The 50605-nt window shown below is 39.6% G+C and overlaps 7 protein-coding genes across 7 annotated transcripts in view; 3 read left to right on the top strand and 4 right to left on the bottom strand.

Annotated features, from left to right (window-relative positions):
- Positions 1–8492: 8492 nt before the first annotated feature.
- LOC102706064 lies at positions 8493–9119 on the bottom strand. The gene has a single exon (XM_006646023.2). It carries the CDS (start codon positions 9117–9119, stop codon positions 8529–8531), a length of 591 nt encoding a protein of 196 aa, XP_006646086.2. The 3' UTR covers positions 8493–8528.
- A 1732-nt stretch (positions 9120–10851) lies between these two features.
- LOC102706329 (V-type proton ATPase subunit c''2-like) lies at positions 10852–14179 on the top strand. Its single transcript, XM_006644292.3, has 4 exons — positions 10852–11085; positions 11160–11237; positions 13469–13639; positions 13721–14179. The coding sequence occupies exons 1-4, from the start codon at positions 10970–10972 to the stop codon at positions 13887–13889; spliced, it is 534 nt and encodes a 177-aa protein (XP_006644355.2). The 5' UTR covers positions 10852–10969; the 3' UTR covers positions 13890–14179.
- Positions 14180–16340: 2161 nt separating this feature from the next.
- Positions 16341–23893, top strand: LOC102706605 (protein ANTI-SILENCING 1-like). Its single transcript, XM_006644293.2, has 11 exons — positions 16341–16455; positions 18298–18674; positions 19492–19660; positions 19759–20225; positions 20946–20969; positions 21087–21179; positions 22131–22209; positions 22305–22389; positions 22996–23107; positions 23187–23303; positions 23405–23893. Exons 2-11 carry the CDS (start codon positions 18342–18344, stop codon positions 23450–23452), a joined length of 1527 nt encoding a protein of 508 aa, XP_006644356.1. The 5' UTR covers positions 16341–16455; positions 18298–18341; the 3' UTR covers positions 23453–23893.
- A 2295-nt stretch (positions 23894–26188) lies between these two features.
- LOC102706887 (N-alpha-acetyltransferase 50) lies at positions 26189–29464 on the top strand. Its single transcript, XM_006644294.3, has 3 exons — positions 26189–26670; positions 27088–27210; positions 28734–29464. Exons 1-3 carry the CDS (start codon positions 26478–26480, stop codon positions 28949–28951), a joined length of 534 nt encoding a protein of 177 aa, XP_006644357.1. The 5' UTR covers positions 26189–26477; the 3' UTR covers positions 28952–29464.
- Positions 29465–32756: 3292 nt separating this feature from the next.
- Positions 32757–35749, bottom strand: LOC102707162 (protein YIPF1 homolog). The gene is made up of 5 exons (XM_006644295.3): positions 35601–35749; positions 35367–35487; positions 35072–35279; positions 33695–33962; positions 32757–33258 (listed from the first exon to the last, which is right to left on the bottom strand). Exons 1-5 carry the CDS (start codon positions 35658–35660, stop codon positions 33052–33054), a joined length of 864 nt encoding a protein of 287 aa, XP_006644358.1. The 5' UTR covers positions 35661–35749; the 3' UTR covers positions 32757–33051.
- Positions 35750–39325: 3576 nt separating this feature from the next.
- Positions 39326–46488, bottom strand: LOC102706346 (carbon catabolite repressor protein 4 homolog 6). The gene is made up of 15 exons (XM_040528246.1): positions 46353–46488; positions 45750–46260; positions 44658–44821; positions 44243–44308; positions 43794–43846; positions 43542–43623; positions 43424–43458; positions 43056–43146; positions 42492–42584; positions 42330–42362; positions 42176–42264; positions 40814–42047; positions 40144–40229; positions 39961–40045; positions 39326–39843 (listed from the first exon to the last, which is right to left on the bottom strand). Exons 1-15 carry the CDS (start codon positions 46410–46412, stop codon positions 39790–39792), a joined length of 2736 nt encoding a protein of 911 aa, XP_040384180.1. The 5' UTR covers positions 46413–46488; the 3' UTR covers positions 39326–39789.
- Positions 46489–49829: 3341 nt separating this feature from the next.
- The window catches only part of LOC102707440 (A disintegrin and metalloproteinase with thrombospondin motifs 7-like), a 5532-nt gene continuing 4756 nt past the window's right edge, over positions 49830–50605 (bottom strand). The window contains 1 exon segment of the mRNA XM_040527057.1: positions 49830–50285. Within this exon segment, the coding sequence (XP_040382991.1) occupies positions 50231–50285 (55 nt within the window). The 3' untranslated portion in view covers positions 49830–50230.

Below are 50605 nucleotides of genomic sequence, written 5' to 3' on the forward strand. Positions count from 1 at the left end.
TTACACTTGACATTTGATGATTGGTATTGTCAAAAAAAAAATAGTGCAAGTATTACACACATATATGTAGTGATTAAAGTACTTTTAGGAAAAAAAAATCATAACAAAATAAATAATTTTTTTAATAAGACGAATGGTTAAACTTGATGTTAAATTTAAAGGCCACAATTTTAATACTTGACTTTCTTAAAAAGCATACACGTGGTGTCATTTTCCCGGAAACTGGAGATGAAATTAAACTACTCCGAACTAACCATGCTATGCATTGCATCTGGTAGCTACTTGTTGCAATTAGAAAGACGAAACGGTTTTAAAATGTCCATTTGTAAATAATGTCAAATGTTCGATGTTCCCGGCTGACAGTATGACTTTGAAAGTGCTTAAATACTTTCTGAGGTTCTTCCCCTAATCGCATTTCTGAATTAGATTGATTCAATTCAGTTAGTTTATTGACTCGGTTAGTTATTTTGGTTTTATGCACTCATGTTCGACTCCGATTTTAAAACATAGGTGGTGCATGTACTCCCTGTACAGGAGCTCACTATGACCTGGTATTAAACTTTTGAATATTCTGAAACATTAGACAGAGACACATGAGGATCTTCTGTCTAGCTCCACGAGATAATGGACTAGCCAGTCTGAATTCCAAGCCTTACTTCTATCTATTTAATTAATATTAAGTTCTTTTCTAATATTCAAGTTTTCGAAACATTAGATAAAAAATCGGCGTGAATTGACACTAGATAGCACAAACTTTATAGCCTCACGATACCCTAGGAAGTTACAAAAGTACATCTTGATCTACATAGGCTATACGAGGATACTTTAGTAATATATGTAGTATCTTGAGATCGTATAATTGTTAGCAGTACTTAAGTGTTGGTCCCTAGTTATCTTGGAGAGGATATTCGGTAGAAACATCACCGGCAAGCCTTGTATTACCTATTATTGAATTCTTGTTTTTGAGTGCCTAATCTCTGCAGCACATTCGCTTAACATGCTTCGACATTTCACCTGTGAGAACACTTAGACAATCTAGCTAGATACCTTAGGCATATACAAGTGTCGAGTATTTTAAGCATGTAAGAAGATCAAGTACTCCAATCTTAATTAGCGAGGTTGACCACTCCAATACACTTAGGGATGTTGAATACTCCAATATGCTTCCTGCACTTTGGGCAGATAGGAGTGAGGTGACCCTGTACCAACAGTTCCTTTATACGCATTATATAAACTTTTTTAAATATTGCAAATATAACATGCATGCTAATATACAATATGTACAATTATAATAAATTGATCAAAAGTGTATCATGTTGTATTAGGAAAGTAATCGCTCTGGTTTTTTTATTTGATATCGTTAAATTTTATATTAACGTTTGATTATTTATCTTATTCAAACGTTTCTGTGCAAATATGCAAAATTATAAGTGATGCTTAAAACATCTCTAGTAATAAATCAATTCACAACAAAAATATTAATTATATATTTTTTAATAAGACGTGGTCAAATATAGACTTAGAAGTCAATGATATCAAATAAAAGAGGTGATGGCGTAACTTTTTAGTCTTTATATATGTGAGCCTTACACTAGAATTACTTCATGACCACCCTCTAAATGTTTCTACTAATCTATTTGTAACCAGCAGTAGTTAGCTAGTTTCTATTAGCCTCGTATGGTAGTCACAGTGTTCTTCGTGCAAGGCAACTACTGATCCCTAAGTAGTGCTTCTAGTGTGTACAACTACTTTTAATGCTAGCTGGTGTATAATTGCATTATAATTTTTTTCTACCCCCTCCTTTTTTTTAAGAACTGAGAGCAGGTATAATAGCAAGTTATAAGCCAGCTATAAGCATATTTTAAAGAGATGAAAGGGGAGAGAGAAGATATGTGGTAGCCAGCTGCGCATGAACTCCGAAACAGAGTGGGTGTATGACATGTGGAACCATGTACTAATGTTTTGTAGATAACTATTGTATGAATTGTCTATTAGATTGACTATAGATGAATTGGAGCTAGTAATTGGCTATACTGTTGAACTTACTCTGATATTTCGGGCCGCGTTCTTTAGGGGCAGTTTTTTCTTAGATTTTTTCTTGACTTTTGTGCGCACGTTTCCTGAACTGTTAAATGGTACATTTTTTCGAAAAGTTTCTGCAGAGAAGTTTATCATCTCATATTTCTAAAAGAAAAAAGTACTAATTACCCCATGAACTATCGCGGTCGGCCGAATTACCCCCTAAACCCGAAAACCAGACATTCTTCACCCTAAACTTTCAATACTGGGCAAATTACCCCCCTCGACCCAATCAAGGCGGTTTTGTCCTACGTGGCGTACACGTGGCAGCCCAGTCAACATTTTCTTTTTTTTATAACCGTGGGGCCCACATGTCATAACCCTCCCTCTCCCTCTCCCTCTCCCTCTCCCTCTCCTTCTCCCTCTCCCTCTCTCTCTCTGGCAAACAACATGGCGACGGCGGCGGGCGCTCGGTGCCGCGCGGGGATGGCCAGATGGCGGGCAAGCGCGGGCGTGCGAGCAACGGGAGGACGGCCGCGCCGCGACAATGAGGTGGAGCAGCAGGATGGTGGCGGCGGTGAAGCGGAGGAAAGCAGGCGAGCGGCAGGCAGTTGGCGTCGCTCGGGGGCAACGGGTCGGCTCCGGTGTCAGCGGGGTCGTCGTCCTCTCTCCCGTGCGCCGCCATCCGCTGTCCTCGCCCCCGCCCTCGCCCTCATCCCCACAGGCCGAGATCGATGGCGCCGCCCGCCGCTGCCATCCTCCGCCGCAGCCGGCGATGAGTCCTCCGCTTCGTCACCGCTGACATCCTCTGCTCGTCGTCCGCTCGCTCGCGCCCTCCCGCCGTCCGGCCATCCCTACCTGCCGTGGCCGCCTTCCTCCTCCCCATTTTGCTACTCGTCGCGGCGCGGGTGTCCACCCGCCGTCCTGTCGTCCCCACGCAGCGCAGGCATCCGCCCGTCGTCCGGCCGTTCCCACGCGGCGCTGAGCGCCCGCCCGCCGTCCGGCTGTCCCCGTGCGCCCGCCGCCGTCGCCCAGTTCGCCAGAGAGAGGGGGAGAAGGAGAGGGAGAGGGAGAGAGAGGGTTATGACATGTGGGCCCCACGGTTATAAAAAAGAAGAAAATGCTGACTGGGCTGCCACGTGTACGTCACGTAGGACAAAACCGCCTTGGATTGGGTCAAGGGGGTAATTTGCCCAGTATTGAAAGTTTAGGATGAAGAATGTCTGGTTTTCGGGTTTAGGGGGTAATTCGGCCGACCACGGTAGTTCAAGGGGGTAATTCATACATTTTCCTTTCTAAAATAGATTTTTGACTTTGTAGTTAATTTTGTCTTTTATCATCAGATAACTATCACAAATTAGATACTCTTGTATCTTTGGTCAATAATCTTCAAAGGAGCACAGCCTTATCTTTAGTTAGTCGCAATCTCATCTGCGTGATGCAGTAAGGGAAAGTCAGCGGCTAGATAAGATGGAACGACAACAGGGAGAGGAAAAACAGTGACTAAAACTGGGAGAGCAGACAATCCATAGAACTTGTCCGGTTTCTTCTTTTCTTTTCCTTTTTTTTCTTTTTGGAAAATGGAAATTTACAAAACATAGAAGCTGATCAAGACTAAACTAACCTTAAACTCGAAATCGCGAGCATTAATTAATTGATGTTTAGGGGGGAAATGGCCACACGTGTCGTTTTCAGAACAAGATGACGACCTGGAATTAGCTTCTTCCAGTGGCCACAGCCTTTGGACAGCAATTTAGTTTCTACCACGACAAAAAGACCATCAATTTGGACAGATATATAGATAAGCATATATCGGTGTTTCGACTGAGACCGGAATTGCAGTACCCTTGACGAATAAACTGGACAATTATCAGTGTGCTATTGCAAGCTAGTGTGTACGTGCTACCTATATTCTTAAATATTTGACTTAGTTGATTTTTCTTATAAATGTTTGATTATTCGTCTTATTAAAAAAATTATCAAATATGTAAAGCTATATATATGCATAAAAGTATACTTAACAATAAATGAAATGATATAAAAATAATTAATAATTATGTAAAATTTTTGAATAAGACGAATAGTCGAACGTGTATAAAAAAGTTAACATTGTCTAACATTTAGAGAAGAAAGGGTATTTTCCAACGCAGTGACGGATCAAGTTGAATGACAAGAGAGAATAAGAGGCGAATGAAAATGCACGGAACCATACATACATCACACAACCGATCGTCGTTTTCATATTAATTAGATTGATTTTCTTAAAGAATCTGTGTGGAAGAAAACAATAGGTGTACATAAGTGTAGATAAGGAAAAAAAACACACAGACAAAGAATTGAAACAGGTAGCACAGGTTGGTTTGTTTTTTCAGGGAAGACAAATTAAAGAGTACTTCCTCTATTGTACAATATAAATATTTCTATATTATTTAAATTGGTATTGAGGTTAGGATAAACGAGAGATATAAAGATAGATGAAACAGCATGGGTTAAAATTTAAACGCGAAGTGATTATTAGGATATATAAATGTACGAAGAGTGGTCTCGGTGGGCCTGCACCACCCAAAAAATTCCCATCCATATAAAAAGAAAAAACTTAAAATTAAGAGGGGAAAATGATCCCTTATTAATATGTTATAATACACTTTTAATCAATTCTACCCTTTTATATACATATTGCTTATATACGTGTTACATTTACGGTATTTAAAAGTATTTAACTCAAAAGATGGGACGGATGGAACTGATGGAGTAATTTAAACGTCTTCTTTTTTTTTTCTTGGGTATATACGACATTGTTATAGAAGCAATAAACGTCAATGCCAGAACCAGAAGGGCGCAAAGCCACGCACGTAAGATGCGTAGAAAATCCGAGAACCAAAAAAATGTGTATGAAGGTGCCGTACGCATGCAGGAATCGCGCCAAAATTCTTCTGTGATCACGTACGTACTTAACTGATGTGTAATCGCGTCATATCTATCGCTATTTGATAATGTTCTAAAATAAGTTTATTTTTAGTAGTTTTAGTTGATCATATAAGCTAATTTTTTAGTAATCATTTCATCAAAGTTTGTAAAAGTAAGAAATACATGTATTGGAAATAGATAAGGTAATGGATGATTGTATTATGATTTGATAAATCAAAAGATAATTTAGTCTTACTTTTATACTGATAGTTATGTGATAAGTAAATAATAGAATTATTTAGAGAGAGAGTGTACTCCGTAGTATGGTTTTATTAACGTGAGTGTACAGTACGCATACTTCTTAACAGAACTGGTCCTGAGTGCCCAAAAGTTCAATATTCTTGCTCCTGAAATTAGATCGTTTCACTTCTACTTGCTTATATAAGTCACAATTTAAATTTCTAACCTTAAATTCTAACCTTAAAGTTAGTAGATTTTGACGTTTTTATCATACTTTAATATTTAATTTTGACTTTAGATCGATATATATAATATTATTTATTTGTAAATATATAGTTTGATTTTTTCTAGGTAAGCCACACAGTCACCACCAAAGCACGTACCAAAGAGGGTCAAGGATACCGTTGACCTGGTTAATTAAGGAGCCATGCAAATGGCGTGCTCCATGGTCAACCAGCTGTCAAGTTCTGATCTGCGCCGTCAAGTTCTGGTCCGACGGCCATCTATCCGTGCCAGCGCCACCAGCTGCAACTGCAACTGCTGAGTAGAATATCTTAACCTGAGTTCATAAAAAAAAAAGAATATATTGACCATTGCCAGGATCTGGTCAAGATTTCTTGGGTTTCACACGAGGAGGTTGGGTGAGCAGGTAGCTCGTGACATGGTCAACGCAAGCGGCAAAGTTCCCTTGACCAAAACGGAACTAGCTCTATATCTCTGCTACTCCATAAAGGACTTCTGGTTTCCTAGTGGGCGTTTGACCATCCGTATTATTTAAAAATTTAATTAAAAATTTAAAAAAATAGTCATACATAAAGTATCATTCATATTTTATCATGTAATAACAATAAAAATATTAATCATAAAAATTCAAATACGAAGAGTTAAAAATACTTAAAATTTTATTTATTTTGGGACTGATGACATATCTCATAAAGTTGGTAATCTCATGTGGGCGATGCCATCCACGCAGCCTATGCAGTAGGTAAAGACTACCGGGGTATTGCAGGTCTGGACACCGTGAATAACTGAATGTACGATGTATCATGAATTCATGATCTACCTTTTGAGCAAAATTTCAACGCAGAAACTGTCAACAAAAAAGTGTCACGACGGTTGTCTGGATTTGGGAAGTTAAAATACGGTATTCTCTTGTTTTACATTATAAAACTCTCTGACATTACCTTGATTCATATGTGTGCTAAATGAATCTAGACACATATACATTAATATATGAATAAATCTATTTAAATTCAAAAAGTTTTATAATATGGAGTGAAGGGGTATTATCTAATTTTATTATAGCTATTTAAGTATATGAACAGCTAATTAACTGTTGTGAAGTTAGAAATTTTGCTTCATAGAGGTTAAATTGGAATCTTTTATATGGGTTTTTTTTACTCAGAGCATATCATTTAACATCTCAAATAATTCATAATCGATGGATGAGAAAATAACAAGGCCAAAAGCACATAAAGTCGATCGGGAGTGACTTGGCGAGTAACCATATGAACATATAAAGGCCTTGGTCTGTTTGTAATTTTTTTTTTTGAAAAATCATATCGGATATACGGACACACTTGAACTATTAGACATAGTCTAATTATAAAATAAATTACAGATTCTGCTAACAAACTACGAGACGAATCTTTTGAGTCTAATTAATTCATTATTAGCACATATAAGTTACTGTAGCACTTATGACTAATCACAAACTAATTAGGCATAAAAGATTTGTCTCATGATTTCTTCTATAACTATGTAATTAATTTTAATATTCATGTATATCTAATGCTCTATTTAAATATCCAAAAATTTGATGTGATGTTTTTGAGAAAAAAATTTGAAAACTAAATGGGGCCAAAACCTTCGTGAACACCTCATATTCTCTCCGCAACAGTTGATTTGGACGTTAATATTAATTTTTGTCCGACTATACAGTAGTTGTAGTAGATTTGAATATGTGTATACAGGTGTGGCTAATTTGGTCAAAATCTTCTGTTGTCCAGCCGACATGAATCGATCAACGGTCGTGGCTGCAGAGCCCCTCGAGTGTTGACTTGACCAAATTGGCAGAGGTCAGGCGAGGCCGGTAGGTAGAAGAAGAAGAGCACGAGCAGATGAGAGAAGCTAGAGCTAATGTTTGGTCAGATCGAACAGTTAACAAAGTTTGCTAATTGCTCCCGCCATTCTTTCTTTCGAACAAATGGACAATTGACGCACGTTCTCATTATGGATTCTGTTATTTCAACGAGACTACTATCCGGATCACCTAACGGATTAATTAAAGCTATGAGACTCGGAATTCTCATGGTTTTGACCAGAATTCAGACTGGCAAAAAATGGAGTCATGGAGAGATGATCGATACGAGCACAGGGAAGCGTGGCAGAAGATGTGTACATACAAACAGTCAGGTGTACCGTACATACTGTATTTCCAAGTTTTGTTGTAGATCAATTGATGTATTTTATTAGCAAGTAGATCAACTATCTTTCTATGCTCAAGAATTGAAGGTTTGGACTCTCTCTTTCTCTCTCAGTTATATATCAGGTCCAAAAGCATACATATACGGCCATGGAAACACTTGAATTCAGGTTTGCTATTCGTCAATCTCTTAAAAAAATTAATCTATCAATCAATTTTTATCGATTAGATTTGTTTCAAGATTTATGCTGGTTTGTATGCTAATTTGTTTGATTTTCTTATTGATGGATTTAGTTTTTCAAGCGATCGTATTCCCGTAAGAATTAAGAAAACATCGTAAAGCTGTACTTTATTAAGGAAGAACTAATGTGCAAAAGACAAACAACTACTACATGCATAATCTCCTCTAATGTTACCCTGCAGTTTGCAGCCATGGCGCCACGTTAATTAAGTATATATACCAGATTGGTTAGCGTCTCAGCGATCCACGATTTTTTTATTTTTAAAATATTTTTAATAAATAATTTTATTACTAAAACTTGAGAAAAAATATTATCACCGTATCAATTTTTTTGGTCACGCCATCAACATTAGCATACATTAGCGTGACAAGATAAGATTGTCACGCAAAATATTTGGCATCGCAGCTTTATCTTACCACGTCGATAGTGGCATGCACTGCCACGCCAACCAACTTGCGTGGCAACATTGTTTTGCCATGTCATCAACGCTGGCTTCGTCGTTCACTTGGTCAAAAGGTTTATACGGCGAAAATATTTTCTCTCGAGTTTTAGTAATAAAATTATTTATTAAAAATGTTTAAAAAATAAAAAAGTTTGGGATCCATCTAGGTTAATCAGTTAATCAGGCTAGGCAATTAGCATTAGCTTCCCGCGCGTGCAATGCAGTGCAGTGCAGGCCGCGGCGACCGGCGAGCTCAGAAAATCTCTGGGTTGCCGGGGCCGGGGGGCATGCCGCCGCCGCCGCGGTGCAGGTCGGCCAGCCTGAGGTGTAAGGACAGCGCGTAGTTGGTCGCCTCCAGCTGCCTCACCTTCTCCCTGTAGCCGTCGACCTCCAGCCGGAGCTTCGTCTTCTCCGCCTCCTGCGCCACGCGCAGCCGGTGGTGGAACAGCACCGCCTTCCTGAGGAGCGCGATCTGCGCCGACGCGGCGGCCCCGGCGCGGGAGGAATCTTCGACGACGGCGCTCCCGTACGCGTCGAGCACCCTGAGGCAGCGCTCCCTGGCGTCGTCCATGGAGGTGGCGCTCAGCATCTCGCTCACCATGGCCTGGACCCAGCAGGCGCGGTCCTCTGCGCCCGCGCCGCCGGCGGCGGCGAGCTGCTGATTCTGGTGGATGCTGCCGTCCATGTCGGCGGCGGCGGTGGCGTCTCCGACGTCGTCGTCTCCACTGTCAACGAGGTTGAGGTTGAGCATGCTCTGGACCACCGCGTCGAGCTCCCGCTCGCATTGCTCCAGCGCCAGAGCCCTCGCCTCGTAGTCGGCGCTGGGACAGGGAGGGGAAGCCATGGACAAGTGTCGCCGATGGGTGGCACGAGTAGTGTCGCCGATTCGCAGGCAGAGAGAGACACGTGAGACGCTGAAACGCGAGACGATGGCGCCGCCCGCTTTGCAATATGAAAGAAGGGTTCCCGGATCCGACTCGATCGTACTCCCTTTCGGCCTTTCCGTTTCCGATCCGATCAAGAACCGATGGAAGCTCGACGACAGACAGTAGGATGGACATTCAACGTCATGTCACGGCAACCAATTGCAAGAACGAAGAATATCATGAACGCGGCCATCTTCTCAGCATCGGCGTTTTAATATGTCACGTACAACAATCCACGAAGAAGCTGGCAAAATGAGGAATAGGGGGGCTTTGTGCTGGATCTGATGGGGCCACCCGACGCCCACTTCGGTTTGGAGAAATTTTATAAGAATTTTGAAGGAATTGAACCGTTTCCTCTGAAGTTACTGTAAAATTCATGTGATCTAAAGAAATCCTTAGCTTAGTCCATAGATTTATATCAGAAAACTACAGAGAGAATTTAAGTTTGTAACATGCTAGACAATCTCAGGATGATAAGTTAATCGAGCTACTTTGAAATAACCAATCATTTAGTACCTTTGACACGTTTGAGTCAAGCTACTGATAAATGAATAACAAAGTAATAATAATCCATTTTGTAGCAACAACATAAATAAATGAACATAAAATTCTACCATTTGACATGTGTTTTTACTATTTTATTAGACCTCAACAGTTATGGAATACTCTCTTCATATTTTAATAGATAATATTGTTGATTTTTGACACACACTCTAACATATGTGAAAAAGTCAACAGTGTCATATATTAAAATATGTATATGTATAATTTATACTATTAATATCATAGTAACATTTATGTTTGCATCTCTTTTTTTACAACAATTTTATCTTGACCTATAATAAAATATAAGACAGGCTCTGTTACTTTGTTACTTTTTGTAAAGTTAGATTCTCTCGTTTTATGTGTGCACGCATTACCCGTTTTCAGACAATTTTACCTGTTTCCATTTCCGTTTTCATGAATTTCCGTTACTGGCTAAATGGTCGAAAGAAATCGGAAATGGGAACGGGTACAGTTGGATTTTCTGTACCATTTTCAACCCTGATGACAGTCGGTGTCACGGTATAAGCAGAGCTCGTCGTAGAAGTGGCTGACGGGTTGGACAAATACCAGCGACCTGAGCTTCTCCTAGCAACACAACAACTCCTCAACATCCATAAAATTCACGTCCAATTTAGATTTCGGTCCCAACCCGATATTGTTGTCAGAATACCATTCATGTTATTTAAATTGTTTATAATGTTGAGTGCAACTTACTATATTATATAATAAATATTTTAATACAACATAAGTTTCCCAAATCAATCCTATATTGACCACACTTACTATTCTCGACCCAACGCACAATTTTTTTCAAAACTTATTTTCAAATTTTATTTTAATTTACACAAATAAAATTAACTTGACCGCATACAATACACGGACATTTTTTTTGTCCATTAATAAACTTAGAACTCTCTTTCAAAACTACTACTACCAGTACAAACGTATAAATACTGTAAAAACTTGATTGTGATATCTCTAGGGACTGCGGTTTTGTGAAACCTGTTGTCCCGGTCCATACGAACCGTCCATCTATCGATCGGACGGACCAGCCCTCGTTCCCCGATCCCCCACCACGCCTGGTCCCGTGCAAACCACGACGAACACCTCTCTCTCGTTCTCTCTCTCTCTCTTCCCCGCACCGCAAAGTCGCAAACCCACACAACCCGAGACCGAGAGGGGATCGCCGATTTTCGATTCGCCGACGAGGCCCGCGGGGAGGATGTCATCGTCGGACTCGTCGTCGTGGGCGCGCGCGCTCGTGCAGATCTCGCCCTACACCTTCTCCGCCATCGGCATCGCCGTCTCCATCGGCGTCTCCGTCCTCGGCGCCGCCTGGTGAGTGCTCTTCGCCCCCCCACCTCCGCGCGTCACTAGATCTGGCGCGTCTGATTGTCAGCTCCTGCCTGCAGGGGGATCTTCATCACGGGGAGCAGCCTCATCGGGGCCGCCATCAAGGCGCCCAGGATCACCTCCAAGAACCTCATCAGGTGCGAATCCCGGATTCTCTACGCTGCTGATTTCGCACGTGACGCCTCGTTTCGGTGTTGTTTGGTGCGCTGTGGGCTCTTGATTTGGGCCTGCTGGCTTAACTTAGGAATTGGTTGAATAATTTTCTTGTTTGCGTGCTGCGATTCTGTTAGTGCTGATAGGGTATGTGTCGACATGAAGTATCTCGGCGATGCCGATCTTGCTCGACTTGTTTCAAGAATTAGCCTAGCATGCGTACTTTTTGCCGTGGATTACTCGAGATTTACTGGTTAATGACATGAATTGACGTAGATTATCAAATAGTTTTCTTGCTAGAACGAATTGGATGCCATCTTGTAAGTTTTTCATTGATTTGACAGTAATGAGATATGTAAATTTGCTAACATCATGCCATAACTAGTGGGACAACTAAAATTTCATTCATGCCTGTTGGACCTAGGGCAATTACCACGATATTCTCTAGGCAATTGGCTTAGGTGAGTGCTCTTTCATGGCTTTCAAGTTTCAGCTATTATGCCTTTTTTTGTCATGGTAAAACATGGCTTTGTTTAACTGTGAACACTATCCAATTGTTAGCATTAACCATCTCCTTCTCTTCGCCTAACTGGGGGTGCTTGTTGGCTGTGCTGTTCCACATTTTCTCTGGTTGGGGTAGTGAAGTTCTTCTACTGGTCTTGTGGGTTCAGTCCCGCTCCTTAGCTGTCTTGTGGGTATATTCACTCAACAATAGCAGTCAGTCATAGTAGTGTAACTAGGGTCTAGAACGCGGTCTGCTTTACTGGTGATAATGCTGTTATATGTTCATAAGGTATTGTAGCACTCTAGGACAATTGTGTCATGCAATGTAACATATGCAGTGGAACGTTGGGTTCTGCATCTAATAGTATCATGTAGGACAGCTACTATGCACATACATATATGATATATACGGCGACTCCAGTGTATTGTGCAATTGGGAACTGAACTGTCTGTCTAGACTCTAGAGAATGGTTGATTCACAACTGAGCTAACATTGCCTGGTCACTATAACTGACTTGCAAAATATTGGAGATATTCTCTCTCTTTTGACAATATGACCCTGCAGTTTCTCCACTTTATTTGGTCCACCATATTTCACATCTTGTAAACCAGCAGCAAGATAGCAATAATACAAAGCAAAATCCTATGATGTTCCCAACAGATTATTGCTGATAGCAATGGCCCTGAGAACTATGTATGGTTTTCAATTACAACCATTTGACTTGTTTCAAGCCAGGAGGATGAAACCTGAATGGCAACACTTCATGAATTAAGGGGCTTGATGTTTGGTTGCTCGAAGCAATTCATCCTTGGGTGGATTTTCATGGTGCATTGTATTGTGAATAAATAGATCCACTTGAACTTTTTAGGCTGCCAAAATTCATGAGTGACCACCTGGATTTTAAGTATGTTCTTACAGTTATGTTAGCTGCATTAAGTTCAATTTTTTGTCAGATGTACAACTAAGTTACATGTATGGCTGGTAGACTTGCATCTGCATATCCTTTATTTCCACCATTGTTTGCTACAGATGTAAATTTTGTTAATTTGCTATGGGCTCGTTTGGTAGGGCTCTGAACTCTAGCTCTTAACTCCAAATGCCCACTCCAGTGGGAGCTAGCTCCTGTAGGAGCTAGAGAGATTGTTTGGCTAGCTTAGACTGCTCCAGAACTCCTGAAACAGAGGTTAGGGAGTAAGTTGACAATAATGCCCTTATGACTTCTGCTGTATTCATGATGGAAGCCATGAATTGGTTATTTTCTTTTGGATGTAATTTAATACCGATTATTTTTCTTTAGAATTAGAACAACATAATTGTATGGTTGTTCTGTTAGTTGTAGAGGAAGGGTCGTATAGAGAGAGAGAGGAAGAGAATAGATTAGGGGTAGATGGATGGCAATTTTGTGTAAATACATCTAAAAACTTGTGGGTAATGGGTCTTTTGACGTGGAGTAGAACTGTGGAGCAGCAAAAGCTCCACCCCTGTAGTTTATTTCGTAGGAGCAGCTCCACTAACTCCGCTCCAAAATATTTAGAATCTAAACCGTTTGACACAATACCGTTCTAGATAAGTTGGAATTGGGAGCTAGAGCTGTGCCAAACATGGCCTAAGTTCATATTCTAGAACATGTATTGAAAGACCTGTTGAATCACTTTGTTTACCTTTCTAACTTGTAATACTGACACCAATGCATCTGACTGTGTTTTACAGTGTCATCTTCTGTGAAGCTGTTGCGATTTATGGTGTAATCGTGGCAATCATCCTCCAAACAAAGCTTGAAAGTGTACCATCAGCTCAAATACATGATCCAGAGTCTCTCCGCGCTGGCTATGCAATCTTTGCGTCTGGTCTTATTGTTGGCTTTGCTAATCTTGTTTGCGGGTGAGCACCAATCCTTGTGCCGGCTTTGTTTCCTGTGTACTATGTTTTACGGTTTCATATGGTTAAATTTCTGTTCGGCAGGGTATGTGTGGGAATAATTGGAAGCAGCTGTGCACTGTCTGATGCTCAGAATTCATCACTATTTGTAAAGATCTTGGTGATTGAGATCTTCGGCAGTGCTCTGGGGCTGTTTGGGGTGATTGTTGGCATAATCATGTCATCTCAAGCAACATGGCCAGCGAAAGCTTAGCTCTATCCATACGGGAATCTGTAAATTATTTCGGGGATACCTGTCGGAAAAAAAACATCTGGTCGAGTTGTTTTTATTTCTTTTTTGTTTGTGCATTTTTGGCAAATCACGTATATTGATGCTTGATGCATCTGATGGTAGAGATACTCTTCCTACTGTAAAGACTACATGCTGGGTATCTTGTAGGCGCTATTGCTTTTGCAGATTGTGGTCTGCGTATTGAATAAAAACATCATCGAACCCAATAATAAATTAGTCATGTTTTGCCCAATGCCAAGGGCCGTTGCAAATTGCGATATTGACATGAGAAAGACCAAACAGGTTAGGCATTAGATTCGGTATTCACCTAGTCGCTAGTCGGACAGCTATCCACTGACTAGAAAATAGGTGGTTTATGCAACAATTAGGTGGTCAAGGAGGGTTTTAAACTTTTTTATACAGAGTTGTACTATATTTTCATAGAACTACCAGTAGATAACTTGTTTTTGCACATATGGACCAACAAATGTGAGATTTAAGTCATGCCTTATGAAGCACATGTGGAGCATAGATAAAAGGTTTTCCTTAAGAAATAGAGTAGATGAAAGGTTTTCCTTAAGAAATAGAGTAGACTAGGAGCAAAACAATTATGTATTCCTAGCGAGCAAGAATAGAGTAGGCTATGACATAGTTCGATAAGGTAGGGTCCCACTGAGCAAGGATGACAAATACGTATATGAACGAAGTGGACGAAACATCGACATTGGTAGTACCCTCAACTCCATCTCCAGGGAGCGCCATGAGTAAGATAGGAGATGAGTGGTATCGTCTAGGGAGCACGGGGAGGCAACGGGTAGAGATGACAGTGACAAACAACATGATGAATGAGCGTTGCAGCGACACTATCTTCTCAAGAATGATCAAGATCTAGCAGCGGTGTCTGGATTGGGTAACACTAAATTCCCTTCCTTATTCCTGTAGATGGACCTAAGCACCTAAGTCAATTTGATCTCGTGTGAGTACTTCCAAAGTTGGACGTCGATGCTTCACCAATTTGCATCATAGTCACCGCTGTCATCATCTAGATGTGTATAGCTACCGTCCTTACTTGGTCGCCTTAACTGACTTGGAATGAATTGGATGGTCTAGGCATCAAATCTACCTAGCCAACTGAATAAGCCCTAAATAGAATATTTTGGCACTGACTAAATAACATGCGTCGTATGGATGACCTAGATAATAAACACCGGTTAAGATGGTGGTTCATGGGAACACTAATTTTTTTGTTAGATGATCTTTGTAATTAATATGGTTTTTTATGTGGGGAATGAGAGCACCATGGTTAGGAACATGAGGATGTCTTCGCTTTTTACAACATAGAGATTCATACACAAAATCGTAGCGTCCGTCTATCGAGGTCTCTGTTATTGTTTGTTAAATGTAAGTCCTAACTCCTGGTTATACGAAAACCCTGAGAAATTGAACAAATTTACCAAAAAAATTAAATTTCTATTTACTTGTTAATTCTGTAAGTTCTGTAAGGTTATCACTTTATAGCATTAATGCTACCATAATTCGGCAATAAGTGACCATGACTGCCATAAATATGGTGAAAAACTATACATTCTATTTTTTATTATAATATTTTTTTAAGTGTGTTAAGGTGTCGAGTAAAAAAATAAATCCAGTGATGTGCGTCACATCCTTAGGCTGTGTTTGGTAAGAACCTTTCGTAACTCCTACCCTTCAAAAGTTTTTCTATTGAAGAGTTATTTTTAAAAATATATTAATTCATTTTAAAGTGTTTTTAGCTAATATTTAATTAATCATATGGGACTAAATTGTTTAGTTTTACATGCCAGTGAGATTTTTTTCTCAACACCTCGGTACTCTCTCCTCTCACTGGTAGTATATGCGACCAAATTCTACTTTCTCTGTCCTATATTTATCGTATTAGGATGAATATTTTTTGTTTTATTTTTATGAGATGGAAGGAACTCCTCTTATATTTTTTTTAACGCCGTTGACTTTTTAATCTACGTTTGACTCTTTGTCATATTCAAAAATTTTGTTCAAATATATAAAATTATAATCATCCTTAAAGTTACTTTAGTAATAAATCAAATCATAATAAAATAGTTAATAATTATATAAATAAGATAAATAGTCAAACGTAGATAAAAAGTCAAGGCGTCAAACAATGAAAATCGGAGGGAGTATTTGGTTTTTATATGACAGAGTAAACTCAGGTGTTCCCAAATATTACATTCGTTTTATATTGTAAGACTTTCTATCGTTGTCTAAATTTATCAATTTATATATATATATACACGCGCGTATAGATTCACTAGCAGACATAACTTTCGAAGGTATATGATCTCGGTTCTTAGTCCGCTGCCTCCCGAAATACGCACGACTGTGTATAGGTGAACGGGAAAACCCCTTCTCTCCCTTTTCTCGCCTTCTGGCTTCTCCCCACGAAATCTCTCCTCCCTCCTCCGTCGTGTCGTCTCCTCTCCTCTCCTCTCACACCGCGGCCTCCTGCTACCTGGGAGCCACGCCGCCCTCCTCGCCGGCGGCCGCACACGTGAGTCCCCCTCTCCCCTCTTCACCCCCCTCCCCTTCCCTCGTCACTGCTCCCCGCACTAGGTTTCGCTGGCGCCCACACGCGCGGCGTGGTTCCTCGCCGCGTGTCCCCATGGCCGCGGAGCAACCCTGCTCTCTGGAGCCCTCCGCCTCGCCTCGCCCCGCCGTCGGGCCCTGGGGCCGCCCTGGCCGTGCCCCCTGGCGCTCGCGGCCTCCGGTTGGGAGGTGTGGGCGAGGAATGCGGGCGGTTTGGGCGACGTGCGTGCGGGCGGGCCGACCGAACGAACCGGCTGGGCGCTGAATTATGGTGCTCGAGTGGTCGAATGGAGGTGCCCTTCACTTTGGGGCTCTATAAGGTTTGGGGAACTTCGCGGGGGGCGACGCACATTCTGTTGCGTTTCCCCGTCTAGGGTTTGGTGGCTTCGGTTGTCGCATTTAGTAGCTCTCAACTGTTGATGATGGTAATTTTAGTCCCCAACTCCCCATACGGCTTAGCTGTGTCAAACCCTAGATGGGTTCCCTGGAACCTGTTACCTCATGGGTTTGTTCTTTCGCGTGCTGGACACCCCCTTGATCTTATTATAGTAAAGTTAGACATGCACGATGATCCTAGTTGTGGAGTTACTGTTCTATATGTGCTAGTCTATTAGTAACACGAAACATCGGACAAGAATATATCAATTTAAAATACATTCATGTTTTTTATTTCATACCCAATCTAAGAACATGCTCTTGATCAAAGGCACAAGCACAAACTGTAACTGTTGCCTTTTAGGTTGAAAACAGGGGACAAGTTTTATGCATGTACAATTGTAGTTACTCCTCAATTGGTTGTATCATTAATATATCAGCATTCATGAAACCTGTTACGTTTTGTGTTGTCCTGTTGGTGCGCATGTAGAATTCATGCCAACTGAAAATCATAATAGATTAATTTTTCCAAAAGACAATCGAACAACTACTAATGGGATATCTTTCCAGCATGATCCAAAATATAACCAACCAATGTGACATATTTATTTATCAAGCGGATGGGTCTGTGTTTTCATTTTTTTGATTATTTTCCACATATTTTGGAACTTGATTTAGAATAACCACAACATATCCTGAAAAAAATTTAAATAGATTGGTTTAAAATACATCAGCATGCAGCAATCAGTCACAATTTAGTATCTTTGTAATTTTTTATGCATTATCTTTTCATTATGTAATTTAGTCTGTGTTTTTATTATGTTTGCTTATTTTCCACATACTTTGGAACTTGATTTAGAATAACCACAACATATCCTGAAAAAAAATTAAATAGGTTGGTTTAAAATACATCAGCATGCAGCAATCAATCACAATTTAGTATCTTTGTATTTTTTTATGCATTATCTTTTACATTCCACATGCATTCAAGTGTAGATAAAACAATGTTGTGTTCAGCTACAAAAGAGGGGTTTTCAAAAAGTCAGAGAGTTCCTTTCTTTGTTGAGAAAATTACATCTTCTGAAGTTAATATTTCTCAGCTCAGTAAACCTCTAATGTTCATGCATTGTATTATCTGGGTTAACTATTCTTGAAAACGACATAGATTTGCTAGGTTAACTAAAATGGCAACAACTCAAATTCAACAGGTTTGAAGAAACTAGATTAACGATTTTCATTTTGAAGCGAATGTATATAGTAGTTTGTAAACATGGATCAAATATTTGTTAACCACCTCACATAAACAGCCCAGTTACCAGAAACCACCGTTACAAGCTTCAGATACTACTCGTGTTCTGTGCTAGCATTATCGATAGTCAAGCCTGATGTGATCTTATTGCCTAATTTGACCTGCTGGTTTTATCACCCTTAGGCCTATGGTGAGTGGATAGTGAGCTGCAAGTTACCATTATCAGAATGGATGGTAGTAATGAGAATATTCAGTTCTCATGGGGAAAGAAGAGAGCAAAAGGTGGTGCTAAGATGGATACACAGTTTTATGACTCCTTCACATTTGACAATGTGAAATACTCATTGTATGACAATGTGTATCTTTTTAAGAGCGGTGAATCGGAACCTTACATTGGAAAGATAATAAAGATATGGCAGCAAAATCAAGTGAAGAAAGTAAAGATTCTTTGGTTTTTTCTCCCGGATGAGATTAAAAAACATTTAAGTGGCCCTGTGATGGAAAGGGAGATTTTTCTTGCTTCTGGTGAAGGCACTGGCCTTGCAGATATCAACCCGCTGGTATGTTCATATATTTTCGCCTTAATTTGTGCAATGGGTTTTCCGGATCTCATTTTACCTTATGCTTTCTTGCAATATGTTTATACATTTGCATCTTGATCTCTCAATGGACAGGCAATCACTATTATGTGAATATTATATTGAATTTGTTTCTAATTGTGTAAAGTTAGTTGATGGACAACGTCGGCCAATACATTTATACATTGGTAGCTAGATTCCTAGAGCTACATAACTTACCTTATCAAGTTCTAGCTACTAACTACTAATTAGTTGATGTGAGGGTAGACCATTTCCCACTTCTTTTGTAGGGAAACTGTCCACCCTGGTTTGATCCAGCATGTAATCTTGTATTTGTGGTATATTCAGTCATTCACACATGGCATAAGTAATTTGAAGTTAAGATTTCTAATTCTTATGTATTAAAAGTGCATCACAATGTGCAAAGATCAATAGTTAAATTACACATTTTTGGAGTATATAATTTTGTAGAAGAAAATGCAGTCCAACTGAGATAGGCAGAGTAGGCATTAGCATATTACCCATTTGCATGACCTCTGCAGAGTGGGCTTGGTCGGGAACAATCAACTTGAGATCATTTCGAGCTGGTGTCAGCAGTTAAACATCCTTTTTATTAAGTTGCGCATACCATTTCAGTAGAGCATGGTTAGGTATTAACATTAAAGATAAAAGATTGACACTCTCCTGCTAGGCTGCTATTGTGTATCGCCTGCAAATGTTAAGTCGCTTGCCTTTTCCAACCTTTTACTTCTTCTTGGAATTAAAATATTATTATATCCTTTTGTTATTGGTCAATCAGGAAGCTATTGCTGGGAAATGCACTGTTGTTTGCATTTCAAAGGATGAGAGGAATCGCCAACCTTCCCATAGGGAACAAGCAATGGCCGATTATATCTTCTACAGGTTCTTTGATGTTAAAGAGTGCAAACTCTCGGAACAACTACCTGAGAAAATTGCAGGGCTAGAAGGTCAGCAATATATCAGATTTCATCGGCGCATTAAATTGCATTTTAATATGGTAATCTGCTATCCAAATTAGTATTTAACTACTGTTCTTCTGGCACAGGGCAACTTTTGCTTAATCCAAAAGTTGAGCAAGTGACATCCTGTTCAGATCAGGAAGTGCATGGTGTCGATCAGAAGGTGCTTCATGTCCCAGTTCCCCTTCCCCAGTCAACGGTTATGGAGGATGAAAGTCCAGTTGCTGCAGTTTCCCAACCTCAGTCAGTGGCCAAGGAGGAAATTGTGGCTTCAGCCATTCCCTTTACCCAATCAGTGGCCATGGAGGAAAGTGTGGCTGCTGCCATTCCCCCGCCCCAGGTAGCAGCTAAGGAGGAGAATGTTACCAAACCTACAGAGAATGTTCCCAAATCGACAGTTAACATTCCCAAATCGGCACAGAAAGTTCTCTCTGGTGAGAGACCCCCAAAGAGGGTGAAATTTTCTGAAAATGTTACAGTGAAAAATGTGGCATCAGATGTTTCCGAAAGAACAAATCGCACTGGACCTTTGGAACTAGCAGCAAGACAGGCTGTAAGTTTCTCAACTAACACTGGGTGTACACTTTAAACCTATCAATGAATAGCTTCATTGATGCTATGGTGTCATGTTAACTTTTGTAACATTTTTTTCGCTCGTAACTCGGTTAATATTATGTTCACATCTCCTGCGAATATATTCTGTCATTTGTACACAAGTAAAAGCATAGTTATAAGGCCTGAACTGCCCATGTGATCTTACCGGAAAAAGATCAAGACCCAACACACGGGCTGGACCTGTCCAGCACAAGGGACCATTTGACTGCTGATTTTTTTTTCCACCCGGCAAGTTATTTTGTCTACTCGCCAACAGTGTCTGCATGTGGCATTTGGAATTACCAAAACTTACATGCAAGGCTGGCCTGGGAAACCCAAGAGGCCAACTAGCCCAGCGAGACTTGCTTGCTTTTTTGGCTTTGTGCCTTGGATGCATTCTTTAAATAAGGTTTAATATACTACTATATGCGCCTCATGCTATCCGATTATCAACCCAGCAATTAAGATGGCTAGCCCAGTTATCCAAGGCATTGAGTAAAAGGCCAAGTGTTTCTTCAATTATTCTGTCAAAGGAGTTTATTCAGCTGAACATTAATTGCCTTTAATGTTAAGGTTGCTAGAAAAATAAGCCATAAGCAAAATGCTCTTATTCTACAATTTTCCTACTGATAGTCATATTTGCTTGTGTGCGCTTACGCCCTTTTCTGCTATTTAACAGGACAGAAGCAAATGGTTCAAGATTGTGAGTAACCATTTTATCTATGCTTCATTAGTCAATGCTTCAAAATTATAAGAAAAACAAGAAAATATTTCTATTAACCTTATTTATATGTGATTACCTTTTAAATTAAAATTTCAGCCATGGCATACCAGACTACAAAATGCTGATGAGCAAGGAACACTTGTGTACATTCAGAATCTCGACATACAGTTTGCTGCTGCTGACATAGAGGTATTGCATTGTCCATCTGTTTCTCATAAAGCACAAACTGCTTCTCTATTATATTCTCAGCCAATCATTTATTGACTTCTTTACTAGCTTCGCTGTCTTCTCTGTGTACTTTGCGATTTGCTTTTGACGTAAGCTCTTAATTTTACAAAGTTTTGTATGAGAACTTGTATATAGAAGGATTTCCCACAGCACGGAAAGAACTTTCATCCGAGTCTCCTCTGCGCTGTAAATTCTTCTCAACTTAACAAACATGCCACTAACTGATAGTACAAGACTATTACTAACTAATACTATTATACTTCCTCCATTCTGAAATAAATTCATCTAAGATGTGGTTACTTTGGGACGGTAGAAGTATATAAATTGGGGTGTTGCAGTTGGGTGGGCAGGCTGAATGGATGAGTAAAAGATGAAATGAAGTGGAGGAATATCCTGAGTCTAAAGCATCATTTTTATGTACTTCTTTTGTTTTCTCTGCTCTATAAAGTAAAAAAAAATATATGCTTGTACTATTTTTCTCTCAATGCCATAATGGTACATGCATCTGTATTGTATGCGCTTTACATACACATTTCTGCTACCCACTATTTTTAAAAGAAGTATAGACAATTGAGAAGAATGTAGGGAGAGGGAAAACATATAAATATTTACAGCAAGATATTTTATTTAAGAATCTATGTTGCCTAATTTTTGCCCATTTTCTTTGGCCGGTATAGTTGACACTTATGCCTTAAAGAGATGAAAAACGAAAAACGTATGTTGTATAGCATCACTTTCTACCCCCAATTTTAGTACCTAGGAGAGGTTATATCATTTGATGCTTATTCTGCCATGCTTGGACAATATCTTCTGAAATGGATGTGTATGTTCCACTCTCTGGTGTCGATGTTTGTCTGCTTCCTGTGTCCTGCCATCATTCTTAATGAATTCTCGTGATAATCATTTTTGCAGGAACTTATACGTGATGCATTACAACTAACTTGTATTGCTAAGCCTATTAACCACCCAACTTATGATGATCCAAACAATGGTGAGTGAGTTCTGTTTGTAATACTTGCAAGTTTGCCACATTTGAGGCAATTTGTCTTGAATGTGAGTTAAAACAATCTGCTTCCTTGTTTGTAGGAAAAGCATATGCTATATTCAAAACTAAAAGTGCCGCGGATTCTGCTATTTCAAAAATTAATTCAGGCTTGGTGGTTGGTGGAAGGTATCCCACTCTGTTGTTTGCATACTTATTGGAGAAATCTACTATATATATGTTCATGTTGCATTTAATGTACCACCTCCTTCCATAATAAGGTCATGTTTATCCATCCTAGTTTGTCCCAAAATAAGGTCATTGTTAGAGAAATCATTGCATTGGAGTTTATGAAAGCAAGGAATAAATGCATTGAAATAGATAATGTAGGGGGTAGTTGTAATGGGATTTGATAGTGGAGGGTATTTTAGTCTTTTAGCTTTTGTACTGGTAGGTGTAATGAGTGAAGAATGAAGTTATTTTTGGATGGAGGAAGTATTCTATTTTAAGTAGATCACTGTTTATTATGCTTCACATGATGGCATATTGTTATCTCATAACAAACACTGCAGAATTATGAGTTTAGAGAAACTTTCATTAACAATTGGTTGGTTCTATCTTGATACCACCTCAGGGAGTTTACATGTGGACATTACCACTCTGCAATTGCATGTGATGCCATTTTGCACTCCTTACTGTTGTTATTTCTAAATTTCTACTATTGATTAAATTACATTGTGTTGTTTGATGTTTTTGGTTTGACCCTTCATGATTCTCTCAATATATCATGTGCAGACCCCTTTATTGCAGCAAAGGTTTGCTTAAGGTTCCAAAACCTTCAGAAACTCTCACCGGTCACTTAACCATCAGCAATCTTAAAATGGGTCAAAGACAACGGGAAGAGCAGGTGCTGATGGTGTTCTAAGATTAAGTTTGCTCTAGTTCCTTTTGTGTCTAAATATTTTACACAACTAGTCTTTCTGCAGAAGAAGGCAGTGTCAACCTCGCATTGTTCTCAGCCTAATACGATGGAGTATGATTTGGCCTTGGATTGGATGCTTATCCGCGAAAAGCAAGACATGAAATTTAGGTTACTTCAGAAGGTAATCACTTCCACAGGAGATCTTTATGCATCTACCAGTTTTCAGTTTTATAATTATAATAATTCAGGCATTAATTTCTGCATGCTCAATTTTCTCTGTAGAAACATAACGATGAGAGAAAAACCTTTGCGAGTAAGATTGGAAAATAACTAGCTTCCATGGATTTGGTTAAGCGATGGGAACTGTCCCTGTTGTGCTTATCTTGGAGTTCTCTACTGAGTACTGACTATTATCCCTCAGAGCTTTGTGCACTTTTTGCCTGAAGCAACACTTATCTGAAATTCTTTCTGGTGCTCAAGAGCGATATGCCGACCATTTGTGTTTGGCTTGCACTTACTGAATTTTGAGGGGGACAGCTAACTGCACCACAGTCTGACTGCTCATGTTCCGTAGACCATTATGCTAGAAAGGAAAGAATTGTGACATAGCTTCAGAAACCAAAGTAGCATTGGTAGAAGTAGCCCCTGCAGCATGTTATGAAAGCCAGAGGCTGCTTTAGGTTACCCCGTACATCAGTTTTGATCTTGTACGCGGAGTTGTTGGATCTGTTGCTGCGTGTTAGATAGCAAATCACGAGTGCAGTCATGAAATGTGTATATTTTTTAAATCCATGACTTCACTTGGCTATATGTTCATTCGTGGGACTGCTTATGTGGCTTCAGTTACAACTCGAGTCCTCTGTTCCATCTGTGACGATGAACTTGTCCTGAATGCACCCACTGGCCTCGCAGTTGAAAAATTAACTGGCGCCACAAATTCTGGTGATCGCCTGATAGATGTTGGTGGTGTAGCTCATAATGATCATGTCTTCTTTTTGGATGCTCTTGGAAAGCCATATCCTGGTTATTGAGATTCCTAGCTTCCTGAGACATGCCTACGCTCATTCTTGAAGTAAATTTGTGTGCACCTTTTGATTTGTCTTCCTGGACCAACAATGTGTTAGGTAAGTGGTTAAAAAAAATTACAAATAGCTGCAAAGATAAGAAATACTTGTGTAACGCATCTGGTAAAAAACAAACATGCCTTACTTGCTAACGTCTATCTTGAGATGCCTTGTTTTCTTTTTCTCCCAAAATGATCTTTGAGAGATGCAAATCTACAACTTAATCCTGTTTTCCACCGAACTAACTAAAACTTAAGATCGCCTTATTACCGAACTAACTACAACTTAAGATCGCCTTATTATTTTGGAAAACCTTTCTAACAAGGGAACGTGGTAACACAGGAATAAACGACTTCAATGGCAATAAACGTGTAAAATAAAGGATTGTAGAATGTAACTGCGATATAAATGATAGTAAAACACTATAAAATATAGAAATAGCTATTTGGATGGAGGAAAAAAATCATTATTATAATTTGACAGATAAATATTCAACGGAAAGGCTTAATGAAATTGAACCACATGTTAATTCTCTTCCATAACTCCTATGGATCAAGCCATTCTATAAAAATAATTTCATGCTATATGTCCAATCCTTTAATTTTTCTGTTCCAAAATACTTAATTTTTGAGTGAAGTGTACCAATGGTCTCTAAACTTGTGCGCATATGTCATCTAGGTCCCTGAACTCTCAAAATGCATTTTTGAGTCCTCGAACTTGTTTGGGATGTCATATAGGTCCAAACGGGCTCCGACCCGTTACATCCGCTGACGTGGCATGCCACGGTGGCGCCTACGTGTTGGTGGGGCTGTGTGGGTTTCACATGTCAGTGGAGGAATCGAGAAGGAAGAGACAAGAATAATGAGGAGAGACATACTAACATGTGGGACCCACATGGCCCCACCAACACGTAGGCGTTTCGTGGCATGCCACGTCAGCGGATGGAGCGGGTCAGAGCCCGTTTAGACCTATATGACACACCAGACAAGTTCGGGGACCAAAAATGCATTTTGAGAGTTCAGGGATCTAGATGACACATGCACATAAATTTAGAGACTGCTGGTGCACTTTACTCTTAATTTTTTAGTTCAGTTATTGGAGCGAGTTGTTTCTAAGGGTTATATAGCCTTATAGATTTGCCCGAAAATCTTTTTAACAAGGGCTTTGCATCCTATCACATTTCTAGCCTAAAAAAAGATGCTACGCTAATAGTGTTAAATTGTTGGTATCTTTAAGTTAAAACTTTTCGACAATGATAGAGTTAGAACGTGGAAGTTCTCTGAAAAGTTTATTTCTCCATCTACGAATCTCCTCCATATCCCAAAAAAAAAGCAAATGGACAATGAAGCCTAAGAGTATTCCCAACAGCTTATCTAAATTTGGTCGTCCATATCTTTATTTGGATGATCATCTAAAATAGTTTCATCCTTCATATCTTATTGTACTTCAGCAGATCATTTATATATGACATCTTTATATTTCTTTGGAGAATAAAGAGAACATCCAAATATGTAGTTTCTCTTTTCTAATATGAATGACATCTAAAAATAGAGGATGAGATAGATATTGTGCTGAAGTTTAAATTTTATTTTTTGTCCTCTATTTTTAGGATGAAGAAGATAATGAATGAATTGCTAGGATGCTTTAGGGCTTATTCAGTTCATAGGATTTCTAAATCATAGTAATAGGAAAACTATAGGAATATGATAGAAATGTATGTGTAAACCTATAGGGTTGAGAAACATAGGAATTTTCCCTCTAGCATTATGAAAATGAGGTTGGAGTGGATTCTTTTTTTTGCTATGTTTTGCCCTCAATAGTGGAGAGATAGAAAATTTTCCTATAGTTTTCCTTGGGTGCATTCCTTTGAAACGAACGTTACCACGTTATACCGTTCACAAGATTTTATATTATTATACTTTTCCTTTGTAAATAATTTAAAACGAATAGGCCCTTAATAAATAACGCACCACCGCTCGATCAAGTTGCGGAGGCACGCAACACGACCAACAAACCCTTCCTGGTCACTGCATGACAGGGCCCACAGATCAGTGAGATTACGCGGTAGAGGCGAAGCGGCAAACGAGCGGAAAAGGGTTTTTTGGTTGCGAGAGCGAGACGCACCCGCCGCCCGCCGTCTCCGCCACCGCCGCCGCCGCCGCCGCCGCCGCCGCTGCAGCATCTCCTCCCTCGCACCGCCTCGCACGCAAACTCCACCCACGGAAGAGGAGAGGAGAGGAGAGGAGAGGAGAGGAAAGGGAGGGAGAGTTGGAGGAGGGGGGAAGGCGAGGATGGGCGCCGGGGAAGGGGATGCCGCCGCGAGCAAGGAGAAGGGCGGCGGCGGCGTGGACCGGACGTCGCTGGACGGCGTGCGGGACAAGAACGTGATGCAGCTCAAGAAGCTCAACACGGCGCTCTTCCCGGTCCGCTACAACGACAAGTACTACCAGGACACCATCGCCTCCAAGGAGTTCTCCAAGCTCGGTGCGCGCGCCTACCCCTATCCCTTCCCCTGTTCTTCCATCCTCTAATACTATGACGCGCCGCATCCGGCCCGCCGGGCACGAGTTCATTTGCGTCGGATGCTCGCATGTTTTGGGACGTAACGCGTTCCAGTGCTGGGATCTACGGTAGAGTGCCAAGGAAAACGAGTTCGTGAGGGGGACATCGATAAACATTAGGATTTGGGTGCTGACTAGAGGAGTTGCTTCGTAAATGTGATGCTTTTGGAGGTTCTAAGTAGCCATGATGTTAAACTAGGGTGTAGGATTGATTAGAGTGTGTCTATGTGCAATTAGGTTCAGAAAGATGCATAATTCTACTGGTGTCTTGGATGGATTGTACTGCTGCTGCCACTGATTAACAATTGTTTCTGTTTTTTTTCCCTCCCTGTATATGTAGCTTATTATAGTGATATATGCGTTGGGGCAATTGCGTGTCGCCTGGAGAAGAAGGAAGGAGGAGCAGTCTGTGTTTATATCATGACGCTGGGGGTACTGGCACCGTATCGCGGTCTTGGGATCGGTGAGAATTTCTTTGTTTTGAGTTATATTAATAGCTTGTTCTGTTTGCTGTTGGATTTCTGTTAAGCATTGTTTCGTTTAACCTAGTTCATGTATAATCACTGCTTCTGTTCTCTACAGTTAGTAATTATTAAGCAACAGTTTAATAATTTGCTCACAGTAAGACCTCAACTTCTAATTTCAGCCTTTGGTTAGCTCCAATGCTCAATCGATGCCTTAGGGATTGTAATTTTTTTCTTTCGTTCTCCAAGGTACAATACCTTGTGAGAATACCTCCAATAAGAGCAAGACTAAATAGTCGCCGTGTGATAAAACTCATGATTTACCCTTATCATCCAATCATTGTAGCATTATATGTTTATAACTAGCTTTTTATGTAATGTTTTCTGCTAATTTTTTTTAACTAGACAGCTATAGGAGCTTACTTTGAAAACACAAGGTTGGCCTTGCATAGCTAGTTTCATTTCATCACTAAAACATACTGTTTTGTTCATGAATTTCAGGACCCTTAGATTTTAAGGTATTGCCAATGTTAACTGTATATAGCAGTCTCTTGGCTGAAATTCCGTACATGACAGAAGACAGTTTCAGAATCTAACATAGTCTAGCGTTGCACCAACTGTGTAATTACAAAATCTTCTGTCAACACTTCTCATTTTTAAGAAAAGTGGATTAGCATTGTCTATTTGATATGAAAGTCTGTCAGTTTTGGAAAGTTGCTATGTAGTGGGCTTCTTTGGTTGCGAAGTGGATATGAATGATAAGTGGGAGGTTGAGCAGACACCGGTAAGTTAGTACCGATGCTATCATACTAGATAAAAGCATGCCTGCGGCATAGAACTGATATATAGTAGGGGCTTTTTGGTTATTTCTTGATGTCCAATTGTGCAAGGATGCCGTGTTATGTATGAGGCAAGCCACATAAAAATATCTTAACTGATTGATTCTTTTCAACCAATACATAACTAGATAAGAAGTTCTTGTAACTGTTATGTATGTGCTAAGGATACCCTTTATCATATTGAGCCACACATGAAGACCTGGCCTGTTGGTGGTGCTGAATCCCATCCATAACTGAATTATTTTGAAACCAATTTAGGACACTTATGGCTGGTTGCAATTATTTCCTAGCACTTGCCACATGGAAATCATCAAAATACTGAAGTCAAGATTTTATTTTTAACTTAATTTCGAAAAGGACAACTAGAAAATTTCAGAATGGGGATGCTGAAATTAGTCGACTAATCAGCAATGTTGGTTGTGTAGCAACTATTTTTTATTTGCTACCAGTATCCGAGTATCACACAACAATGTAAATTTTTGCATAGTAAGTAAATGAGTATGAAACTTCACTTTTTGTTAACTACCCAATATTGAAATAACAATTCCTAAACGTTCGTACTTTTGAAGTTTGCACTCTATGTGTAGTAATTGATGGTTTGCATTTGGAAATAGCAATAGCCTTTTTTAGGGCCAATGCATAGAATATTTATGTTTTATAATTGCTTGGTTTAATTTTCACAGGTTCGAAGCTGCTGAATCATGTCATAGATCTTTGTGAGAAGCAGAGCATCCCTGAGATATACTTGCATGTTCAGACGAACAATGATGATGCCATTGCTTTCTACAAGAAGTTTGGGTTTGAAATTACGAAGACAATAGAAAAATACTATAAAAACATCACGCCGCCGGATTGCTATGTTCTTACCAAATTTATTGTCCAGGCTGCTACAAAGAAATGAGCAACCACCACTCTCCTTTTGTGACAATACCACCACCACGACGGCACCACCAAGTTGTGGGGAGATAGTTGTGATCCTGCCGCAGTTTGTGCTGTGTTTTCACGCTATGGGTGCTAACGTTGTTACAGACACTCAAGAACTACAGCAGCCTTGCTACAGCACTGAGATGTCGTTCACATTGACTGTTTTCTTTACACCCATATCCCAAACCCATGAACATGAGTGACTTTCTAATAGTTTGCAGATTTTACCCCCTGTTCTTGTGAAATCATCTCTCTCTCTTTTGTGCGTATGCGTCACCACAAGTAATGTCTGTATGCTTCTTCACGAACTCGTATTCGACTGGAATATTTGCACTCTTTGCTTCATGGAATAGCTAGACAGACTATCTCTTACTACTGTTTGAAAAAGAAGCTTTTGGATTATAGTGGACAGATTATGTAGTAGGATTTTTCAATGATTTACCATCAACAAACGCCAATAATGCCATCAGACAGATGATTTACATGTTTCTGCATTGGATCGTGGTCTTTTATCCGTCATATGGTGGAAAATTAGGGATGAAAATGGTTAAAAATGTACAAAAAAAAGGTTGGGAATTTTTCATAATTATAACTTTAACTTCAATATTCGGTGGGAGACGTAATGGTGGGAGCGGCCTTCTACCTGTGAAGCAACCAGGAGAAGAAAGAAGACATCTATTGATCACAGCCTACCTAGAGAGGCTGGAGATGGTGGACGCTGAGTTGGACTTGGCGCTTCAAAGATCTGCAAATAAGGCCATTATGGAGTTGGCGCTGATTTGGAGTTGATTAATTTGTCTAAGAACCACTACCGCTACTAGGGTTCATTGACTCGATTATATTTCTTCTCATGAAAAGACCATTTAACTTCATTAATTTGCCATGTACTCAACTTATCAATTGTATTCAGTTCGTACTTGTAATGTCATATTGTTTTTAACTTGTTCTTGCTTATTTCTTCTATTTGCTTGCGAGAATAATGTTGATATATATCGGCAAGATCAACAATCCACGTAAAGTTGTATCGATCGTTAAGATGCAACACAATAACGTCTTGTACAATCGTATTCGGGTCGTCAACATTTAAATCGTAATTATCATACTCACCGAATCGTGGCAGTTAGAGCCATGAGTTATTGAGTGGTGCTCATGGCTTATTAGATGGAGTTCAAATGAATAATTTGTGGTGTATTTGAATTTTGATGATGACTACTTTATGGACTCTGAAGACGTGGGTCCTTAGGGATGTTTGAGGAAGATGAATAATGAAATTTAAATTGAAAATAAATCTTCAAGAGAGGAAAATACTTAAAGAGTTCGATATTGATAAAAAAACAGAGGAGAATTAAATATAAAACTTTTTGCAAAAAAAATTCTCTAAAATTTAGATTTATCTCTTCATATACCTATTAAATTTCACCCCTAATAAGTGCAATTAGTGATATCCATCTAGGTCATTGTTCGACTGCTTTGAGCTAACAGCTCACCGTTGCTCCCCTTGATGTTTGCAGCCCTCTCTCCTTGCTTCTTATCTAATCCCTTTTTAATTGATGCGCCCCTTGCTTCTTATCTAATCCCTTTTTAATTGATGTGTTTTCTGTAACATTTTTCATTCTCTTCCCCATCCAAACAATGCTCCTTTCTTCCCTATCTACTGGTGCTTCTTTTTTTTATTAATGTTCTCACTGTAGCAATATTGTTGGCATTAGACCAATATCCTAGGGGATGGTAATAGGTGCAATTTGTTGGCCTATAAAATTTAAGCGAAGTGTTCAAAAAGATATAGGCTGAAATTTTACAAACATTTGAGCTAAAAATATATTAGGAATGAATTAGGTTGTGAAAGAATCCATTGGTCTTGGTCTTACCACTCCTAGGCATGATTTTATATGAGTCTGTCAGAAATTAAAAAACAGTTTGATCTAGAGTCAATGCATAATTACCTAATATTCAGAACACAAGTAAAGAACATGTGCAACAATTGCATGACTACACAATTTAATGCATTGTACAACTTATTACAGTTTTGCTCTAAATGTTCTGTAACAAAAATATTTAAATACAATCACCTTTTGCTGTTGTCCAGCTATATATATATATATATATATATATATATATATATATAACTCATCGATATCTACAGATTCCGTCGTAACGATTCCGTCGTAACGCGCGGGGTATCAATGTTACCGACAAATCAGCCGTAAAGAGACCGACCTTTAGCTCACACGGCTTCAGCGCCAAAAGAATACCAGATATTCTCTAGATTAATCTCTTCGGCTGCTTTATTTTTAGAACGTACCTAGAGACGATCATGACATTGCTAATTTCCTATATACTAGTTAAATATTCGTGCATTGCTACAAATTTTATAATATGTTATTAATTTTTTATATGAAATAGTCACCTTAATTTAAATTTATATGTTGATATCAATCTATATTTAACTGGTTTTAATATAAAAAATTTAAGGGCTAAACTGTAGGTAACCTACAGTGTGAGGGTGTGGTGATGGCAGACTCGTCCTACTCCTTTTCATAGAGTATAGATATCGCAGTTCATGGTTTGTCGTTCGCATGTATATTTCTAATTTATCGTTACTGCTACGACTGTTTTTGTCTGCACACCGTTGATAATGCATATGTCCACGTTAGTTAAAATTAGAAGTTTATAAGTCAAAAATTAGATTTTTGATTTTAAATTTGGAGTTGATTTATATTTTTATCATTGAAGTTTATTTTCTAGTTTTGGCTTTTAGATTAATAATAATACACACATATATATATATATATTTTATTCATAGATTATTTTTTGTTTATAAATATACTATTTGACTTTTTCACAATCACTCCATTTATCAGTTCCGTGTGGACCATATCTGAAATAGGCACAGGTATATGTTCTTCTTTTCTAGTACTAACGAAGTCAAGAACTCAAGACACACACGCATATATTTCTTAGATTTCAAGAACACATTGACATCATTTAAGTATACTAGACTAACACTTCTGTGATTTATAAATGAACACATGTAATTATGAAACAATTAATTTATATATAATTCCGACTAATCTTCTGTATTCTGATTAACCGTTTGACTATATACATGCCGTTTAGGTCTCCTTGTCAGCAATGGGCGAGGAGACAAATAGAGAGATGGTTGGTTGTGTAAGGTTTGGTTGTGTTAGGTCGGGCGTCAGCGCTGTCAACGGAAGATGAAGGCGTCGCGTTCTTTTCAAAGGGCGATTTTGGCTAATTAGCCGCACACAACGAGAAACATGATTAGCGTGCGTTTGATTTTGTATTAACTATTAAAACTTAAAATTTGGATTTAATCTTTTTTAAAAACAACCTCTATATTACTATATATAAAGTCTTTTATGAAACATACGTATTTTGAAAAGTGTGCTAAAAAATCGATGAGTAGGTAAACATGTTTAGCTATTTAGAGCATGCGCTTAGTTTGAAAAATATTTTTAAACGAAGGTTTATATAATAATAAGTGCATAAATCAATCAAGATAAATTCAGTGCAAGAAACTGACACCCCTCGCTAGTGAGAAATCATGTAATTAGGGTAAATATTGGTTCATCTTTAACATTCAGTTAAACATCCAAAGGCAGCTAGTTACTGTTTATTACGCACTATAGCGATTATCCTGATCCATTGTCAACCAATAAATTGTTTAATTCTTCGTGCTACGAATTGCACTGCACGAAAAAGATACATCTTAGTTGCAGAACAAACGGCAACGGCAGGAGCATCAATCCTTATGTTAGCAGTTAATTAAGGGAGCCAACGACACCTCCATTTGTAATTATTAATTGATTAAAATGATGGAACATAAATGGGCTACAAAAGGAGGCTATTTAAGCCTTAACCTCGTAACAATGCAAGACCAACCCTTTGTTTGTAATATGAGTTTCATAGACTAGCGAAGTGGTCTTTCCGTCTTGTCACAATGTCACATGTAAGATGGTTGTATACTTGGAAAATTACATCAACGGATCGGGGATCAATTCGACCTGGAAAAACTGTATATCCATTCCTGACTAATACAAGCAAATATGGCAGTCCCTATACAGTTATCGTGAAGAAATAGAGTTTCAGCAAAACAGCTAGCCCCAACTGCAACAAGAATATCCCTGCGACGATCAAGAACCATCGCTCTCCAGAATTTACAATGTGAGCACGCAGATTCATAGCAACGAAGGTAGCAGACATAAACCCAGCGACGCCAGCAATCACCCACCGGAATATTTCTATCGGCACAATAGACAGGAGCTGTCACACGGAAAGAGTGTGTTACGTTCCAGTCCAATTTAAATTCAGGTGCAAATTCATGCAAAATATATGAAGTTTCTAAACAGATAAGTAAACAATAAATCGGGTTTCATGTTAATATGGTATGGTAGAATACAGATAATAGACAACTTCCTTGATAGATAATCAGCAAATAGCATATACAGTTTACAGAACAAAAACTATTGTCCATGGTAACGAATTTATTCTTATATAAAATAGAGCAATTACTTTTTTATATGGTAGAGCAACTTCTTAGATACTGCAAACTGGAAATGATTGCTTTGTAACATTATAATCCAGTGCACTTAAATAAAACTGAATGGAGGCCTTTGAACTATACAATTAACCATAATAACATCAACAATACTGTCAAAAGAAAACTTCGTACAGTCTTATGTTTCACGATTTTCCTTACCGATGCTGGAATGAAGATGAACAGAGAGTATCCATACAGGCACCATAGTTGCACTAGTCCAGCAGGTGCTGAGAAGTACTTAAGGATGACGTATAAGCCAAGGGGAACAAATGTCACGTAGCCATAGAATAAGCCAGCAGACCATGTAACCAGGTTAATATCATAGTTCCACTCCTTCTTATGCCATTTGTGGGACAGGTAGGTGACAAATGTGGCAATGGATGCAGCAACGAAAATAAGGGTGGTGCATGTCCAGAATGGCCCATATCTACAAAATTTAATTCAAATAAGAACTAGCAGGCATATAACCATGTTTCAACTGACAAAAAGCTCAACAACTGATTCCACGAGCACAGAGTCTTCCATGGCTAGCTGATATCGAAACACATTCTATTTGTAAATGATTAATGATATCCCACTGTCATTACATATGCTTATCTCACTGATTAATAGTTTGCCATGGTATAGAGTTTTACTATTATTTGCATGAAGCATGAATTGTGGCAGCACATTCAAGTTTACTTTGTGTTGACGCTATATGGTGATGTTGAACACAGGCACATTAAAAAGGCAACCTTAGAACTGCTATCGTAAACTATTGAGACGAAACAAACCAAGATATTTTCAACTGAAAGTTAATACTTTACAAAGCTTTGGAATGAAAAATAGAATCAAATGATCCAATCACGGGAAATTGTCATTATAAATAATATAAAAGAGTTTAGGGGCCATAGGCTAAAGGAAAATCCTGTCTTTTTTTGCATCTTTGTTAAGGCAAGTCCTTGAAATTTACCATGCTTTCTCACTGAACTAAATTAACATTAAGAGTAATGGGAAAACAACAAATTCCCAGTGTACACAGAGATAAGTATTCTATATTTCTATCTATCAACTTAGGAAATGGCAGCAACATGCCCTACTCCCTCTTAACCAAATGCAAGACATCCTGGTATCCAAAAAACTAGGCTGTTGGAACAATCAGCGATTATTTCATGAACTCAAATCCCCCATTCTTACACCTACGTGACGAACACCTCATAAATACCAGACTAGACATAATTGCATTATGGTTCTTCGAAAATAATCGTATTATGAACCCGTATACACCCTGTTGAAAATCGTGGACAATAAAAACTATTCTAGCCTATTCAACACTATAATCTCATCCCTGCATCGATTCGAATGCAAAGTAAAACCAATTCTGGTCTAGTACTATAATCTCATCCGCTACCTGAGCAGTGGATCTCTGCATCAATTTGAATTGCAATCTAAAAGCCCATTCTAGTCTAGTCAACATTCTAGTCTAGTCAAGATCTTTGCAACAATTCGAACGCGAACGGTACTATAGTAAGGAGGAGTTCGGCCATAGAGGCATACAGGTCGGGGTGCTCGGAGGTCTTCTCGGTGAAGGTGCCGCGGAAGGGGAAGACGGACTCCCAGATCCTCTCCACCACGTCGGAGGTGTCGACGTCGAAGTAGCGCTTGTACGCCGCGACGGAGAACATCCGGAACCAGCCGCCCTGCCCGGCATCGTCCGACCCAGCGCCGCCGCCTCGGCCGCCAGCGGATTTGGAGGAGAACGAGTCTGCGCAGCCAGAGAGCAACAGGAGCAAGAGTCAGATCCAGACGAAGAGTGGGGTTAGACGGAGAGACGGGAGCGATCTGATCTGACCGTCCGCGTCGGTGGGCGGGCGGTAGGCGCCGGAGATCTTGCCCTTGGCCTCGGACGGCGGGAAGGTCTGGAGGTTGGAGTCGGCGAACTTGATGGTCGGCGGATCTGGCCCCGCCGCCGCCTGCGAACCCGAGGGAGAAAGGAGGTCAGGGGGCAGTGAGGGAGGAGGAAACCGATGGGGGGAGAGGCGGTAACCAGGGCGGGGGTTCCCTGCTGGTGGTGATGGGCGCTTACCGGGACGGATCCGGAGGCCTTGGGGTCGTCGAGGGCGGTGTAGCCACCGCCGGGCATCATCTTCGCCGGCGACGGGGTGGACGACGATGCTTCGAGGCGGGGAAAAGCGGCGTCGCGGTGGGGGTGGGGGTTAGGCAAGTGGGGGAGGGTTTCATTCGGATCTCGTTGCTCGCGTCAGTTATAACCTGGCGCGAACAGTGTCGGTGTTAGCAGCAGCTAAACCCCCGTCATCTACTGTGACGGTCTAAAAAGGTATTAATTATTTCTAACATTTAAATTTTAGCACTATTCATAATATTTGTATCATCATTCACTTTTATTCAGGATTTTTTTATTTTATCGATCATCTGCCCTCCTATCCATCCACATTCTTCAACCTTAATCTACTAAGCAACATTATATTTTGGGGCGGAAATAATAATTTATTAAGTACTCATTTTAGTTTTTCTTATTTAACAATCTTACCTTTTGAAAATCCATCTATTAAAAACACACACAATCATTATTTTTTTATCATTAAATAGTATGTTTTAAATATAACTTATAATTTTTTTATATTTGAAAAAATGGATAAAATGAATGATGGTTCAAAAGTTAAAGGCCTTAAATAAAAAATGGAGGAACGACGTAGCTCTTTCAAGTGCTCGTGTAACCAACTTTTAGGCTATTTAGCACGTACGACGATGAGGAAATCAATAGTGATTTTACAAAATGTGATTGAAGTGCCCTTAATGCACACTAATTCGGAGTAGTTTGCATTTGGGGAAAATATGTGAGAAAGAAAATACTGGTATATTCGTTTGATATTAACCAGTCCAATCAGTGCTTGCAAATTAACGAGGAACACAGGAGTCTAGTTTGACCATCTACGATTCAAACCTGGTAAGAACTCGCTACTGAGCCGACACCTGTTTGTTTTTATTCTACCGGTGCTTATAAGTTAAAATTAAAATTTTTATTTTAAATTTAAAAGTTGATTTTGTGTTTTTTTCACCAAAGTTTATTTTCCAGCCTACTTTTAGATCATTGAGAATACATATATGAAAGTATTATTTATAAATTATTTTTTATTTATAAATATGTTGTTTGGTTTGCTTACGGTTACCCCCGACTCTTCATTCAATGAAAAAATTCACCGGCTACGACTCTTCATTCAATGAAAAATTTTACCGGCTATTTAATTAAAATCATGATTCAAGGTTTCTTTAGAATGCACGAGTGTCGTCAGAACATATGAATAGGAAAGAATAAATTGCATTCATTGTACACAAACCTGTACAGTGAATATAAACAGATGCAACAGTTTGTAAATCGTGCATCTGGTGCAAAAACTTGTTTAGTCCGTACGACGTACGAAGCAAGGGTAAAGAACGATGCTACACGTATGATAGTTTTCGTACGTACTGTCGGTCTACGTAGCACGCCGTGTGTCATGCACCTCCTTTCGTCTACGCCAACGCCGTTCTTTATCCGGATTGTTATAGTTGCTAAAAAGTATTCGCTGACTCCCAAAAGTGAGATAAAATAAACTTATGTTCTCCTACCATACTAATATGTGAATAATATGTGAAGCTCTCATGTTATGATCAGCTATTAATGATCAACTCATGTGTGTAACTTTTCACCTATACATATCAGTGTCATCTTATATATGCATGTTCTTAGCTCATACTTGCCACATAGTAACGCAGCATGACCCGATTAGTGTGACACCAATATGGCAATATCTACTACTAGCACTTTTGGCCGTTGACTTAGAGCAAGTTCAATAGCATAGCCAAATACTAGCTCCAATTCATCTATAGCTAATTTAATAGTTAATTTATACAATAGCTACCTATAAAACATATACTACCATGTCTCACCTGTCATACACACGATTATATCTTGGAGCAAATTAGTAGCTCACTCTTTTTCTATCTCCTATCTTATTTCTTTAAAATATGTTTATAGCTGGCTCATAGTCACTATGTACCTCCTCTTAGGTCGGTGCAATTTCATGATTGTAGGTCGTCTTGTTGAGCATTGGACAACGTTAGAGGTGGTGTGGGTGATAGAATATGCATAACAGAAATTATAACACACGTGGATTTTCTTTTAAAGAAAAGCAAACTAGAAGTGGACCGAGATAGTGCAGGAGGTGACTTGGTATCCATTTTATCACCTTGCTATATTATTTTGGGCGCACGTATTGTTTTTAGGGTTAATTCGTTCCATATCACTATAAATATGGCTATTCAAAGAAATATCATTACAATTCGCGTATTTGGATGGGTGTCACGACTATTTTCTCAAATTAGATCCTTCTTTCTTCCATTTCCTTCCTTCTCCTCCAAATTAGATCCATACGGCTAGCCGCCGTGTGCGACAGCGAGCGACGGGGAGGGCTGCGATGGCGAGTAGCAAGGCGGGGCCGAGAGGGAGGTTGGTGCGGCCGCCGTGTGTGACAGCGAGCGACGAGGAGGGCGGCGACGACGAGCAACAAGGCGGGGCAGGGCAGGAGGTCGGCGGCGAGCGTGCAGGCCGAAGGCTACCGACAGGGTGGACTGGGTGTGCAGAGGCCGACGGCGGGTAGGGCGGAGGCCGACGGCGGGTGTGCAGGGCGGGACGGCGGGCAGGGCGGAGGCCGACGGCGGGTGTGCGGGGCGGGACGGCGGGCAGGGCGGAGGCCGACGGCGGGTGTGCGGGGCAGGGCAGGAGGTCGGCGGCGAGCGTGCAGGCCGAAGGCTACCGACGGGGTGGACTGGGTGTGCAGAGGCCGACGGCGGGCAGGGCGGAGGCCGACGGCGGGTGTGCGGGGCGGGACGGAGGCCGACTACGACGACTCTCGGACGGTGGCGGTGACCAACTTCCGGCCATATCTGGACGGCTCGACGCAGCGACGGTGGTGGCCTGGTCGAGCGGTGGCCGAACGACGGCTTCGGCGGCGGCTGGAAGGCGACTTCGGTGGCGGCCGGAAGTAGGGGAGATGACGGAGTGGATGGAAAAAGTTACGGCAGTGGCATAGATCTAATTTGGAAAAATAGTGGTGACACTCATCCAAATACGCGAATTGTAATGGCATTTCTATAAATAGTCATATTTACAGTAGCATGGAACGAATTAACCCTTGGTTTTACCCTGATTCGTACTGATCAAGAAAGTTACACCGAAGTACACAATTTGCACGATGTTATGCCTTTTTGCACCTAGACCACGAGTTCGTGTATCTTAAGTGCAATTTAATCAATAGGAAAAATACAGAAGTAGAGTTCCATATCAAAACCAAATTGTATGGATCCCAGAAATACAGGAGAACTGTACAAATAATTGTTTGGATCGAGCAGAGGAAAATACATGAAATAGAAGAGATATAGACATAAAAGGATTTTTTTTCAATAGGTTAGACCTCATGTTCAAAATCCTCCAAAATTTCCTTGTTTTAAAGCATTCCTAAGAAATTTTAATTTGAAAGAGAGATTCTTTTGTTCCAAAGAGTCATATAGGAATTTTTTTCTATAGGAATCTAGTCCTTCAAAATTCCTTTTTTTTTCCCCAAAGGAGCCCTCAGTCTGAAATAGTATAAGCCAGAAACTTCTTCAACTGTTCAGTGAATTAGTGGCTTAGGGAAAACAAGATGTTCAGCGAATCATGTTCAAGTAGCTAATTCTTCACCAAACCTGCATCGTTCAAGCTCACGATTCCCTCTAGGATAGTTAGCATACTTGACGACCAAGTGCACGGCAAAACATTGTATTGCCAGATATTGGCTTAGGTGTCCCAATGCTCTGAAGAAAGGCATAAAAAGCTTAAGGTGGTATGTTGACATCACCACATGTTAGGGTCTTTGTTTGGAGCATTTAGCCAAATACTACCCCTGTTCCATACTGTATGTCTTGTCCTGCATAAATTCCGGGCAAGACTAGAAAGTTTTACAGGGAGTGACTCATGCTATCAAAACCATACTTTAAGTGTTTCTGTTGCCGCCTCATGTACAATTGGAAAGCATACCGGTTAAATAAGATATGATGCGTTCTTCTATTGGATTAGGGAAAAAACAATGTACTGTCCTATATTCTAATGGATAAATAGTCATTAATAGTTCCAGGATTCTTTTTCCTGGGGTTTGTGCAGGGTAGTTGCTGTTTATGTAGGCAGGCACCTATCCCCGCTCCGAAGGCAAAACCCCTATTTGCCTGTCTGAGAAGCATTATTTTGTAAATGCTAATTCACAAACCAAAGCGATATGATCACTTCCCCATTTCTGTCAAGCAACAAAAGAACGGCACGGATTAGAGTACAACCATGAAGATATAACAATTATTTGATAAAATTGGTAAAGGGTTCGGTTCAATGATAAAGGTAACATATGTGGTCATACCTTTGTAGGGAACCCAACTGTTTGTTTCAGAATTTCTTTCGGAAACGTATCTAGCACTTGAACAGGCTGCAGATCTTCGGAAACCCTTTATTTATTACAGAAATTGCAAGATTAAGTATAGAGGTAATTAGAGAGTTCAATACTAGTGGCAATAGCATAGGAATTCCAATAAAGCATACATACCATATGTAGTCTACTGTTCCCATAAATTTTCTGTTGTAACTTGTTACTAGCGGCTCCTTGTTGGCATCTTTTGTCCCTTCGAAATCCTGATTGAGCAGTAGTTATCATAATCACAATTGTTTCACTTGATTGCCAGGAATTTATTGGTTCTAGAACATTATTCTATAAAAAAGAGAAAAAATGCACTTTACACTAGCTATTTGTCCTGTATTTTACTCTGCACCGGTTTCAAACAATATTTTCACTTTGCACTACCCAAAGTCCCTAATATTGCAATTTGCACCAGCCAAATCTCATGTTGGTCCTATCCAGTCTGTTGTCTGCAGTCTGCGCCATGAATCAAGCAACTCTCTGATTTACAACACCAGGCAAGAGCACAGCATTGCACCATGCCAGTGGTTATCCGGTTAACTGGAAGTGAACTCTGGCTAGTGAAAAACTACAGCCTTTGGTTCGCTTAGGGTGGTATAAAATGAAAATATTGCTTAAACCTATTGCAAAGTGAGACAAAGGGGAAAATGACATGAAGTACCATTTACTTTGTTTATAGTTTATAGAGTTGAGAACTACACATGTTGCAACAACTTAGAAAGAGTGATGAAACATGCTGGTTTCTCACTATAAAGATGGATGGTGAAAATGCAGCCAGGCCACATGAGTTAGCAGTTACCTCCACTTCTGTGTAGACACTCCGGATTTTCATATTATGCTCCACGAAGGTACATTCTTCATTGCCGGTAGCAGCTTTAATTTCATCTGGCATCCACCTGTACGGATCATAATTGTAATACCTTTTATCAGAAGTAACCAGCTGCCGGGCAGATGAACCATCTGAGGTTGTTTGCCGTTGGCCTTCATCCTCAAGTAAAGATTCATTAACACCAGAAAACTCATCAAAGAAGGAAGGGTCAGAGTTCACAACTGGGCACACAACTTCATTGGATTTTCCATCACCCTCAAAAGCATGAGAACGATTTCCAAAGTCATCTGAACATGAATGTGATTCCGAATGCTTGTTTATCATTTCAATTGTACATTGAGAGCCACAAGTGTCCGAAAAGGCACAATCTGTGTGATGTGAAGGCTCTAGTGGTGATGCTAAGTGAGTTGACTCAGTCTTGTTTTCTTCTAGCTTCAAAGTACTCATTTGATGAAGCGTATCAGCAAACTTCAGGGAATCACTGAAACAAGTTGATCCTGACTCACTAGGCGTGCAGTTATTTTGATTAGACATAGGCTCACTGGCGTGTTCATCAGTTTTGTATTTTGATTTGTCAAACTGTGTATCTGACTGGACATTGTTTCCATCAAAAGCACAAGTAGCTTTTTCAGAAATCACATGATCAGGAAAGTCTTCCAGGGTTTTTGAATGGTTATTGCTACCACCAGCTGATTTTTCACCAGAATCTTTAGGTTCAGATGATTCATAAGATGACAGCAGGCAACTTCTATCAACTATTTCAATTGAAGCTGACTGAACAATCTCATCATAAACTGGCATTGGAGATGGAAATTCTGTAATGTTAGTTTCCTCTACAGGGCCCTTTTTTATCACTCCATATCCTTCACTGGAGTTGTTAACCACCGCAATTTCTTCACCGTTAGTGGTGCTGTTATGTGCTTCAGCATCAGATGTATGGGCATCCTTTGTAGGACCTTCCACACAGCCTGATAATTCTTGCTCATGAGGATTTGTAGAGCCAGAACAAGGTACATTGTTGTCAGCACGTCTACTAGACTCTGAATTTAAGCAAGAGTCTGAAGCAGTATTAGTCAAAGTTGACTCTCTGCTAGAATGAAGAGAATTCTCTGTCATATTTCTAGCTTCAGGTTGAGGTTTATGATCATTCGGACAAGTTATGCTACCATCCCTACCATTGGTCGTGGGAAAAGGCGGATAGAATCTGAAATACCAAAAAGCAACAAATAAGACCAGTTAGGTTAGAAATATGCACAATAATTTGTCAAAAGAGGGTGTCCAAACTCCAAAACATAATTCAATATATATGTTTCAGTAAAGCAGAAGGTTTACCGAGATGTGTTAGAACCAGTATATAGTCCCTGTGAAGTATTAGTTTGCTGCCCTGATATAGTACTTTTTGCAAGCCCAGACAGATTCAACTGCATGATTAGTAAGTTTTAGTTCCTTAAAACATACAATTTCAAGTTAATACAAAATTCTCTACCTTTTGCTCCAGCATAAAATTGTACAGAGGACTCTGAATGAGGAAGAAATGGGTCAGACATTTTGACATTGTTTAGATGTAAGCATTTAATATAATGTGTAAGAAATAAAGTGAACCAGATATGCATATCTGTATGCATAGAGTAAGGTACTAGAATATTGCCTTGGGTGTAGAGTTGAAATCTCCACAAATTATTACTGGAGAATCATTCCACGTCTTTGATATTGTGTATGCTCGGTCAAGAAGCGTCCTTACCTGTAAGTATAAAAAAATAATCATTTAAAATCTATATTGTATTAGGGTGCATAATGAACAAAGAATTGATGGTCAATAGATGAATGGAACAGTAGGTAATGCAGTTATACTTTGTTTCAGTGATGAAACAGGATAATAGCAAAAGACCATAACCATCGAACAAGAAGGTGGGGGGTAACAATGTACAGTCTAAAATGATGCTAAGAAAACATCAGAAGGCAACAGGTATCACAATAGAAGAGAAAAGAGTGTACATTGTGGCTCTGTACTTAAGGTTTAACAAGGTATAACATTAACATATGTAGCTTCAATTCTAGCAATGGTAAAATAGAAAAGCATGCAAAACTATTTTTGCTTTTATTTTTAAAATGTGCTCAGGCCAAGAAGCTAATTCTGGTAAAAATAGTATAAAAGCCTCAACTATTGTTGGAAATTAAGACTCACGAATGACCACACCATAAAGAAATATACCTGACCAAGTTTGATGTCCCCTCTCTTTGGATTGTAAAGAACATGAGTATTGCATACAACAATTTGTTTAGCTTGTTGTGGATGGCTAGGGCTGAAAATAAAGATGGATAATAATAACTCAGTACTCATGTATGGACATTTTGTTTCGTTTAGCTTGTTGTTTGCTATGCATAATAATGAATGAATAGTTATGGAAAGATGGATAAATAATACCAATGTGGCCATGTGGGTGCTGAAATTTTCTCTTAAACAATAAAGGAAAGTGGAATAGGAACTCAACAAGCCAGAAACAACTAATAAAAAGGAGACATAATAACCCCGTTGTCATAACTGTGATGCATTTGGAATTCTTGAAGTCTTTCAATTACCTAGACTCAGTTTGCATATTTCCTGGAGTCACTGACTGGAAAATAGAATGAGGAAATGATTAGCGGATATGGGCCATGCAAGATTGGCAGCACACAGAAAGCTTCAATTCAAGCTCACCTCTAAAACACAAATCTGTGCAACATTATCACGAAGATCAAGCTTATTGAACTCAATATCCTCTTTATAGCGCAATTGGAACCTATAAGATGAAGAAGTTTGGATTTATGGAAAGGACCCCTATGATAACAAATCTGAAGTAAATTTTTTGATGTTGTTATAATATCATGAGAAATAATTCTGTACTCCGTATCACACAAAGGGTTTCTTTCTTTCGAAAAGAAAAAAGAAAGAAAAGGCATTATTGACTACCTAGCTGTTCGCCAGAAGATCGCGCATCCATCAGTAGCATTTCCAGTTCGCATCTGTACCAAAAGTCCAGCATAATGTGTACATACGGTCAAGCAACTTTTAAGGAAATTGTATTATTTCATCAATAGCAAAACACTAATGAAGTTTCAGTTCTGCACATGTTATCAAATGAAGTAACGTATAAATGAGTAGTTAGGAGTAGCCATTTTTGCACAAAAATGTCCAATTCATAAGAAAAAAAAGTATGAGTGCCTGCAAAATAGTATAAAGCAATCCCTCTGTTAATTTTTTACAGGGAATATTTGATTTTTACAAAAAAAAAAGCATATTATAGATTTTGACCAAGAATTAGTCAAATTACCAGTACATTTAGTGTATATAAATTATAACAATAAATTTATACTTCAACGCTTTTGCACAATATTGGTTTTATAACTATTGAATAGTACCTTCCATATACCATCATATCCTCGAGTTGCCATTGCTTGCTCAAGGTCTGTAAAATTGTCGACCTCCTACAATGTCTAATGTGAGACGATATAGATCCCATTAAATCAAATAATTTATGCTGCTAAAGTGAAATATCAAAGGAATGTTTCATAGCATACATGTTATATTCATCAATAAGTGTCAAGAAACAAACAAAGTTTATCCTTTGTACGATTTGTAGTTGACAATGTCATATGGAGCTATTGAATTAGCAGGGAGTGACCATGTAGACTAATGGACTTGCATTTTCCTAATTTCAACATTCCATGATAACATAACTAGCTCCAAAACTGTATTACTGCTTTTTAACTATTTATTTATCAGCAGTTCAGCACAAACCTTCTGAAATGTTGTAGCACAGCAGCTCTAAATTACCTGAAGACATAGTATATCTGGAGACCACAAGCCAAACTCGAACACCAACTTTTCCTTCCGCCAGTTCCAATCCATGATGAAAGATGGTATGCATTCATAAAGAAATTGGTGCTCCTGGGCCAGGTAATCAGCCAGGATATTGTATGATAGAACCTTAAACCTCTCTGCACAATCAAAAGTCCAATAGTCAATATACCAAAGGAAAACACAGTACAGTAATTTCAAAATTTACAACAGTTTAATACACATAATGATTACTCAACTACAATACTCTTCGTCCGAAATACATCATGTCCATGAGTACTTATCTTACCGAATTATTCATATATGGAAAAGGTATACTTTCACATCCTTAACACTTTCAAAATTTAGTTTTCACCCTCAACTCTAAAACTGGATAGATTACAGCCATAAGCCTGAAACAAAGTGTTTGCTCACAGATCATGCCCATGGACCTGTTCTCATTTCCCTCTACCATTCTCTTTGCCCATCATCCTCTCAAAGAACAGGATAATAGAAGTGACATTGATTTAGTTGAGGAAAATGGGAAAAAGTAATAGAAGGAAAGAGAAAGTGGATCACTTTTTCAATGCCCTGCTGTGGCATCAGTGCTGGCATGGCAGTGGACGTGGTGCAGTCAAAAACACTCTATTTCAGGCTTGGTTTCTTGGGGTTGTGATTTATCTGGTCTAGAAGGTTTTCATCCAGCTTGAGAATTGAGGTGTGAAAACCTAAACTTTTGAAAGACTTGTGGGGCATACAGTAAATGTTTTCCTTTCATATTTCATACATTGCATCATCACATGGCATATCTGATGTTTCGAGTGAAACTATAGTCCAAAAACTAGTCTAGTGCTCAAATCAAATTGAAAATTATATCCATGATGTCAGCTAATACTAGAAGCATCCCACTAAGCCATTAATTTCAGGACACTTCAATCATGGATATACTAAACAATACTGCACAAAAACGAAAAACGACTACACTATTTTGATTTCAGAGAAGTGCTCTATGGATAGTTAATGGTTTGCTATGCATTGTAAACATGCTAAGGATTGAGACAACATATTATTGGCTTTGTAAGATGTTACCAGCGTGCCGTGGTGGCCGATGCTGCGCAAATCGCCACCGTCGGCGGTACTCCGCTAGCCTTGGAGGTTGATGCGGCGTAGCAGGACTGAAGCCAGCATACGGTTGCTGGAACCCTGCATTTGTTGGCGCGCGCCAGTACGGCTGAGGATGTCCCTGGACATATGGATTGGGGCCTGGGGCTCCGTAGCCGTACTGAGGATCCGGCGGCAGCCGCTGCGGGTGGCCGTAGTTGTAGGGCACGGCCCCGTACGGCGGGCCCGGCTGCTGCGGGTGGCCGTAGTTATACGGCACGGCCCCGTACGGCGGCTGCTGCGGCGCTCCGTAGCCGTACGGCGACGGAGACCGGCGGACTCCGCCGCCCACGCCGCGGCGGAGGGAATCGTTGGCGGCACGCACCGCGCTGTGGTGGGAGTCGCCGCTGACGAGCTCGGCGCCGGCGGCGTCGTCGACGTGGGGAGGCGGCGTGGGCCGCGCGGAGTAGCCTCGTCGCGGCCGAGCGGATCCTCGGGGCTGCAGGAGAGATCGAGAAAGAGGGGTTTAGGGGCGAGGAGGGATTCAGGGAAGGGGAAGAGGTGGAGCAACCCTGGTCCGCAGAGGAGTACGTTGTAGTAGGCGGACATGGCGGCGGCGCGGCGTAGAGAGGCACAGGGGACGAGGCGCATCGCTTTGGCGAAGCGCTCACGGCGGCGGCGGCGGCGGCGGCGGGCGGCGGCCTCGGCGCGGCCGCATTCGGCGAGTTGCTGTGGGGGTACGACGGGGACGCTGCGCTGACGTAAATACTCCTTGTGTACGGGAAGATGTACTTTACGCTTTCAGAGAGCGAAAACGAACATTTGCCCTCCGTGTTCAGATCTCTAACACCAAGTTTGAAGTTTGAACGGTCGTAATTCACATTGTAACTTCGGGTCCACACTATGTAACAGAATAGTAAAAACTAGATAGATATATAAATATATTAATTAATTAATAAATATAGGTAGAACTAAAATATAGTATTTTATAATATAAAACGGAGAAGGTAACATTTAACGCTCCACTTTTATGACGTCAATTTCTACTGCCGTGTAACTTTATGGCATCAATTTCCACTGTCATCAAGGAAATCAAACCAATTCCCTGTGAAAAAAATCATGGGAATCGAGTTGATTTCTGGATAAAACGGAGAAGGTAACATTTAACGCTCCATTTTTATGACGTCAATTTCTACTACCATGTAGCTTTATGGCATCAATTTCCACTGTTATCAAGGAAATCAAACCAATTCCCTGTGAAAAAAATCGTGAGAGTCGAGCTGATTTCTTGATAAAACGCGGGAAGGTCTCTGTGCCATGTTATGAAATCCCATCTTCCAAGGATGCTTGCGACATTAGAAGCTGGATGTATTTTAATTGCCAGATGAAATCAGTGTTCATCTAAACGGTCATCTAGACTATATAAACGGCGTAAATAGTAGACGGCACAAATGTCTTCTTTACGGACTAAATAGTGGATTAAATGGGATTAGCTTTGAATAGACTGGACTACACGAATGGCAGTCGGCCCTTGTAGCCGATTAAATGGGACTAGTGTTTAAACATATGGATTTGGCATGCCTTATTAGTTATTATCTCTTCTACGACTGACTATTGCAATCGATTCCCTCTTAGATTTTATATTTAACATGACTTTCAAGCCCTAATCCGACTCGGACTCCATTGGCCATTGCTTCCCCGCTCTATCCAATTGCCCTTATTTACCAATTGGCTTTGACCGGGTCAACTCCCTCTTCAATTCATCACTTGTCTCTAACGGTCATTAATGTCAAATTTTGCCGTTAACATTCTGCTAAAAAGATTTGGATTTTGGTGTTTCTACCTTTCACCCCTCCCCCCGTCTAGTAGGCTTGGTTCTTGTGTTTTGATCCTACATAATTATTTATAACTTTAAAAATATTGAGTTTGAAAAATACTAACTAGTATATATAAGCCTTAAAAAGTATAGTAGTAAAATAAAAATTATTTATTTATTATATAAGTTATAACAGAAAACCACAATCAAAATAAGTTTTTGAGACTATCTCACTGACCAAAACAACATGAACCAAACTAGAGGGAGTAAATAATGTCTTAAAATATATATTATGTAGTTAAGCCGTAAAATATTGGAACATTAGTATATAAATTAAAAACTATTAAGATACTCCCCTAAATATTTGATATTTATGGGTTGTTTGGTTTATAACTACATTCTACTACACTTATAAATTTAACCATGTTAGATGTTTGTTTGATAGCAAGTCACAATTGTGGCAAAATTATTCTTGTATCAGTAAGTGTGATCAGGATTTTGATCGCCTCACCTTTGGCAAGCTTGATAAAGAAAATATGGTGAACCTAGGTAGCCTTAGCATATTTTACTATTCTAAAAAGGAATAATAATTCTACCAAAATTTTGTCCGTCCCCATGCCATGCCGATGGCCTGCGTCGCCTCCGGTCCACGGCCACGTCTATGGGCCATCTGCGCGCTCACCTGATCATCTATCCACGCCAAGGTAACGGCCTGCATAGCCTCCAAGCCAAGCGCGCGGAGACTCGATTCGGCAGGGTTGTATTGTTGCCTGTTCGTGGGTTTTTCGGTCTTCTTTTAGAGAAGAGAAGGTATTTTTACACTGACTCTATATCCAACCGAATATACGTATCTTTTTTTAATCGAGAATGTAGTCCCTCAAATACCCAATCTGAAATCATGCTCATATGAAGATTTGAACTCAAAACTGTACATGCTACTCAGGTTGCTGTTACATGCCCTTTCACATGGTTTCTCCAGTTGGCCAACTGCGTCGCGTACTACTACTAGCAGCTAATGTTTTGGTTGTTGGCTTGGCTGCTGTTTGCTTCCAAAGATGCCAGTTCTTGTTAATTCTATGTTGAAGCCTGTATCTAAACTCTAATGTGACTGAATGATATGTTTTTACTACTATTGTAGCTGCCTGTAGATATCTGCGATAAAACATGATAAACCTTTGTTCATGATGCGTGTGCTGCTTGCTACGTTTATCTGAATGAATTGCAAGAATGGGTTTAGTGAATTCTTGTACTTAAGGCCCCCCGTTCGTTCAGATTTGGGTTCAAATTTGGATTTTTATAGACACGCTTGCGAAAGTTATTTAAGCTTTCTACAGCTAAAAGCACTATCACTTATCCTGGGGGTTCCAAACGATATATTTATAGACAAAAAATAATTTGTAAATAAAAATTTTATATATGTATTCTTATCGATCTAAAAGTTGATTGGAAAATAAATTTTGGTGAAAAATTTCTAAAATTAACTCTAAATTTAAGGCTAAGAAATTAAATTTTGGGCTATAAGTATAAAGAGAAGCGAAAGACAGGGATGCCAACGTCTAGATATCCCTTTGACCTTTTGATCTATTATGGCTCTGTTCTTATTTTATTATGAACTTTAGACTTTTATGGGTTTCTAAATGGTGCTTTATGATAAAATTTTTTTGTTGCCAAATCATCTGCTATGTTACAGAAATTTGGAGAACTGATAGTATATTATGTATTTCAACCATAAAAGTATAAACAAAACAATCCGTTCAATTCGCCAATTCTGACTCTACGGTCTGTGATGTTAGCAAGATTACTGAGTTAGCATGTTTGTTCTTTTTAGTTGTTAGTTTTGTTGTAGAGAAACGATTTTCTGTACATAATTGAAAAAAAAACTCATTCAATATATTTTTTTACTGTGAAATCTTCATATGTGAATCAATGATATTTTGTTATATACGAATGGTTTTTCTGTATTTAGATTGTGCTTCTTGCGAAACATAATAAATCAGGAGATCATGTTTGATTATCGACAATAGTAACATTCTCTTTGCCCGGTGCAACCCACGGGCATTTTGTTAGTGAAACAAAAAGTCCCTTAGAACAGATTTTGTTAAACTTTTCAAACTTTGACGATTAACAAATTTCAAATACTCCCTGTGGATAACAATATTTGGTGTAGTATATGATGTCTGAATAAGTTTTTGTTGATTTTTTAAAACTGTGATCATCAATTTTTTATTAGAATAAATTTGTAAAATTAATCAGTTTTACGATACTGTGATAGTACTACTTTCCATGGAAAATCACTCGTTGCGCCTGATACATCAAGCTTCCCAAGCAAATCACGGTTGATGCCTTCGCTCCACTTCATTGTATTTATCCGTTGCAAGCCAACAAGTGGAGTTGTGCCCTTCAACTTGAGGTTCTGAGTGGTAGCTGTCTTAGAAGCAAATTGCCAAATTCCAGGGCTGCAATTGATTTGTATGGATATATAGGGAGGATTGGTGGAGATCAACGCAAATGCCAACTAGGATACACATGAATTGACCACATGAGATTAAAATAGCCATTTTAAGTACAGTCCTAAAAATAAAATAATGAACAAACTTGTTCCTCCGATTTGGAAATGTTAACTTCAGTCTTCAGGTTCCATTCGTTGCTCCTCTCAAGAATACGCGTCCATCATCACATACACAAAACCACTTCGTCCAGAGGATCTCCTGTAATTAATTGACAAATTTCAGGAAAAACATAAAAAACACTAAATGGAAACAAATCAAGTTGGTCTCCACATCTGGAATGTTGGAATCAATATATTTACCGTTGTAATAACAACGAAACAAGTTTATTTTAGCAATTGGAATGATGTCTAACCATTGATTCCATAGTCTTGAAATGCATTCTCAAAATGTCTGCATAAATGGATGTTACTAATCTTGAAATGACCGGCTTCCCATTTATTTTTTATTGGAAATAAAACAGAAAATTGTTGGAAGCTCATGTTTCAAATTTATGCATCGTCTGCTGAGGGATAACTATA

The sequence above is a fragment of the Oryza brachyantha genome, chromosome 1 (assembly GCF_000231095.2).
Source record: "Oryza brachyantha chromosome 1, ObraRS2, whole genome shotgun sequence".
NCBI classification, from domain to species: domain Eukaryota; kingdom Viridiplantae; phylum Streptophyta; class Magnoliopsida; order Poales; family Poaceae; genus Oryza; species Oryza brachyantha.

Excerpts from the sequence above, each read along its gene's own strand:
- LOC102707162 (XM_006644295.3), bottom strand. The coding sequence starts at position 35,660 with ATGATGCCCGGCGGTGGCTACACCGCCCTCGACGACCCCAAGGCCTCC. Across the intron at positions 35,280-35,366 it reads CCCGCCCACCGACGCGGACG|ACTCGTTCTCCTCCAAATCC; the intron begins GTCAGATCAGAT and ends CTGGCTGCGCAG. Across the intron at positions 33,963-35,071 it reads ACCTCCGAGCACCCCGACCT|ATATGGGCCATTCTGGACAT; the intron begins GTATGCCTCTAT and ends TAAATTTTGTAG.
- LOC102706064 (XM_006646023.2), bottom strand. The coding sequence starts at position 9,119 with ATGGCTTCCCCTCCCTGTCCCAGCGCCGACTACGAGGCGAGGGCTCTG.
- LOC102706605 (XM_006644293.2), top strand. The coding sequence starts at position 18,342 with ATGGATGGTAGTAATGAGAATATTCAGTTCTCATGGGGAAAGAAGAGA. Across the intron at positions 18,675-19,491 it reads TTGCAGATATCAACCCGCTG|GAAGCTATTGCTGGGAAATG; the intron begins GTATGTTCATAT and ends TTGGTCAATCAG. Across the intron at positions 20,226-20,945 it reads AACTAGCAGCAAGACAGGCT|GACAGAAGCAAATGGTTCAA; the intron begins GTAAGTTTCTCA and ends GCTATTTAACAG.
- LOC102706346 (XM_040528246.1), bottom strand. The coding sequence starts at position 46,412 with ATGCGCCTCGTCCCCTGTGCCTCTCTACGCCGCGCCGCCGCCATGTCC. Across the intron at positions 46,261-46,352 it reads CCATGTCCGCCTACTACAAC|CCCCGAGGATCCGCTCGGCC; the intron begins GTACTCCTCTGC and ends TCTCTCCTGCAG. Across the intron at positions 42,585-43,055 it reads GGGACATCAAACTTGGTCAG|GTAAGGACGCTTCTTGACCG; the intron begins GTATATTTCTTT and ends TTATACTTACAG.
- LOC102706887 (XM_006644294.3), top strand. The coding sequence starts at position 26,478 with ATGGGCGCCGGGGAAGGGGATGCCGCCGCGAGCAAGGAGAAGGGCGGC. Across the intron at positions 26,671-27,087 it reads CAAGGAGTTCTCCAAGCTCG|CTTATTATAGTGATATATGC; the intron begins GTGCGCGCGCCT and ends CTGTATATGTAG. Across the intron at positions 27,211-28,733 it reads GTATCGCGGTCTTGGGATCG|GTTCGAAGCTGCTGAATCAT; the intron begins GTGAGAATTTCT and ends TAATTTTCACAG.
- LOC102706329 (XM_006644292.3), top strand. The coding sequence starts at position 10,970 with ATGTCATCGTCGGACTCGTCGTCGTGGGCGCGCGCGCTCGTGCAGATC. Across the intron at positions 11,238-13,468 it reads ACCTCCAAGAACCTCATCAG|TGTCATCTTCTGTGAAGCTG; the intron begins GTGCGAATCCCG and ends TGTGTTTTACAG. Across the intron at positions 13,640-13,720 it reads TTTGCTAATCTTGTTTGCGG|GGTATGTGTGGGAATAATTG; the intron begins GTGAGCACCAAT and ends TCTGTTCGGCAG.